At 41.1% G+C, this 66211-nt stretch overlaps 3 pseudogenes; 1 reads left to right on the top strand and 2 right to left on the bottom strand.

The window, feature by feature from the left end:
* Nucleotides 1-9530: 9530 nt before the first annotated feature.
* Nucleotides 9531-11133, bottom strand: LOC148189040 (uncharacterized; annotated as a pseudogene).
* Nucleotides 11134-20858: 9725 nt separating this feature from the next.
* On the bottom strand, nucleotides 20859-23046 carry LOC148189039 (uncharacterized; annotated as a pseudogene).
* Nucleotides 23047-48890: 25844 nt separating this feature from the next.
* LOC148189038 (uncharacterized) lies at nucleotides 48891-49899 on the top strand (annotated as a pseudogene).
* The last annotated feature ends 16312 nt before the right edge of the window (nucleotides 49900-66211 follow it).

Below are 66211 nucleotides of genomic sequence, written 5' to 3'. Positions count from 1 at the left end.
AGCTAGGTTCCACCCATTTGAAGTGGGATGTAGGGGATTTGTAGATGGATCAGCTATCTCTCTCCTGGGGGAACTGGGAGTAAGGGGACAAAATTTGAGAAAGACAGTGAGGGAAATGTCAGATGAGGTAGTTAAATCCAGTCAGTGGATTTAGATTAGGAGAAACAATGGTAGCTGGGGACCAGCAGGGGGACCCAGTGAACGGACAACTCCTTGAGATCAGGTGAAGAAATCCTCCAATCAGTCCTTTCAGGAGAAAATCCAGGAAGTGTGAGGGTATGTGGGAGTGGCCTGTTTGAGACTCTTTGTGTGAGACCATGCTGCCATCCAAGTAAGTGTGTTGGTTGATCCAATTCACCCTTATTTCCCTTAGCTTGAGTCTTGTATGTGAGTTGTAGCATATTGGCAATTGTGATGAATGTGCTAGGGAAGGTAGCATGAGCACAGTCATTACTTGGAGTCTGCATAAATAGAGCCTGGGTCTGGTGAAGGTGGTATTGCTGTTTGGGCTGTGGTAGCCAGCCTTGCTAGCTTAGTTAGCTCAGTTTAGCCTCCTGGGGGATAGCCATGTGTTAGCTTCGCTTAGCTTTGTATCTGTGGTAGCCTGTGGTATCTGTCTGTAGGCTGTGATAGCCATGTGATAACTATCCTAGCTAGCGTGGCTAGCATAGCTTAGCCTTAGCCTTGAATCTGTGATAGCCATGTTATAGTGTAGCTTAGCCTTGTAACTGTGATAGCTTTATAGTAGTTTAGCTTGCATCTGTGAGAGCTTTGTAGTAGTTTAGCTTGCATCTGTGAGAGCTTTGTAGTAGTTTAGCTTAGCCTTGTATCTGTGATAGCCAGGTGGTACTGCCACTACCTGGAGCTTGCATAAATGCAGCCTGGGTCTGTTGAAGGTGGCAGGGCTGTTTGGGCTGCATAGGAGCAGTGAGGGCTGGCACTAGGGGAGTGGCTTTGGGACACCGGAGTTCACTGCCTAGCCTCCTGGAGGTGTTGTGGGACCAACTAGGTGAAACACTGATGAAAGGAGGTTCCCACCTGATGACCCCAAAGATGTGTTTGTCTTCACTGCTCTCTGACCTTTATATATTAAGTCATAATAGCTGATTGGTGACCCTAGTTGCTTTAGTGTGTATATTCCCGGAGCACAAGTTTCTTGTGTTCAGTTGAAATCCCTATCTCTCTGAAATCAACCTTTCTAGAACTTCTATTGCACTAAAGAACTTTTGTATCCTTTTGCAGTCTGACTTTTTTCACAGCAACAATGTAAAAACCTTAGCTAACTTGAGGTAGTGGGGTAAGTTCTATTGACCCCTCTATGTAAATGTCAGTTTCTTGAGAAAGTAGTGCCCTCTAGTAAATCTGGTTGTCCACCCAACCCAGGACTCTCAAGTTGGAGTCTGATGTCTTCCCATCTGAATGTGATGTTTTCTTTTTTTTTTCTACACCTTACCGTGTGCCCCCTACACCTCCCCCATATGATCCAGCATGTGCATTTGTTGACATTCTGGCATTGGTTGCTATGTACTCTTGTTGTCTAAACTTAAGCATGTGCAACATCACCCCACCAAATCATCATGGCATGATCATCATCATGGTAGCACCATCCAGAAACATCAACAGCAGATGCAGAAGGATACCCAACATGTAATACATAGACTCGGAAGCCCACTGCAAAGCAGCGACATGTGACAAGTAGGGATGAGAATGTGTTGGTATCTGCTCTTTAAGTATCATGTAGCACAAGGATGCACATGCAATAGGACACGTGTAAGGAAATAAACATTTCTGTGAATGGTTTTACACTATATCACTGACCTCTGGGGTGGAGTAGGGGGTATTTCTTTGTTTTTACTTTTGGTCAGACTCAGAGACTGTGTGACATGACTTAGGTAAAAATGAAATTTACAATGCTTGTTCAGCTTGCCCAGATACCCTCCTCTGTGGGGGAGGTAATGAGTTTCAGTAAGCATAGTCACAGTAGCCACAATCACACATAACCTGTCCTTACTTATTATTGTTATTAAAATTAGTTTTAATTTATTTATTTAATTTTTAATCTCTTACCTGTCCGCTAGATGTTCTTAGTGTGCCCCCTGTCTTGCACACCTGCGTCTCACGACCTTGTCTCTGCTGTCTGTCTCACCAGCTGTCCCTCATTAATAATGAGTGTCCCTGTGTCTGCGGTCAGTGTTTCCCGGGATCAGTTTCACATGGTTTAAGCTGCCTTTGTGCTGTTGCTATTTTTGTTCGTACCTTCGAGGTATCCTGCCTACCTGATGCCTTGTGTTATTTGCAGGCTAGTGAAGCAACCTGCTTTTGATTAATTCATGAGGGAATGCTGTGACATGCATTCATCTTTTACAGACTTCAGTGGGAAAGTTTCATACACATCTCTACTAAACTGTTTGTATTACCCAGAATATGCACCAACTTAAAAGCAGTGGTGGACAGCAGCAACACTACTATTATCAGATAATTACTTTACAAACTAAGACTTTGTGCACAAACCAAAAATATGAAAATATACAAGTGCAGCTGAAATAATTACTCGATTAATTACAAACCCCAGTTCCAATAAAGTTGGGACATTGTGTATAACATAAATAAAAACAGAATACAATAATTTGCAAATCCTTTTCAACCTATATTAATTGAATACACTACAAAGACAAGATATTTAATGTTAAAACTGGTAAACTTTATTGTTTTTTGCAAATATTCACTCATTTTGAATTTGATGCCTGCAACACATTCCAAAAAAGCTAGGACAGGAGCATGTTTACCACTGTGTTACATCACCTTTCCTTTTAACAACACTCACTAAGCATTTGGGAACTGAGGACACTAATTGTTGAAGCTTTGTAGGTGGAATTCCTTCCCATTCTTGCTTGATGTACGACTTCAGTTGCTCAACAGTCTGGGGTCTCCATTGTCGTATTTTGCGCTTCATGATGCGCCACACATTTTCAATGGGAGACAGGACTGGACTGCAGGCAGGCCATTCTAGTACCTACACCCTTTTACCATGAAGCTATGCTGTTGAAACACGTGCAGAATGTGGCTTGGCATTGACTTGCTGAAATAAGTAGGGATGCCCCTGAAAAAGATGTTCCTTGGATGGCGGCATATGTTGCTCCAAAACCTGTATGTACCTTTCAGCATTAATGGTGCCAACACAGATGTGCAAGTTACCCATGCCATGGGCACTAACACACACCCATACCATCACAGATGCTGGCTTTTGAACCTTGCAATGATAACATTCTGGATGGCTCTTTTCCTCTTTGGCACGGAGGACACGACGCCCATGATTTCCAAAGACAATATGAAATGTAGACTCGTCAGACCACACCACACTTTTTCACTCTGCGTCAGTCCATCTCAGATGAACTTGGGCCCAGAGAAGCCGGCAGCGTTTCTGGGTGTTGTTGATATATGGCTTTCGCTTTGCATGGTAGACTTTTAACTTGCACTTGTAGATGTTGCGATGAACTGTGTTAACTGACAATGATTTTCCAAAGTGTTCCTGAGCCCAAGTGGTAATATCCTTTACAGAATGATGTTGGTTTTTAATGCAGTGCCGCCTGAGGGATCGAAGGTCATGGGCATTCAATGTTAGTTTTCGGCCTTACCGCTTACGTGCAGAGATTTCTTCAGATTCTCTGACTCTTTTGATGATTTGGACTGATTATGGACTGTAGATAATGAAATCCCTAAATCCAAATGTACGTTTAGAAATGCTGTTCTTAAACTGTTGGACTATTTGCTCACGCAGTTGTTCACAAAGTGGTGAACTTCACCCCATCCTTTCTTGTGACTTGTGATGACTGAGCCTTTCGGGGATGCTCCTTTTATACCCAATCATGACATTCACCTGTTTCCAAATAACTTGTAAAACATGTAGAATGTTCCAAATGTTCCAATGTTTTTGAGCATTCCTCAACTTTCCCAGTTTTTTGTTGCCCCTGTCCCAGCTTCTTTGAAACGCGTTGTTGGCATCAAATTCAAAATGAGTGAATATTTGCAAAAAAACAATAAAGTTTATCAGTTTGAACATTAAATATCTTGTCTTTGTAGTGAATTCAATTGAATATAAGTTAAAAAGGATTTGCAAATTATTGCATTCTGTTTTATTTACATTTTACACAACGTCACAACTTCATTGAAATTGGGGTTTGTAGTAAAAGGAATAGCAACTATTTTTATCATCCTGTAAGTCATTGTTCATGCAAAAAATATTGCATGAATTGCATATAGCATATGAGAACTGTATGCCTTTTCTTTTAATTATTTATTTATTTATTTTTTTTTTCTTAAAATATTTGAAACCCTAGTGCATGTGTACTTTTAATTTTAATTCTCGAATCTTTCTGAAATCACAGATACTTGAAGTTTATTTATCAGCTGGCCTACATCAGTGTCACTACTGCAGAAGTTCTTCTTACAGCCTGTTTTGGTGTCAGCTCTCCAGTCATGGCCATGTAACAGAGTCAATCCAAGTCAAGTCAAGTCAATGTTATTTATAAAGCCCATTATCAAAAAACACAGTTTCCCTCAGAGGGCTTTACAGCATACAACATCCCTCTGCCCTTAGACCCTCACATCACCTAAAGAAAAACTCCAGAAAAAGAACCCCTGTAACGGGGGGGAAAAAACAGGAAGAAACCTTAGAAAGAGTGGCAGAGGAGGATGAGGGATCCCTCTTCCAGGACAGACAGATGTGCAATAGATGTCATAAATAACAATTGAATTACAGTTACCACAAAAAGGATATAGAAAGAGATCGGAGGAGAGAGGGGGAGAGATACACAGCAATAATGGAAACAAACGCATGTCATATTACAATAAAGATAGGTATAAAATTACTAAATGCACTCTATGATAATATTGTGGGTTCTGATAAGAGCCCCATGCGTATATTGCTAGTGGAGCCATGGCTCATAATAATGGCAGTAGAAGGCTGCGTCAAGCACAATCACAGCATCAGTGCAACCAGGACCCACAACACAAGTGTAGCTTCAGACAGGACGACAGCAATGGCAAAACCAAGACCACTATCATGGCCAGCCGGGGGTACAGTATTAGTGCAGCCACAGCACGAGCATGACCAAAGGCAGGGTCACAGCACCAGCACAGCTATCACCACGATCAGGCGCAGCCAAGATTGCAGCCAGGATCCAAGCAAACTAGGAAACAAGGGAGCAGGAATACTCTGGAGAGGCAACGGAGTTAGCGTAATGCAGTTAACAGACATGAGCGTTTTCAGATGGAGGGAGCAAGAGAAGGAAGAAGGAGCTCAGTGTATTATAGAAAGTCCCCCTAGTTATGTCAACCTAACTAGGGGCTGGTCCAGGTAACCTGAGCCAGCCCTAATTATAAGATTTGTCAAAGAGGAAGGTCTTAAGTCTACCCTTAAAAGTGGGAACGATGTCTGCCTCCCTGCCTGAAACTGGAAGATGGTTCCATAAAAGAGGAGCATGGTAGTTAAAGGCTCTGGTTCCCATCCTCCTTTTGGAGACTTTGGGAACCACAAGAAACCCTGCGTTTTCAGAGCACAGTGAGGGTTGGTAAGGAACTATGAGATGCGACCAATAGGATGGAGCCAGACCATTTAGAGCTTTGTAGGTAAGGAGGAGGATTTTAAATTAAATTCTGGGTTTTACAGGGAGCCAGTGCAAAGAAGCTAAAACAGGAGAAATATGGTACCTTTTGTTGGTTCCAAATAGAACACATGCAGCAGCGTTCTGCACCAGCTGGAGAGATTTGTTGGGGCAACCGAATAATAGGGAGTTACAGTAATCCAGCCTAGAAGTGATAAATGTATGTACTAATTTTTCAGCATCTGTTTGAGACAAGATATGTCTAATTTTTGCGATGTTATGCAAGTGAAAGAAAGCAGTCCTAGAAGTTTGTTTTATATTGGAGGCAAAAGATAAATCTTGATCGAATAAAACTCAGAGGTTCCTTACAGTTGTGCTAGAGGCCAAGGTAATGCCATCTAGAGAAATTACATCCTTAGGAAAGGATTTTCAGAGGTGTTTGGGGCCTACGACAATAACTTCAGTTTTGTCTGAGTTCAACATCAAGAAATTACGGCTCATCCAGGCTTTTATGTCCTTAAGACATATTTGAAGTCTAGATAACTTATTTCATCTGGTTTCATAGACAGATACAGTTGCGTATCATCAGCATAACAATGGAAATTTACAGAGTGATTTCTAATTATGTTGCCTAGGGGAAGCATATATAAAGTAAAAAGGATTGGTCCAAGCAAAGAACCTTGTAGCACTCCGAAGCAGACCTTAGTATGTATGGAGGATTGATCATTGACGTGAACAAACTGGGAATGATCTGATAAGTATGATTTAAACCAGTTTAGTGCCATTCTTTGAAGGCCAATTAAGTGTTCCAGTCTGTGCAGTAAGATGTGATGGTCAATGGTGTCAAATGGGACACTGAGATCTAATAGAATTAAGACAGACCCCAGACCTTTATCAAGACATTTTATTAAGTCGTTAGCAATTTTTACTAATGCCGTCTCTGTACTATGATGAACTCTAAAACCTGACTAAAGGTCCTCAAATAAACTATTATCTTGGAGAAAGTCACAAGGTTGATGAGCAACCACTTTCTCAAGAATTCCTGTGTCTTCCTGTGTCCGAGGTCAGGTCAGTTGAGGGCAAGAGTCTTTGCACAGCACAAAACCTGCTCTTATATAGTGCTTAGGGGGCGTTACCTGTGCCAACAGGTGAATTGTGATCAAGTGGGATTCATCATAGGGCGCACCTGGTCAGAGCAGATTTGGGTGGTCTAGAGTAAGCAGCAGTTAATTTTCTGGTAAGAGAAAATATAAGAGCAATTTAAGAGAATGTTGCTGCATGAGGTCCATTGTGTGGTCTGGACCTGAAGCCAAAAGAACACCTTCACTGGAACATTGGACAAAATAAATTCTTCACAAAGCAGTGAAATTATATTTATCCTGTGCACCAAATGAATCACAATGAGAGGAGGAGATGTGCCCGGTGCCCGGGCTCTAGCAGCGTGTGCCATATATTGACTAAACTGCAACAGTGAAATGTTTTTTTTTTTACTTAGCTTCTCTTGAACTTTGTCCTTTATTATTCAGGTTTTTCCTCTTGATGTCCCTCTCCACTCCTGTCTTCTTGCCTGTTTTTTTAATTATCTTACATTGCATTCCTGTTTGTCTTTCTCCTGCCACTTCCTTCCATTCCCCTTGCCTCTCCTACCTCAGCTGCTCCACTTCGATGTCTCTTCTTATTTTGACTTTCAAAGCTCACACTGAAGTAGTACTCAAGTAGTAAAAGTGGAGGGAAATAGATGCTGAAATAGATGTTGTGTAGATGCTGAAAACAGTTGGAAAGGAATTTAATTTGAAATGCCATCATTTCATTCATTCTGCTTCCATTCACATCCTCCCCCTGGATAAAATATCTCTCTCTCTCTCTCTCTCTCTCTCTCTCTCTCACTTACCTCTGTAAAGGTTAGAAAAGAACATCTTCCAAAAAGTGAGAGAAGACTTTGGGAAAGTTTTAATATAAGAAGTCTTTTCCAAAAAGTGCCAGAAATACAGGGATGCCATGTTGGTATCTAAACACACTTTTTAGACAACTTTGAGAAGAACATGTAAAACGGAAGACTGAGTTTTAGGTGACAGGAAGGATGTGCTGCAGGGAGGAAAAAGGAAGGCCAATAATTGGAGGTGAGTAACAGAGAGAAAGTAACTTTGGAAATGAAGCCAAAAAGATTATTTTCCAGAGACATAGAGGGGTATATTGTTAAGAGAATGCACAACAATGAAGTCTTCAACAGTTTGAAGTTTATAATCTGATGCATTAAATGTTGTGGTTGCTCTCTTCCATGTGAAACTAGACCTTATTTCCTGATATCAGACACTCAGTTTCCATCCTCAGTCTGTGTGGAGGAGGGGGATCTATTTTTTCTACAAATTACTAGAGACCAACATATCTTTGTAACCTTGACTCAACTTTAATCAATCTCTTTTCAAGTAAGACCTAGCCATGACATGGTATATTAGCAGCACAAGACACACTGTAAATGCAAATAAGTTAGCAGAACTCAAAAAATTGAGTTGCCACAAATTTTATATATTTTTTTAATTTATAAACTAAACATTTTGAGTTTACTAGAACAAATATTTTAAGTTGATTTTAAGTTTACTACATGTACTTTTTGATTACAGTGAAATTGAATGACTGATTAAGTAAACTCAAATATATTAAGTACAACTCAGAATAATTATTCACCCATACTCATTGCAATAAATTAACAGAAATTAATAATTTTAACTTTGAGAACCCATAATTTAATTTTCCATACACTTAATATTTATTAGTTTCTCTTTCAAATCTTTTACTTAGCCGTAACTCGAAAAAAAAAAAATGAATTCATGAAACTCAAATTATTTACCTCAAAACTTAAAATATTTGTGGCAACTCATTCCCTTAATTATAATGAGTACAACCAAATTAAAAAATACATCAAATTAAAAGTATGAGTAATATTGTTTTTATTATTCCAAAATAGAGGAGAAACGTTCTGCCCAGGCTCTTACATTTTAAAAGACTGAAAAATAAATAAAATTTTAAAGACAAAAATAAATAATAATAAAAAAATATGGAAATTGTGTTTTAAGTGCAGTCTGGATGTAAACCTGTAAGGCAGCAATTTATTAACCACTCATCAACTCTTCATAACGCTATAACTGCTAAAATGTCAAAATTATACATTTACATGTACAAAGGCAGTGTGTAACAAACTTAGGGACATTTGGTTTAAACCTAGCGACTTTAAGAGGTACACTATGTCATTTTGGAAAAGGAATTAAAACTCAGAAGGGTTGATGTAATAATGTAATAATTCAATCTCAATATTATTTTGATATAGTTCCATAACTTAATAAATAAGCTATCCCAAGGAGGTAAGGTTCTTGGAACACAGAAGCTAGCTACTTAGAAGGGTCCTGCAACTATAAACAATGTAAAACAGTATGAAACTGTGTTCTCTTCTGATTAAATTTCTTCTCCAAAATATGCATATTTAAAAACAATATTTGTAAAATAATACCATATTTTACCACTAGATGTCAAACGTGACATTGGCAGCCACTCCTGAGCAGAGCATAGTGGGAGAGCCCATGAGTGAGAGCGTAGTTAACGCCTCCAGACCCCTTGGTTGCGGTAAATGCAGGTTCAGGCGGTTTTCATAAAATCAAACAGGTGTAAGCTTGTGGATCAGATCTGACCGGCAAAACCTGATATCAACCCAACTCTATTTATAAATGTCATGAATACTTTATACACGTTTAATACAACGCTATATATTTTAACAATGTTAAAATGTAAACATTAACAAGTACAGAGTGTGTACTTTGGGCAACTTGCACACAAACAGTTGTTAACATGGATAATGGCACATATTAATGTTGTGGATCATGCGCTAACCAAGTGAGCCACCCAAATCCACTATTCCTTTTCAGATCTTAAGTTCTACACATTTATCAACAAGTCATTCTTGAGAGTCTGCACTCCGGGTGACAGTTTATGGTCATCCAGACCGAGTAACACTTTCTGAATGCATTCAAAAGTATTGGTAAGTCCTTTGGGATAGCTGAGATGTGGTGCATAGATCAGGCTGAACATTATCAGAAAGGCATCAGCAAGTTTCGGGAGATTGACCACCACATCACCTTCTAGGACGACAGAGATTTTCACTGGGTTGTAGTGAAATGGACTCATGGCATTGTCTGTGACGGTTGTTAGGAGAGCCACTGATGCATCCCCAAGATCTGGCTCATCCATATGAAATAATGAAATAATGAAAAAATAATCACTTCCACTGAAATACCATGGACATTAAGGATGTGGCAAAGAGAGATTTTTGATTACAGCTGATCCGCCTCATAAAGAAATAGCTGTGTAAACAAGACCATTCCTTCTGCTATTTTGTGAGAAGGGCACTGCGGCACACAGTCAATTGTTTAAAAAAAAAAAAAAAAATCAGCACAGCCCTTGTGGCCACAAAGACTATAGGTTTGAAAACATCTGGTCAAAGGACTGCAACACGGTTACATTTACAGAAATTGATTAATGCGTGTTCTTACAAATAAATGAAATTTGTGAAAGTGAAAATATTACCACAGACTTACCACACATGTTTTGAAAAATCCAGAGGCTTCCTCACACTGATATACAGGAAGGGCATGGAGAGCAGAGGTATGCCTTGTGTGGACATCATGCATTTCCAAAGAAGATTAAAATTGTGTAAATACTGTGACAAGTTTACTAATTACACCTAATGTCAAATAGTCCCAACCAAATGGCCACATCTGAGCATAAATCAATCAAGATAACAGTGACGTATTTGGTGCAGTCAAAAAAATTGCAAAAATATGGACTATGGAGTGGTACAATTGTTGAATTCAAAATTTCATTTGAAATTATTAAAATTAACCATTACACAGAGATTTAACCTGTGAAATGTATAATCACCTGTTCATCGTTGACTTTGAAAATGTCAACTAGAGCATCTGCAGTCTTTCCAGTTTTGGAAGCCCTCTGCCGAAATAAGGCCTTAAAATGAGGAGTGTGATGATCAAGTCCAGCATAGAATGTGTGAGGCAGGTTCTGGTTGATTATCCATTGGAACTCTGCATGCACCTACATTTAAGAAAAAGGACAAGGACAGTGCAGTAACAACAATTAGTTATTTCAAGATGAGTGAATTAAACAAAACTACACATAAAGTGACATATGTGATTGGCAAAGGAAAACAGGTGAAAGATTTCATCTATTACCTCACACTGCTTATGAAGAGCAGGCCAAAGGTCCATGAGTTGTTTCACTGGTGGGCAGGACATCCCTATGGTCTGCATCATCTTACTAATGATGGGTAGGTCTCTTTTAGTCTTCTTCAGTTCTTCAAAAATGGTCTGCCTTATACTTTCAAGACTTGAGGGGCAAAGTTGGCCAGAAAGTTGACTTCTGCACGCTTGGGTCTTTTGATGTTTGAGTGTGAAGGTTCATTCTCAGGGTTTCTTTGGCTTGATTTTCCAGCATTTACAGTGTCCTCTTAACATCCAGCCCTTCTCATCTTGGTCCTGTAATTGCCCATTTTAAACTTGATGTTATTCTTCCAGCCATTCCATCCAGTGTCAGATCCTGCTTCTTTTAAACATGTTTGGCCACAAGGGCCTCAGCTGCAAATTTTTCTAAAATGTCATGCTTTTGGTCCCTTGCCAACTGAAGAGGTCTTCCATTCTTCTCAAATTCAGTATTCCCTCCTCCAGGTGTCAGCTCAACATCTAATGCAAATGTGGGAATTGGAAAAGGACCTGGAGGCTATCTTAGACATTCTGGGGATGACACATGTGAACGTATTTCTGTCAATGCATGAGAACTGGAATCATGTGCAAGTGAAATGTGAACAACAGCTTTTTGTGGCAACTCCTTGATATCAATGTAAGTTTCCCATCAAAGTCTGGATCTTCGTATTGCAAGCTGAAGTCAAGATCCAATTCCAATTCGATCCTAATCAGACTGGCCAAGAGCTGAGTTTTAATTTTCTAACTCAGTCTGCCTCAATGACACGAAGGAACTTGTTTTGTGGGACTTCAGCTGCCATTGTGCTAATAAATGAAGAGACAGAGAGGTTACAAGATTGCAATTCTAATAGTTTGCAATGAATTGAAAATAGAGAAAAATTACTATGTAGAAACTATATTGAAAGCTGTCAGTTCTAAAATATTACTGGAATTATGTCAATGTGACTGTCAAAAGATATTTTTTTACTGTATTTTTGTTGAGAAGTATGTGGGTCACAGGGAAAAAAAATAGCAATACACTGAATCTGTGAGTTGCAGTCAAGCCATGCTGCTCATGTGGGCTATGTGGCTCCTCTAACCGTAACATGAGCGCTGAAATGAAAAGAAGACATTCCGTGATGCACATGCTCCACCACCAGAGTAGGCAGCAGACATTATGGCTGGCGGCGAGGACAACAAAAATAGGGATTTATTCATATTGTGCCTACGCTTAGTGTATGCAGAGAGTGGGACTGTGTCATTGAACTCAGGTTTTAGGTGGAGAGACAGGCTTGTCTGTGTGGCTGACAGCTCGTAGGACAGTAAATGTTCTACATACCAGGAGTCATAATCATAACAGAGAAAAGAAACATTGTGATTAACAAAGTAGATCTGTGCTAGTTTGCAAAATTTAGATAGTCCCCCACTGACTCCAACTGACACAAACATTCTACTGCTATAGTCTGTGCCATCAATGATCACCTTTGATGTCTAGAAGACCGTGTCTCTAGTTGTTTTTGTCTTGTGATGTTTGGCCTCAAATCGCATGGTCCAAACATGCACCAAGGACCCAAAGCACTTCACTAGGGTACACTGCAAAAACTGTGATCAGGGTTAATTAATATTTACTAAATAAATAAGAGTAAACTATACATAATAAAAAAGACTGTGTACAGTTTGGAATCACACTGAGCTGAATTCACTAATTTTTAATCATTTATTAAGTGAGTTTTACTCAGCTTTTTCTAAAATAAAATCAGCTGAGAACCACTGAGTAGAATTTAATTATATTTATCAGGAAAGTCAAAAGTGCAGAAAATTGATAAATTTTACTCATTGGGACGTCCTAATTTTTACCTCCTACAATCCCGCCCAATGCATATTTCATCACACCGACATGAAGTCTGCCACACGTCATGGACTACCGTTTGCTTTAAGGTAAGACCTGTTTAATTGTTCTTAGTTAACAAACAATTCAAGTGTCTATAGCAGTTAACATTGTTTTGTGTTACTGCAAATTACGAAACATGCCAACTTTACTGCAATGTAAGTCAAAATGAAGTTATAGTGTTAGTGATTGGAAGTCAGCCTACATCGTCTTTCGACTAAACGCATCGCAACGATTGAAAAAGTAATCTCACTGTCAAAATTTAATGTTACTTTCAAAAGTGTAACGTAATACCGTAATATAAGGTCCGTAAAATACAAGCTAATCTTTTATTTAATTAAGTTTCCTGGCCTCAGCCGAAGCCCCCTCCCCCACCATAACAAGCTAGCTAGCACGCGCCGACACCATGATGGTGGAACAAACGTTTCTCTCAACGGTGAGTAATCAACTTAGGAGTTTCGTATAAAGTTACTGCATTTAGTTTTCACAATTAAATTGTACTAACATTTTTACTCAAGTAGCATGTTAAAGGCAGAATACTTATCAGCTTTTGTACCGTTACACATTTCGGAAGAAAAAAGTCGTTTTTGTGTCATTACATTTTGAAACACAGTGCGCTGTTTCGTCTTTCTTTTTTTGAATTTGGCGTTATTTTCACTGAACGCCTGTTAATGTATTTTGAGCACAACGGCAGGCTAATCCCAAATTCACTCTCACCGAGCCTCTCCATTAACGTTACGTCAGTTACATTCAGATGGCACGAACAGCCTTCCTCGATTTTTTTTCCCTCAGTTTTCTCGGAGTAACGTTATGCTTTCAAACTGGTTGCAGCTCACACGGACAGATGAACAGTTACATTCAGTTACACAGTTACACCGATTGGCGTTTGTGAATGCTGGCTTGAGATCAGTACATGTAACGCTTGGTACGGACTCTGAGCTGCCAGAGAGAGGCTTCGTTGGTCCGTCTGTTTGCGACCACACATTTAACACTGTACATTATGTTAATATGCCACGCTAAATGCTACGCGAAGTCTCCTTTTCCCCACTAACGTTATAGAAGGCATACTGCCAACAGCAGAGTAAATCACTCAGTTAGGCATTGGACATTCTTATAGAATGATGAGAACAAAATAAATACTAGAAAAAGAGACCATATCCACATGGAAAAATTACCAAAATACATTTCGTTTTATGAATAATTTGCTCTATAATGTGTCATTCACTGATAGCCTTCCTTAGGTGAAAGTGAAGAAAGGAACACACACTTGTAGGTTTACGAGACAACTTATGATGAAACAGCACATCTTTTGATTATATTAAACATTTCTTTGTTAGGGTTATTCTTAGCCTCATTATTATTATCATCCTCTTAAGGTAAAGGATCTACAAAGGTTATTAAGCTTCAACAATTATTTCATGCCACTCTTTTTATGATTAGCTATGTTTTTATTTTTCATGGAAGTAAGTCTATTGTAAGGGTGTCTAACTAGTCTTTCAGAGGCTACTGGGTTATTTTAGTTATTTTAGCCTGTGTTAGCGAATGTAGAGTAAGATATTCATCAATACAATGCCAGCAAGAAATTATGTAGTAATGGATTGATTTCATTTCAGAAATTTCATTTACAAATATTTACAACTGTAACTCTGTTCCCATTATCGGGTGATTGAATTGTTTTGATTTGTTGGTGAACTGATTCGATCATTTTCAATTTACCTGGTGTGAAAATATGTGTTTATGTACGTTTTTAAGTTTTGTCAACAGTGACATAAATAGAGTGCATTACAAGCAACGGCTATGACAAACTCCAGATTTTCTTGTCCAAACAGTTGGAAGCAATTTGGGAAATAGGACCTTCTCCTCTGGCTGCACTGTCTGATATGCACAATGTTCTTTCTGTTACAGGATGCTGATGAAGACAGTGTGTCACAGGACCTTGCTGTTCAAAGTCTGAAGATCTACAACATCAAAGCTAACACGGCAGAGGATCCAGACAACATCGGTATCGTGGTGGATGGCATGAAAGTTCTAACTGGTGTGGGTAACTTTCCAAGGGCTTGCTCCCTGCTCGTTGGTTTGGCGTATGCTGTGAATCTTGCCTATCCAAAGGAGCTCAGATGTGTATGTTGCACTTGTGGAGTGCTGGATAAACATGTTTTTAAAAGTTGCACAAATAAATGTTTATTTGCTGCTGTTTTATGCATTGTAATCTGTTGATGTTTCTTGATGCCTCAGTTTACTTAAGTTTGGTCAGGATATTTGATAAATTAGACACAGAAAAATTATGGCAACAAAGTGACATTCAATATTATTGAATAGATTTAAAGACAAATTAAAACTTAAAATGAAACAATTATTTTAGGTACAGATAAATAAGAACAAGAGTGTAAATGTGTTGAATTAAGCAACAATGTGCTAGAATATGAGTTGATATAATTTATTTCATTTACTTCATCCAAATAATTTCTATGCAGGTATTTAGTAAATGTAAATCAATTTCACCCATATAATTGATAAATATAAGTCAGTTTTGCCTAGATTATCAGTAAATATGAATCAATTTCCCCCAGCTATTAAGTAAATCTAAATTACTTTTGCTCAGATACTTAGTAAATATAAATCAGCTTTCCTTGTGAAATTGGCTAGGATTTACTAAATATTTTTTGGCGATGTAACTCATCATTTGGCATGCTATTACTAAATCCAACTCATTTCAACTGTTGCTTTTATTGACATGTACTTAATTTTTTGTTTGAGTTAAGTTAATGTATTCAATACTTTTTAATCAAATTGTAGAACTTAAAATCTATTCAATTATATTATGTGTCACTTTGTTGCCACAATTTTTTTAAGTAACCATTGGTCATATTTTTCTCAGTGTAGGATAATGGTCAACATAGTGATGTTTAGTATGAAGGCTAAGCTCAGGGAACACCTCTTGCAGTATTTGTCTGTGATCATTTATTTTGCACACAAAATAGTCCAATACATACAATACTTTCCAGAAGATCTGGAGGAAATCCTGTGATAGAATGGAAGTAATGCAGTGACTCACTCAAGACACAATCACTTTTAACACCAAACTGACTGCTGTCATTCTCCGGGACATGAAGGTCATGACTGGCCTTGGTTCTCTGAACAAACTTTTCCTCTTCCACTTCAGTTGTTTGAAACGGTTCATTTGTGGCCATGCAGAATCTGCAAACATACTCTGTACAACTACAAAAAAATACCCTAATTCATGGGCTGCCAGATTCTCAGCAGAAACACAAAAGATAGTGCCTTTCACATTCTGATCAACAGATTCAATGAACACACCATCCTTTTCAAGAGTGTGAACATCATGCAGCAATGGAACGAGTGCAGCTGTACATCCATATTTCTGGACATCTGTCACTTTTGCTAGCAAAGCAAGCTATATAGTGTGAATTTGATCGGTATTTGGGTGGCAGATTGGTAATGACAATATACTGCAAAAAGTTTGTAAACTTTACTCAATATGCCAAGAGGGTTAGCAATTTCAAGCTCATCAATATATATCTGTATTGCTAGGTTTAGATCTACTGTTGAAAGTAACTGGTTTTCATGCAAATGAGAAACATCATGATATGACACACAATGACCAGTGTCTGTGTTTAGTTCTCTGATCTTGCTAAGAATGTCTGTATTTTTAAATAACTCCTGAATCATATAAATTATTGGAACATACATATTTGTACGACCAGGTGGCTCTACAAAGTACTCTACTGGCATTACCAGAGGATAGTTGTGCTCTATAAATGTCTTTCTTTGTTTGGAAGAGGACAACTCCACACCTTTGGAGGTAGCATTAAATACATTAGAGTCCATGACAGCTCTTACAACTTTATTGAGTGTAGAATCTGTAATATTGTGACCGTATCTCTGCAATGTATCCTTAACTGTGAGAAGATCTGATTCAGGTGATCCACTATTTCTTGTGTAGCTGTGTTTGACACATGAGGAATAGCCTGCATCTTTAGAAATAGAGAAGCCATATTAAGTTTGAGCTGATTTTTGAGTTCAAAAGTATCACACTGCTCATCATCCTCCATTTCTGTGCTCTGATCTGGACAGCACAATGTGCTTAAATTTACCTTATCTTACGTTAATAAAACCTGAATAATAATAATAATAATAATAATAATAATAATAATAATAATAATAATAATAATAACTTTTATTTAACCAAGTATGTTCCATTGAGATTAATGATCTCTTTTGCAAGAGAGAGCTAGCCAAGAATGGCAGCTCATACAGTTACACATTATTTAAACACATAAAAACATAAAACTTAAACATAGAAGATACAAATAACAATTAGATTTACAAAAATCTGTTTAAAAAATAAACAAAAAACATTGCACTTAACCCTTATGCCCTCCTCTGACATTTTTGTACATTTTTCTCAACTTTTTTTTTTCATTTGGTGATCATTTTGGCTGTGTTAGAGCTTGTGGCATGAATTTTTATTTTAGCGCACACACACACACACACACACACACACACACACACACACACACACACACACTCTCAATCCATTTATCTGTTTCTGTCAAACACACACACACACACATACATCATATGTTCTGGATCTTGGATGTTTCTGTTTCAAATTTATGTTCATATTTCATATGTTCTGTTGCGTTCTCTTTTGTTGTTTAAGTTCACAAAGTTGTTGTAGTTTGCACAATAAATGTTCACACTGATGAATCAAAAGATGATTTAAAACTTATTTCACAAACACACACACACAAATCACTCTTGGGACCACCTGGTAGTCACATGGCTCCATAATATAATGGCAAAAATACAAGAATTTCATGCATCGGCCTACAATGGGAAAACAGCTGAATCTGGTGGAATACAGTAAAAATGTCAAATATCACTACTTTTCTTCAAAATGAAATGCTGACATTCCAGAATGCATGATTTTATACTGTAATGGCAGTGAGATTAAAAAATGTGTTTATAATGGAAGTCAATGAGCCATTTTTGGCCATGAAGGTGTCCAGAGGGAGTATCTGGTGCTACAGAAAAAATACTAATGCAATCAAATCAATTTTGTTGCTAATCTTTGACACATCCAAGACTCTAATCACCACCAAAGTCCCATCCCCCTACTATTTGTTATATGGAAAAAAATTAATTTTCTGTGATTTTTTTGTAATAAATCATTAGTAATTCAAACAATTAAACTGGCATTTAAAGGGTAAAAATCCTGAAAATGATTGAATGTTTGGTAGTTTTGAGCAAGTCAAAAAATATTGATGTATGATGATTTAATAGCATTTTTTCTGTGCGTGTCCATTTTTGCCACGAAGGTGTCCAGAGGGTAATAAATTTGAGGAGGGCACAAGGGTTAAATAAAACATTTGCACTCATAAGACCTAGATATAATTGGATTTATCATTGACTCAAAAGCATTCAGAGTAATCAGTTTTTGAAGTTTGAGCTCTGACTGCAAAATGTTCCATGAAGTTGGAGCTGCAAACCTAAAAGCGTTCTTCCCCATTTCTGTTCTGACCTTAGGAACAGTAAAAAGTAAAAAGTCCTGAGAACAGAGACTGTAGGCCTTATTGTTCAAAATTAAAAGCGATGATAAATAAGATGGAATCCTCTCAAGCCTTGTGAATAAAGACAAACCAATGGCCAAGCCAGTGCACACGTAAAGATGGCTAATTTACTTTTGTATATAAGACACAGTGATGAGTAAGAGCTCCACAGTTTGTGATAAACCTCAGAGTGCCATGAATATGTGCCTTAAAAGACAAGTGGTCATTAATCAGGAACCCTAGATATTTAAAAGTAGATACAGGCTCTATTTGTTGACCATTACTGGTGAAAATGGTCACCTGTTTTAACCTTGCTACTTTTGAATTAGTAAAAAACATAAGTTTTGTTTTATCAGCATTTAGAACAAGTTGCAGTTGACACAGTTGTTCCTGCACTCTGTCAAGTGCATTCTGCAGATAAGCAAACACTTCTGTGGGCGTAGGTGCAAGGCAATAAATGACTTTATCGTCAGCATAAAAATGAAAGGCTGCATTTGGGATATTTGCTCAAATATTATTTATATACAAGGTGAATAACAAAGGACCTAGTACTGAACCTTGTGGTACCCCTTTGTGGACAAACTGAATCTCAGAGGAAACACCTTCTGGCTGTACAGCCTGGGTTCTATCTTTAAGATAGTTTGCAAACTATCCAACTGCCTGTACAGAGAACCCAGCTGCTATACGAATCATGATCCAAGGTATCAAAGGCCTTTGAAAAGTCTATAAACAGAGATAGACAACACTGCTTATTGTCTAAAGCATCTGTTATATCATTTATAACCTTCAACGCTGCAGTGGTAATACTATGTTTTTTGCGAAATCCTGATTGGATAGTCGATGGAATAGAGTTAGTAGTCAGGTATTCCTTTACTTGTTCACTGACAAGGAATTCCAGTACCTTAGCCAGAACAGACAGTTTAGAAATAGGCCTATAATTGTTTAAAATAGTTGGATCTCCTCCTTTCAAGAGGGGAATAACAAATGCAGATTTCCAGACTTTGGGAATTACATTGGTCAACTAACTAAGATTAAAAATATGACAAAATGGAATAGCAACAATTTCAGGTGCTAGTTTTAAAAAGAAGGGCTCCAATTTATCTGGTCCTGGTGTTTTTTTAGGATCAAGGTCTTTTACCTTTAGTGACCACTTCTGTAGAAAGAGGGGTGAAATTAAAAGCCTGGACGTTGCCAGGAACCCTATCAGCCAATGGAGGGTCAATAGAAGATTTTTCACAAGGTGAAGATTTTTTAGAGGGGTTTTAGGAGGAAATAAAGTGTTGAAACAATTTAATATGTCTATTTTGTCAGTTACCCTGCTACCATCAATCAGCATACTAGAAGGGAGAGTAACTGAATTAGAGATGAAAGACAAAGATTTAATTGCATTCAAAAGTTTCTTTGGGTTTTTCAGACTTTTGGTAGTCATAGACAAGTAAAACTCAGCCTTTGTATTTTGGAGAAGAGAGGCAAATTTATTTCTTCATAGTCTAAAATGAAGCCAGTCACTTTCCAAACCTGATTTACGTGCCCTGGCCCACACCATATTCCGCTCATGTAGAGCTTCTGCTAGAGCAGTTGTAAACCAAGGGCTATCATGGCCTTTAATTCTAAATTCACGCAAGGGAGCATGTTTATTAACAAAGAGCTGAAATCTTCATTAAAGTAAGTCCAAGCCATTTCAACATCATCAAAAAGGGCAGTCCTATCCCAGTCAAAGTGATAAAGATCATGTAAAAAGGCCTGTTCATCAAACGTTTTCATATTGCGCTTCGCTACAAAACGTGGCTTTGTTTTAGGAAGCCTTGTGTCTCTTACTACTGCTGAGGATATTTGGGGTTGGGTCTAGTAGGGGAATTAATTGTGTGAGATTAAGAGAATCCCATTGTGCTTTCAGATCTTGGGACATAGGCGTAAGCCAGTCCCAGTTTAAATCTCCTATCAGAAGTAGTTCATTGTATTTTAGCTGTGATAAGAACTTTGCAAGAGAGGACAATTAAGTTTTAGGAGCAGATGGTGGTCTATAACAATCTACCAACATAATACAGTGAGTCTTCCTTAGTTCTATTTCATGTGCAAGCAACTCAAACTCTTTAAGGGCTGACTCTTTAAGCACTAAATTAACTTCAAAAATACTCCTGATGTAAATCGCAACCCCGCCCCCTTTTCTTGGATGATCAGCACGATAAACATTGTAACCATTAATAAAAATATGGTTATCGTGCACAGATTTTGTGAGCCAGGTTTCAGACAAAAGAATAACATCAGCATTTGTTGACTTTATCTAGACCTTTATCAAGTCAATCTTGTTTAGTAGACTTCTTACATTTATATGAATTAAGCCAAGACCAGTTCTGAATTTAAAATCCACAGGGGTGTAACAATGAGCCGGTATATCAGGGCCTGAATTAAGCTCAACATTCCCTGAAAGCAATAGCAAGCTTGCTCTTCTGACCTTGCTTTCTTGGCCAACACCTCAATAAGAGAAGGAGGGAGGATGGGTTCAGCCGTCCAGACAGGCTCTAACACCCCCTCACCCCCCCATTGTCTTTTCCTAGCCTATACCCTGATCATAGGGTTTGGGACTCTCAAATATTGCTTGGTTCTTCAAGAGATTCACCTTTCCCTTGCCCTTAAAAGCACTGGTACAATCTTCCCCAGACAAGACATAGCAGGTTACTGCAGTACTCGGGGCCCAGAGACTCAGCCACTTTGGACACATTTATGAGCTTGCGATGCATGCCAGTGCCGTGATCAAGGTATATGGTGAGGCTGATCCTGCTGGCATGGTAGAGAAGAATCATCAGGATGTCTGTGTCAGGGGTCCTCACTACACTGGACTTGTTCCCCCACTTGACAGCCTGGTGGAGGTACAGGACAACGCGGCTGTCTGTCTCCTCCTGATTTGATGGCAGGGCATTGATCTCAGATCAAGCCTGGACCTGTAACAAGTAAGGAAGAGGCCAGATACTATAACAAATTCTATGTGTATATATATATATATATATATATATATATATATGTATATATATATATATATATACGTATATAACACTACTCAATCTATGATTTTTTTTCATACCATGGGATGACTGCTAAAATCAAACACCAATAACTACAATGTATTGCCCTTATCCTCCATCAACTTACTTTGCCATTGGTTGAAGTAAGATCATATGATATCCCATCAACACACAACACCGCTTTCTTGCACTTCTCAAGCCGGGATGCGGTCTCATGGCCCTGCAGACCTTGATAAGCAGGTCACACAGCTGCTTCTTGTTTAGCGCATTGCCAAGGAAGTCATGGGGCTTGCGGATGTGTGTACCATCAATGATGTACTTCTCGGTAAAGCCGCGTCTGAGCCTCTCCTGGGCTTTGATAGAGTCTGGCTGGTAGTAATCTGTGGAGAAGACAAAGTCACGCTTGGCAGTCATATGGTCCAAGAGCTGCATGCAGATCTCCCCAAAGGTTGGTGGGAGGTTGATCATCGTGTGGAAGAGGGCATCGCCATCCTGTATGAAAAGTGCATCTTTAGAGTAGCAGATAATGAAGGATGGTGGCCTTGTCTGTCTTGGCAAAAAAGCCATCAGGAGAGCCAAATGCATGAGGAACAGTCAATAGGAGGTAAAACATGAGTTCCTCAAGGTTGATGGGCATTTCAAGCAACTGGCACTTAACAAGCAGCTTTGTTCCTGGTACATAAAGAGCTGTAATGGAATATGAATAAATGAGTGAAGCATTAGTACAATGTCAACATTTCTCTTTTTATGAAGTATGCCATAACAATATTAGGTAATCAGTTGGGTCAATATCCACCTTGCCCTTTGCAGATGTGAGCTGGACTTTTTTGCTGCATTGATCCATCGTCCTCAGTTTAAGCTTCTTGAGGCATTTGAAGAACTCCTTCTTCTTGGAGACAAAGCGCTCATGGATAAACTGCTCCTTAGTAGCCCTGCATGCAGCCTCAGCCTGCAGCACATCAACGGCGACCTCTGGATCTGTAGGAGCCCCAGATGCCATTGAATAGAGACAATTTTTGTCAGGGATCTTCCAGGGGTTGGTGAAGCCATTGATGGCCAAGATGACCCTCTGCACTGCCTCCTCGTACTTTTTAATCTGGGCAGGCTCCAGCTCACGGTGCTTTCCTGCCTTTGGGCAGTCTAGATCATCAATCATGCCACACATCTCCAGAGTCAGCTCATAGAGCTGAGCACATGCAGAAGTTGTGTGGCACTACTTCTTGTAGGTGCCAAACATATTGAAAAGACCACCTGCAATGTAGAGAGTGATGTATACTTTATGTTTGACATTTTGATCACAGCTTCTCTATTAATGTGGCCAAAAGCTTAAACTTGAATTATATAATCTTACTATGAACCTGTAATTAAATCAATGTGATTATGATTTTGTCCACACACTGAAGTACCTGAAGACTTGGCAGACTTCATGAAAGTCTCCTCCGTGGTCTTGTCCACTGCTGAGAGAGCCCCTAGGATTAAAGCTCTTGCAACAACGATGGCTTGTCGCTTGATGTAATCAAAGGCACCAGGATGGGAGTAATCAATGTTGGTGAGAAATGACTCAAACCAGGTCAGGTACCTTCTAAAGAATAAATGATAATTCAAATTCATACCACAGGTACGTTCAACTTAATTTTCTGTTATTGAATATTAGGAGAATGCATGCACAGACTACCTGGCATAGTTGTGGCCATCGTATGCAAAGAAGAGATCTGCCATGGCACCATTGCATACCCCTCATCAGCTTTACTGCTTCCACCTGCTGCTGTCACCTGCTCACCATCTCCAATCAAGCCAGTATATATGCAGCTTCACTCCGCTCACTCCTGCCAGATTGTCTTCGCTCTCATGCATGATTCTCCAGCACTTGTTTCTGGACTGCTTACCTGGTACTGACCCGACTCGCCTCTGACCTTTGCTTCATGTCTCAGCCCCGGTAAATCCACCAGCCTTCTGTCCCCGACTACGAGTTTTGCCTGCCTGCTTTCTGTTCCTTGTCTGCATGTGGCTTGTTGGTACTCAGCTTGTTCCTGCTCAGCTCAAAGACCCACTGTGTCAGCTTCACCTCGCCAGCTCCTCTCCTCTGGTGGCGTCAGCCTCGCCAACTCCATGTCAAGGTCTTGATCCACTCCCAGCCCTCATCTGAACCACTTTCCAGGAAAACTTCAATCTGCAGTGAGTTTGTGCTATTTGCCCTCCATCACACTCGTTGAGCCTTTTGAGTACTTTTGGACAATTAGATGCTCACGAGTCCCATGCATTCCCTGCCTGCCCCGTTGGTCTTGTGGTAACTTGCCTGTCTGCCACATGGAAGACCTGAGTTTGAATCCTGCCATACCTGCCCACTCTACTCTGATGCATTTTGTGGTTAGCTGTTTTCCTGCATTAACCTGCTGAATAAAGACTGTTAATTCAACAAACCTGGTTCATTTGTGCTGCAATTGGGTTCAAAAACGACTTCCGGACGGCTTCGAAGAGGTTCTGGACCACCATCCGGCGTCTCAGGAGGGGGAAACAGTACTCCGTCAACACTGTGTATGGTGGCGACGGGGCGCTGCTGACCTCGACTTGGGATGTTGTGGATCGGTGGAAGGAATACTTCGAAGACCTCCTCAATCCCACCGACACGCCTTCCGTTGGGGAAGCAGGGCCTGGGGACCCGGGGGTGGGCTCCTCTATCTCTGGGGCTGAGGTTACCAAGGTGGTCAAAAAGCTCCTCGATGGCAGGGCCCCGGGGGTGGACGAGGTCCGCCCGGAGTTCCTCAAGGCCCTGGATGTTGTGGGGCTGTCGTGGCTGACACGACTCTGCAACATTGCGTGGACATCGGGGGCAGTGCCCTTGGACTGGCAGACTGGGGTGGTGGTCCCTCTTTTCAAGAAGGGGGACCGGAGGGTGTGTTCCAACTACAGGGGGATCACACTCCTCAGCCTCCCTGGTAAGGTCTATTCGGGGGTACTAGAGAGGAGGGTCCGCCGGACAGTCGAACCCCGGATTCAGGAGGAGCAATGCGGTTTTCGCCCCGGTCGTGGAACTGTGGACCAGCTCTGGACCCTTGGCAGGATCCTTGAGGGTGCTTGGGAGTTTGCCCAACCAGTCCACATGTGCTTTGTGGACTTGGAGAAGGCATTCGACCGTGTCCCTCGGGGAGTCCTGTGGGGGGTTCTCCGGGAATATGGGGTTTCGGACTCCCTGATACGGGCTGTCCGTTCCCTGTATGACCGGTGCGGAGCTTGGTCCGCATTGCCGGCAGTAAGTCGAACTTCGTTCCGGTGAGGTTGGACTCCGCCAGGGCTGCCCTTTGTCACCGATTCTGTTCATAACTTTTATGGACAGAATTTCTAAGCGCAGCCAGGGTGTTGAGGGGTCCGGTTTGGTGACCTCAGGATTAGGTCTCTGCTCTTTGCAGATGATGTAGTCCTGTTGGCTTCATCGGGCCGCGACCTTCAGCTCTCACTGGATCGGTTCACAGCCGAGTGTGAAGCGGCTGGAATGAAAATCAGCACCTCCAAATCCGAGACCATGGTTCTCAGCCGGAAAAGGGTGGCGTGCCCCCTCTGGATCGGGGACGAAGTCCTGCCCCAAGTGGAGGAGTTTAAGTACCTCAGGGTCTTGTTCACGAGTGAGGGAAGGATGGAACGGGAGATCGACAGGCGGATCGGTGCGGCGTCTGCAGTAATGCGGACGCTGCACCGGTCTGTCGTGGTGAAGAGGGAGCTGAGCCGAAAGGCAAAGCTCTCGATTTACCAGTCGATCTTCGTTCCTACCCTCACCTATGGTCATGAGCTTTGGGTAGTGACCGAAAGAACAAGATCGCGGGTACAAGCGGCCGAAATGAGTTTCCTCCGTAGGGTGGCTGGGCTCTCCCTTAGAGATAGGGTGAGAAGCTCGGTCATCCGGGAGGAGCTCGGAGTAGAGCCGCTGCTCCTCCGCATTGAGAAGAGCCAGATGAGGGGGCTCAGGCATCTAATTAGGATGCCTCCAGGACGCCTCCCTGGTGAGGTGTTCACGGCACGTCCCACCGGTAGGAAGCCCAGGGGAAGACCCAGGACACGCTGGAGAGACTATGTCTCTCAGCTGGCCTGGGAACGCCTCGGGGTCCCCCGGGAAGAGCTGGATGAAGTGGCTGGGGAGAGGGAAGTCTGGGTTTCCCTGCTTAGGCTGCTGCCCCCGCGACCCGACCCTGGATAAGCGGAAGAAAATGGATGGATGGAAGGTAGGTGGACATCAAGCCTTGGCCATTGCTGTCTTAAGTTCCATACAAAAGTCATATGTCTCCGAATGTCCGAGTCATGCAAGGATGGTAGTGAGCTGCAAAGAGAGTAGAAAGAGAAAGGAGAGTAATTTGCTCAGTATCAAATTTCAGTATCAAACTTACTTAAGCAATAGACATGAACTGGAAAAAAGTAGCGTAGGTGATTACTCACCTGTTTGCTTCGATAGAGATGCTACTGTGGCACAGAGGAGGATGTGCTTTGGCAGTTTCCACTTGCTGTTGGTTGCAGCACGACGCACATCCTGTGTGATTGAAAAGACCAGCCTCTGAGTCTTCTAACACTTTTCTCCATCAAGCTCTGGTTTCCTTGTTAGCACCAAGTTTAGGAATTTTACAAGATCATCTGGGAGCAGCTCCTCTATCTCTATAGCATTCAGCTCCTGTGCAGTCGAGGGCCATGACAGCTTCTTTGACTCTTTGAATGGCTTCAAAATGGGAGAATGGAGGGTGATCTTCATCTTCATCTTCATCTTCATCTGCTTGCAAACGTCTTATCAAGTTCTCACTGCGGTAGTCTGGATTGGGAAGACCTTGACGCTCCAGCTCCTTGAATTACAAGCTGAGGTGTTGGGATATATAGTTTTTGTCTAAATTCAGTCAGAAATAGTCTCTACTACAGTTTTAAATAGATGTGGCAATTTCACAACAGTGGACCTTACAGATTATTAATAAAGAAAGAAAATAAAGATGTGTTTTAAACATTTTCTGCTTGTTTTTTGCCCTTTTGTCCCGAAATAAAGTCAAGATGTGTTTCAATCTTAAAAATATCAAATCTAGTGAATTCATCGGGTCAGAATTGTATGGAGAAATGTGTTTATTTGTCTTTATATGTTGTTAACTTCAAAAGTTATGCCACTTTCATTTTTTTTTTCTTTTTCAGGTTTGTGATCAGGGTAGGTATAAATATTATAGGGTTTAAGATAAACCCCATGGGACATTATTTCACCCTGGGACCTGGCAGAATCTTATAGTAGATACTTCCAGGATTAAGAAAAAACAGGAAGCCAAAAACAAAATCCACCCTATGCACATGGCCCTTTTTAAACGTCTAGACTACTGAAGACATTTTGAGTATTCACTACTTATTCCATTTAATTAATTATAGTATTCAGGTTTACAGTGCACAAACAGTACAATGCCATCAAATAACAACAGTAAGCATATGAATGTCAAACATTGCATACATTGCATTGTTATTGCTGTGCAATAACAAGACAGCGATATTTAAATGTGAGCTGTGACCATTTCCTTTATTATGAGTTTATTATGAATCGTTTAAAGAGGTTGGAGTCTTAAGGTTGACCTTGGCCTGCAGGCTATTCCAGGACCAGGGACTGTAGTTGAACAGTCTTGTTTTGCCTCAGTGCTGATTAAAGGAACTTTTAACTGAAGACATTTGTGTGACCTACAATTATGACTGCTTTGCAAAAATAAAAACTTCTGGATTATATAAACTGTAAATTTACCTGAGATGATCTTAAAGACTAGAATGTACTGTTGTTGTAACCTTTGCAAGGCGGGGGATGGCCATTCTACCATGCTGTATAAGGTACAATTATGTGCCCTGAAGCTAGATTTAGTAATATACTTTAAGGCCAAGTGATACTGGGGGTCAAACATGGACTAGGTGGAGGGAAAGCCATAAATGGTATGGCCAAAATCGATCTGAGACAGAAATACACCAGCAACTAAGCATTTTCTCAGTAGTATATGAGTATATAGTAGTGAGTATATGAGTATATATGACTGTGTCATTTGCATACAAATAGTACTTGCAGAGTTTGAACTCATCACAAAAATTAATATCAACAAAAAAAAAAAAAAAAAAACTAAGGTATTTTAAGTCCACACTGATGTGTAGCCATACCAACATACTTGTTTTTCCAAGGTTGTAAGAGAGTAACAGAAAAAAAAAAAACACCATATGATTTTTGAACAGCCTTGACGGCAGTGTCTACCTTGTCCACAGAGACCCCAGTAATGTGGTTAATATCTGTTAGCATTTCATCACCTCTGGTTGGTCAGCAGGTTGTTTGAATGTGTTTGTGATTCGATGCTGAAAATAAGGTTAACACAAATTTAAGAGAGTTCATGTTTCATGTTGTATTCTGTGATGTAAAACACATCAGTCAATTCGCCATTCGTGAACTTTGAAGCTTTTATGTGTCCTCTCTATGTCTTAAAACAAATGCGTGCTAAAAAAGTGGCTAAACGAGACAACAGAACATAATCAAACTGAACATGATCACAGTGTTGTATAGCCTAATGTTTGTGATTTCCCTCTAGAAAATGCATTTAGGATTCAAAAATCCTGAAAGTGGTGGTAATTTGCAGAGATTATCTTGCTGAACAAACTGTGTAAGTATCATAGACTCAAATGGAAAGAAAAATCCAATAAGCTTTTTCATGATGGTACCAGGGCGATGTTAACTTCCACATTGGCTTACAGAAACACATGGTCCCTGGGGCACTCTGAAGGGCTCCCATTGCTGTTATTACTTATCATTGGTTCAAGCATACTGCTTGAAAATAGCTTGACAGCTGCATTACTCCTGGCTGATAGTTAACTGAGTCGTCTGATTCTTCTGTTGTCTGAAAAAACAACAGCACTGAAAGAAAATAGCCTTACCTCATATTCATCTCTGCAAATTACAGGTTCTACTGCCTTACCATGACTTTAAGCTAAAAACATTTAATGGTCGTATCATATGGTCAGCATTAGCAGGTTGTGGTTGCTCAACTCCAGAACAAAGAAGGCTGTTAACCTTGGGTTGAGACAGTTTGCTATTTCCACAATCAAAAATAAGGTTCGATTACTTAGTGCAATAGAAAAAACAGAGTACTGACAACGGAAGTTCAAAATGCTTGTATGTCATGTGACACATGGAGGCTTTGAATAGTAGAAGTGTCTGGCGGGCCAATTGAATACATTATACAGAGAGACAAAACTCCTTTTCACTAAATAGTATTCAATAACCGCACTGAATTACAATATACATGAGCGCATCGTATGTAGTTTCATTATTATATTGTTTTTTAAAGTAAAACATGCTTATATTTGAAGATTAATGTTAATGGTCAGGGTTAGATTAGAGATTCACACATCTCAGCAACTCAAGAGTCATAGGCAATAGAAAAGAATAGACTGAGTGCTGAATAAAAAATACAAAAAATAAAATATATTTTAAAATGCAAAATATATCAAATTTACACACACGCACAAAAACACACACATATATGTATATATTCTATATGTATAGTACTTATATATGTAAAATGTATAATTACAAAGCATAAATATGAGTGATGTGGATATGACATATACGGTTGTGCTGTCATATTTTAGACTTACCTTACCATGGTAAAGAAGCAGGTTGCTGTTTATTGCTTATATATATATATATACATGTATTTTTTTTATCTCTGTCTTTATACTGACTTACTGCAATGAATTTCATTAATTTCATTAATATCTAATAAACTCAGAAACATAAATAGTACATCAAGCAGTTGGTATATGTCCTTCTTTTGTGGTGTCCTCTCAGATAGTCTCCACCATGCTTTGCTGTGCTGCATGGGGACGATCCAGGTGCTAAGAGAAAAGCATACTGACACGCAGATGAAAAAAATGTTGTTGAGTAATGCCAGCACTTACACTCACCACAGATTACAACTACAAAAAATATTTGAGGGTATCATTTTCAAAAACTGCATTAGAACATTTTACCCAAACAAAGAGCACACCATTGGGAAGCCTTGTATATGGTTTAATAAAAATAAGGTACAGGGAAAGGCTTGCAGAGGACAGGGAGCTGATACTCAGGATGAGGCTGCTGTCTGCAGCGCAGGGAGTCTCCAGGCTCCATTAAATCCTGTGTAGCTCTTTTGCTGAAAAAGGGAGGGAGAAAAGGACAGGAGAGAGGGTTAAACATACCTTGGCCTGGGTGGGAAACCGCTATGGGAGATGAGGCGTGTTTGTTCCCCAACTTCAGTTATGGAACTTTGTTAGTTGTGTAAAGTTTGTTCTTATCATAGTGAATTACTTGCTTGGAAATTAGCTTTTGCTGTGCTAACCTCAAAATTTGTCTATAGTGTTTGATATGAAAGGCCTACAAATATTGATCCTTTTTTAATAATTTATCAGACTTTGATCCTTTGTCAGCCTGCCCATCCCTGTGTCCAAGAGGAGAGGAGAGCCTTCATTAGGCTGTGTAATATTGCCCTCTACTGGATTTATATGTTAATGGATTACGCTAAACTAGAGCCTTCTGTGTTTTTGTAACCTGCTTCGAAATAGTTCCTCCAGCACCCAGTGCTCCTATTGTAAGTTACCAGTACAATAATAAGATTACATATATAACACCATAATAAAAATAATATAATACAGTAGTGTAACAATGTCAGTGTTTAGAATAATTCCCTATTAAGCCTAGTATGTTTCATTTTTCTAAATGATTTGCCCTGTGATCTCATTCAGGTCTTTCAGCTTCCCTCCCTTTGCCATCAATGGAAAATCAGCTGAGCTGTAACATAATAAAGACAAATGGAGTCAACAGAATCACAAAGCTATAAACATTCACACTGAAATAACGTTTCTGTTTACAGTAATGTTTTTAAATAATTTATTTGTCTCAAATATGCACTCTTAATCCATATCAATACTAATATATTGTTATCTTTAACAAAGCTGACATGTAACTCACTCTAAGCTGTAAAAAAGCCTTTTCTCCACTTTAACTCCCCAATCTTAGATGAAATTATTAAAGAGCAGGACATTTTAAATTAACAGGCTGTTACTGGCTAACAATATGTGTTCAGTATATACAGTACAGTGTACTAACGTTAGCTTACTCTGATAGCATATCTGTTATTACTATGTAAATCTACTAATTTAGAGGCAGATAATCCAATATCATGCTTTAATGCACATGTTAATTTAGCTAAGATATGCTGATAATATCAAAAACGATTCTTTAGACATCTTACCCTGTTAAAGCCCATCACGAATAGTTTTTGTAGGCTGCAACTCCATTGCGCCGCTAGCAATTAATGCTACTTCCAGGAACGACTGAGATGCTCCACGTTTCGCCATTGTTGTGAAAAAACGGTCCATTGGAGCGAACAGAGTTGATGCGACTCTCTCTTAAAGGGCTCTGTGATTACTCAGAATCACTGGATGTTTGATAATCAACAGTTCCATGGCAACAGAGTTTATTGAATTAGACTTACTGTAGTTGAATGGCTAATGAGGGCTGTGGGCTGTGATTTAGATGTCTAGGAACAGGCTATTGTGTAGAAATTGACTAAAGGAAAGGTAAAGTCTTCTGCCTTCTAAATAGCTGTGAATCCCCTTGATATGAGATCGTTTACATTTCTTAAACATTAAAGGTGTCACCAGTGCCTCCTCAACACTTCAGGAGGTAATGTGTGTAGCCAGGAAGAAGCCATGTGGTCCAAAACATAAATCTCAGATCTAACAGCCACTATTCTCAAAATGTAGACATGTTGCAAACATGTCTGTCTGCAGGACGAGCTGCAACACATACTGCATGACCAACAAAAACTGGTACTGAAAATAATATTTATGGATGTTACATGATATGAACTGGTTTGTGTTTGTGAATTCCAAAAACTATAGAATGAATCACAATGTTTATTATGCTACCCATTATATTAAAATACACCAGACTCATTCAACACAACTCACATTGAGAAAAAACATACATCATATTACTCTACTGAACAGCAGAGCTGCTGCTCCACTGCTGCTTCCATCAGCTGATGTAGAAGGTAATTTTTTTCTTATGTCATACTATTTCCAGTGTTGGGCAAGTTACTGAATATTAATACAGTTAATTAATACAGTTACTAGATACTTGCCATGGCGACAGCAGCGCATGTAGATGCAGCAGCCTGTAGCTGCTCAAATCTTTGCTACTTTTTTGCTATATTTTGCTATATTTTTCTATTTTTTCAACTCCATGGCCTGTTCTGCTGAAGAACGACTTTTCTACGATAGAGAAGCTCTTATCAACATCTAGAAAAACTGTGTGGGGTTTGGACTGAATGCAGCAGACCGTGAGAGGATCTCCACCAACAGCATACGCTGAGCAGCCTGTCAGACCAGAGGGTAGAAACGAAACCCAAAGATGAAGAGAGGGAGAGCCGGTACTACGGCAAGGCTGACCCAACTTGGACCGAGAGCTGCTCCTCTACCAAGACTTCTTCTGTCAGATCACAGGAGAATAAAGTGGATGAGATGCGATTGAGGCTCACTCAGCAATGGGAGATCAGAGACTGCTCTGCATACATCTTCAGAGAGACATAGTTAACCCCTGACAACTGAGATCAAGCTGTTGCCTGGATGGGCGGACCTTGTTGGCAGCCAAAAGAACACGACTCTGATGCAAATTCAAAACATGCACTGCAGGATTTGAATGATGCCATCAGCATCAACATGCCCAAACAACTGGATGGAATCTTCATAGCAGCTTCTGATTTTAATCAACTCATCCCTCAACTCCAAAGATGGAGCAAAAGGACAAATATAATAAAATCTACCTTATACCTTCTTCTGTCAAAAGGTAATTCAATTACTTTTAAATTACTGCATAATAAAAGTAACTGATCACTAAAAAAAGTAATTTTTGCATTACTTTTTTGTTATTTCTGTTGATGCTTCAATTATATGCACACACATTATTTTAGTGTTGTTTTGGCACAGATGGGACAAGACTATATACACTGGCTATACACTATGACACTCGTAATTACTGGAACAACAAAACACAATATTTTAAAACTTTATTGGCTCAAATCGAGCACCAACACAAAACAGTAAAAAAGTATTTTCAGCCACACAAAAAGAAACTACATAGAGTACAGTACAATACCTTGATCAGCTTTCCCGATATGGCTCTGAGATCTGACAATCTGCATAAACAATATAAGGTATCCTTGATTAGTGTAACAAAAAATAATTTGACGTAATCTCTGGCCATTTTGCAACTGAATAAATCAATATGTCAAGTGAATAACCTTATACAATTAACAATTTTACGTCATGAACACACTGAGTCCTTTGTCCTTTATTGCCTTAACTCAAATCAGTGGCACTCCATTCAACAACTGGATACATCATCTTGTAAACTTAATTATTTACAGCCTCACAAAGAGAAACTAAATGCAGTCATGGTTTGGCAAAAATAATCTGAAGTCAGCAATGGCTATTTAGCACAAGAAATACACTGTAGAAATCAGTAATGTTACATTTCAAACGTGCTTTCAGCTTCAGGAGTAAAACTACACACAGATACATAGAGATGTTTTTCAATAAGGCTGCAGTGTTTGGATGTGCGGTGCTTAACAAATGCTACCCAACCTTAAATGTGTTAACAAAACCTTCATGTTTCACCTCAAAGTTTTGTTCTTGCATAACGGATGAACTTCCTCTGTTGTCTACTTTTAGCCTTTAGACCAGCCATTGGAAATGTTATTATTTACTCCTTCTCTGCACACAAAAAGCCAACATTGTGGATTGCATCTGATTATTTTCAAGCACTCTGGCATTCCTAATCCTTAAACCAATGACTTTACCTCAAGAAGCATGAAGCATGATGATCTGACAACCTGTTCCATTTTGGAGCAACAATCAAGTTTCTCAGGTCAAAGAGTCTTTCTACAGGAGCACTGGATGGAGTGGCAGCATTACGTTTAAGAGCTATTTTCTTTGTAATTGTAAATTGGTTGTCTATTGAGTGTCTATAACTGTCGCAGTTTGAGGTACTCAGCAACTTCAGTTTCAGCAGTGGCAGAGGTGTCCTCATCCTCCTCAGAGGAAAAGAACTACTCTTGAGTAGTGTAATTCAGACACTGTGTTTCCCTGGCTTTACCTGGTAGCTGCTTCTGGGTGGGAACATGTTTTTGGCACAGCCAAAGTAGCCTGAACTTTGGTTGTGTCACAGCAGCCAGCAGTGCATCTTCACTTTCAAGACCACATGCAAATCTTGTTTTTAATGACACAAGACAAGAGTGTAAAAACATTATTGCAGTTTACATTGCAAGCAATGTTTCATGTATTATTTATTGTCTGTTTAATGTATTATTATTTAATTCTTCCCGGCTGAAATACTGCGGAGTAGACAGGCATGGTTTAAAGTTGAGCCTCAGCTGTTTGGATGGAGCAGCAGCAGCAGCTCCTTCTAGGTCAGCAGCACTAGCATCGGGCTCTTCTTTAGTGACTAGCCTCATGGTAGCATGTTGTTTAGCAAGGTGCTTCTGAAGATTGGAATTACTCTTTGATGTGGATACAGTTTTTGCACCTTTACACAGATGACATCTCACAGATATATTCTAATCCTTGATCTCGAAGACGGAAAAAAATGTTCATATTTCCATTTCTGAAAGCTACAAGATGGGTGAGGGGGCATTGGATGGGTTGAACAAACCCTGGACTTTCACACAGGAGTACGGTGTTCGCTTCTCATATGAATATGATGTTTCTTTCCTACATCTTGTCATATGCCTCCTTCCCCTAATCCTAACCATGCATGCCAGCATGAGCTTTTGTTGACATCCTGGGCAGTGTAATCCATCCTTTGAATTTGCTGACATCATTGTAGTGGTATCCCAGAATGTCAACAGCAAAAAGAATACCTACAGCATAATATGTCGATGCAGAATTCCACTGCAAAGCGGCAACATATGACAAGTCTGGATTTCTCACTAAAAACACCTTCACCATATTGTAATCTCTCTCGGGGGTGGCTGTGGCTCAGAGCGGGTCGTCCTCTAATCAGAGGGCCCCGACACCTGTGGGCAACATGGTCGAAGTAGCCTCAGCCACCAGTGTGTGAATGTGTGTGAATGGGTGAATGTGACATTAAGTGTGAAAGTGCTTTGAGCGGTCAAAAAGACTAGAAAAGTGCTATGCAAGTGCAGTCAAATGTTTGGGAATCTCTTCAGGGGTGGAGAGTCAGAACCATCTACTGTGTACAGATACAATCACAGCATACCTGTCAAATCAATCCACACTGCACAGCACTGGTCCATGGAGACGAGTCTCCAACACTGTAACACACATGCAAATATCACTAGATGATAACTACTTCTGTAGCCAGAGAAGGAGAACTCATTAAGAAGGCGTCACAGTCTTTGCAGATGATAATGGGTTCAGGACATTTACATGAGGACTGTATCATGCTTTGTTCCATGGCCCTGTTAGAGAGGTCGAGCTTCCCAAGACCTGAATTTGTAGCTGTATGACTGAAGCACCAAAGGGTTTGAGAGGAAAGCAGATATGAGAGGAAGCGCATGAAAGGAGTGAGAGGATTTTATGGACATTGGTTCATTGTAACAGAGACACACTGGACAGTCTCCTCCACTCGTTCCGGCGAGGAGCTGAGAATCTCACCACCATTACTCTCAGCTGACAAATTACCTCTCCCCATCGCATGAACATCACAGTACGAGACAAGGACCGATACTGACTCAGGGAAGGGAAAATAGAAAAGAGGCTGCAAATGAGACAGACATAAAGGACAGGAAGCAGTAGATTTTCTATCAGATGGATTTTGTGCAATTTCAGCACCAGGATTTTTATCTGACAAATGGCCTCATATTTTCTGCCCGTCCTCTGTGCTGTGGCTCGTATTTTCTCCCTTTTCTCCACTCTATCTTCTCTGCACTTTGTCAGAAAAATCTTGCAAGAGAGAACAGTAACAACATCAAGTTCTGTAAATAAAAAAATAAAAATAAAAAGATGGAATCAAAGAAGACAGGAGTTTTTATGAGGGTATTTCTCATTTATAGAAGCCCGACTTCAACACTAACTTGCTTCTTTTCCTTAAATCTAACTTGTACCAATTCAATGCGTTTTTTTTGTGCTCCTTTCATCCCTCCCCGGCATGGTGGTAAATCTGGAGCAGTGAAGAGGCAGACAGATGGAGGGACTGACAGTGAGTCTGTCGGAGCCTGTGGGGAGAGCTAAACTGAAGGGAATGAGGTTGACAGGTTTTGACAGACTCACACTGACCAGTCTGCTCCAAACTCAGCCCACGAACTGCAGCTGGAGCTGATCCTTCACCATCACCTGTCTCTGGCTTCAGCACATCTGTCCTGCCTTACTGAAGCTGCAGTGCTGTGTGTTCACTGTGGGTGGGTGGGATATTATATACAGTACACACACCAAAGCACACAGACCAAGGTTTGTTTGAGTATGTGAGTCTTCACACAGCTGGGTTTTTATGTTACAGACACTTTGTCTGCATTCAGCACTGCATTTGTGTGCAAATGACCCAGGCTGCATCCTGCTATGTGTGTGTGTGTGTGTGTGTGTGTGTGTGTGTGTGTTTGTGTGTCTTTGTGTCTGTGTGTGTATGGACAGGCTGAAGCTCATGCTTTACCTCGCTGTAATGTTCTGTCAGAAAACAGACATGTGGGTGTGAGGGCTGACTGATGCCTGAAACATTTGGTACCAATTTCACCTGTTGCTTTTTTTATTTGATATCAGTAGAATTGTGTTTATCCACCAACATCATAAACTAATCATAACTAATAATATATGAAAAATGTACAAATATAAAGTTTTTAAAAATATAAATGTGTAATTTAAAGCTGCTTATGAATTTGATGTGGCAAATGTGTTAGCAGACAGTTACCTGTTTGCACCTTCACCACCCACAGAGCTACATTAGCATTCATTTGGAATCATGTTTCTAGCAACTTAACATATACAAGTCCAATGTAAATTACTTTTTAGCTCTGTTTTACTCTCCACCAACTTTTTGCAAAAAGCCATCAAGTTATCTTCCCAAGTCACCACATGTTGCTACTTTGCTTTTGACTTCCGTATCCATTTATTTTATTTTAGCTATCCTTTTGCATCAGCTCTTTACGTTCCAGGATGCTGCTACCATCATCACAAGCAAATGGTGGGATGACGCTGGACATGGTTATGTTTAGGCAACAACAACACATGGCAACCGATACCGGAAGGTCAACAAAAACATGCAGGCATGGATGGTTTGGATTAGGGGATGGAGGCAGATGGTAAGGTATTGAAAAAAAAAAAATCACATTCTGACAAACACCTGACAACCCTATCAAAGTCCGGGTTGTTGGACCTATCCACTGCCCCTTCTGGCTGCCCTATAAGCACCCTCATGTTCCTTATATTATGCTGTTACTGGCAGCGCTCAACCTGAGGCCATCCTGCTGCGTAGTTGTTCCATGCCATTTCCTTTCTATTGTTATCCTTATTAAAAGGTTGTGTGGTGTCATAAATAATTTTGTGGTTTTCCACCTTCATAATTAGCTTCTCCTCATCCATATTGTTATTAGTGACCTCTGAAAACCTCTGACCTGTTGTCTCCAGGCGTGGATCCGCTCATTGTAACGTTTTGTTATTTTATTCTGAAAATTAACCGGCTATTTTAATGTTGTGTTGCTGTCTGATTTCCTGTCTGCTCAGTGCTTAATTTGGCTGAATTGATATGAAGTGCTTCCGCGTCCCGGCAAAAATAGAAGCCTTGCAGACTGCCAGAGCTGGGACAGAGTCGATTTGCAGCGCAGCAGAGCCGGTGGAAGTTAACGCATAGATATAATAGTGTAATCTATTTGCTCCTTCTGCCGTGACAGAACAATAACTCATAGTACCCTCATAGTCGACTTTTTTTGGAACCCCAGGAGAGCAGGTACCAAAAAAGGTGGTTCCAGGTAAGAGGTACCAGGTAGGATACAGGTGAGTACAGTAGAGTAGAGCCAGTACCATATAGTGGAAATGCGACTTTAGTAGCATCTGGTGGTTAGGATTGCAGAATGCAAACCAACTGAAACTTCTTCAGGTTAGAATTCCTTCAGTGTTCATAGTTCAGGATGTTTTAACTGGGAGCTGAATTATCCACAGAGGTCTGTTCCTCTCCAAAACAAACAGACCAGCTGATCTGAACCAGTATAAACACTGAACAAAGCACTTTGATGTTACAAATCTATGTTTTTCTGATGCTAACTACAATGGCCTACACATATACGTAAATGTCCCCATCTAGAGCCAATGTTTGGTTTGTCCACTCTGGGCTACTGTAAAAACATGCCGGTGCCACATGTCAACCTATGTGTGCAAATACTTATCTCTATACAGATATACAGTATACAGCTCATTCTAAGATGATAAAAACACAACAATTCTATTTCTGCTAATATATTCTCCTAAATCCCTCACACTTTAGATAGATCTTCATTTCAAACATGTAAAATAAAATCAGACAACAAATAAAAATACATAATAACATCAGCAAAAAAAACGCAACTCCATCAGATACCCATCATACATACTCACTAAACAAACATAAGTATTTCAAGTACAATTCTTATGGCTCTTTTTTGAAGGATCTTTAATGTGAGTTATATCTTCAGGGTAAGAAGTTCAAGGCAGAGTCCAGCAACAGGTAATCAGTGAGAGCACAGAAAGCAGACAAGATCTCAGCATGTGGAACCAGAAACAAACTATGGTTAGGAACAGGCGGGAAATAAACAGGAACCAAGGATGGAACACTTTAACTGGGTAGTGCATTAGAGGATCTGACAAAGGAACACAGAAGGAGGGCTGTATATGCAGGGGAGCTAATGAGGGACTGGGACACTGGTGCACTGGTGCACTGGTGCCCAGCTGGCACCTGGCAATATTACAACGTCAGAAAGACGTTGGACTCTTATGTCAGACAGATGTAAAATTTTGGTTGGAATAAAAATCGTTTCCCCCCTCGATCTTTTAAATAGCTGATGACAGAATTTCACGTTGTGTGGACCATAACTTTATGATGTTTTGCAGATGTTGTTTATTTTCTCCATACCTTCCAACAGCAAGTCATTATTCTATGTCATGATGACATTGACATTAGCAGTGTAAAACTATGTGGATTTTAGATGGTTATAAACGCAACTTAAAACAAACATCATCTGTTGTCAGAGGCCACAGTCAATTTGAAGTCTGCATTCAACTGAATTCCCTCTGTCAGAACTTGAATTCAATCAAGTATAAGAGTCTGATGATGTTGGCGGGCAGCTATTGGAGTGAAGGCATTAGGTGACTGGGAATGGCGAAACACACTGAGGGAAATTACAGGAAAGGTGAGGGATAACCAGTATCTGAAATGACCGGAGAGGTTAACATGGGATGTTTGCGAGCTTTCTTAAAGCTGACAGTAAGCGAGTTTTCTCAAATGGCCCAAATTGAAATTCCAAAAACAAAATATGCCTCATGGAATCATGTCAATTTTGAAAAAACTTCAGTTTATTGCAGACAAGTTTTTATGCTGGCATAAGGTCGTAATCAGGAAATTTGAAAAAGCAAATTTTGTAAAACTGCAATGGAAACTTTTTATTTTTTTATTTTTATAACTCTTCTTATCTTCTTATCTCTGATATGAGACAAAGAAATTATGGCAATATTAGATTGGCTTTATTGAGTGGTGTGACATCACAGGAGGTTACATAATATCACTCAATAGAAATGCAGCAATCTTGCAATTGTGTTTTAGCAAAATTTTGAAAATATCACTTAAAATTTGTGCAAATCTGTAATGGAAACCCAACTAGTGTTAAACAGCAAGACAAAGGCATGTAGTTCGTGGTAATTGGTGGCTGTAAATTTGCAGTCGGTGTGAATGTGAGCATGAATGGTTGTTTGTCTCACTATCGTTAAAATTGTGAGATGTGGCATGGAGCAGGTCTGCACTCTCAGAGTTCTCCTCTACTCTGATCATTGAAATGTTGCACGCAAGACTCAAAGTGCTCATCAGTCCCTCCAGGGTTTTGCTGCCTTTTTCTGATGATGTGGTCTGAAAATGCCCGAAAACATGTCAGCTTTTCAAAAAAAAAAAAGCAATATAAGTTGCAATATTTTTTGCCCTTTTTTTTAACATGATGAGGATTACAAAGTAAACAAACTTTTTCAGTTTTTAAAAAATTACAATCAGGCAGTGGACAGACAGTCTGGCCAGGGTAGACAGAGGATGCATGTAATGATATGATGCATTTTCAGAGCCAATTTAGAGGGCAACAGTAAATTCCACAAGGTTAACACAGCATCTTGATTGTAAAGACAGTGATAGACAGTACAGTTGTGTTAGCATCACATGAGAGCAAGACACGTGTGCACCGCAGTTTCATCATAACTAAGAAAAAGCCCAAGATCCTGCCCCCCGCAGCTTCACCATCAGGTGTGAGGGACAGCCCGGTGCTCCTCTGACAGCCTGACAGCAGTTGTGACTCATTATACAAAAGTTAGTTGTGACCAAGCAATTTGATTGGTCGAGAGGCATTCCATGAGTGCTGATACAGGAGTACAACATCACTGGGACTGTTAACTTTTAACTCTGCAGGTATCACTCTGCTTCTCGGCCGTTCAAAATCTGTTAATTAGTGTAAGAGTGAAAGTGGGATATGTTTTAAAAGTGAGATATGTTTATAGTACGGTGTAAGTATAGGTTCAACCAGCTAGTTGACGCAGTTCACAGACTGTCAGTTGGTCAGGTTGAGGGAGGAGAGAAGAAGAAAGGAGAGAGAGGGGAGTGCAAGGCGAGAAAGGATGGGAATTTGTGTGTGGCTTTATGGTATAAGATAGCTGTCGAAAAGATTTATCCATAATTAATCATTCGTAATTTTAACAATTTCTATGTCAAATAAGTTGTTTTACACAAATTCTGCTGTCATATAAGTGAGTCTGTGAAATTGGGTTCGAGTTTGGATTGTTTTTATATGAGTATGAGTGTAAAATCTGTGAGTGCAAAGTCTTATGAATACAACTCATGTTTCTACTACTACAAAGTCTTTACTGTGAGCACAAATCCAAGTTTACGGGTATGAATTGAAAATTGCTGAAATGACGTCACTAAGGTCACAGTCAGGTCGCAGGGTGAGTAATCGATCCGTGATTCCTCCAACTGTGCCCAAAATTTTTTTCTCCATCATAAATGGCCCTAATCCGCTTCTGTAAACACTTTGTAATAAGCGGGATAATTCACCATGTCGGGGTTTATTTCTCCATATCAACCTTCTCACTCCTTCCGTGCTATCACAAAGTTATTGGTAAACGTTAACTCATCCCAAATGTGGCATGATTGTTAATGCTGTGGTGATGAACATATAGGCACAGTGCATTGTGTTTTTGGTAACGTTATATGTTTCATATCATGCAGTTCAGTGCTAAATAACTAAAATAACTTAGCACTGGCCAACTTCTAATCTCAGTAACGATAGCACTAAGATAGCATCATCGGCATGTAAATGTCTTTAGCTTGCAAGTTAAAGCAATAAGTTTGTGACTCCAGGAAATGTATTCTTTACATAATGATTTGATTTTATGAAATAAATAATGGCTATGCAATGCAAGTTATGACTGACATTACCTGTGATGTTTCTCCAGAGCTGCTACTACTTGGTACGCTGTTGCCCTTCATGTTTGCCTCTGGGGAATTGCGGATCGATTAGTAACCCTGCGACCTGACTGTGACCTCAGTGCATCGTTTCAGCACTTTTCGATTCGTACCCATAAACTTGGATTCGTGCTCACAGTGAAGACTTCGTAGTGGTAGAAATGTGAGTTGTATTCACAAGACTTTGCACTTACAGATTTTACACTCATACTCAAATAATGGATACATCTTTTTGGCAGCTATCTTACACCATATGGCTTGAGCGGACTGTACATGCACTGGAGTTACTAAAAGTTATGAGGAGCACCAGGAGGGAGCAGCTGTGATGGATGGGTTTCGGTAAACCGCCATTCACTTGGAGTAAACCAGCTGTTACAGATGTTACAAGGATGTGCAGTGAGACAGGGACACACTGGTCTGACACTTACCACAGCCTGAGAGACACCAACACACACGCTGTCTGATATGGTACTCGAGGTGACGGAGAGCACAGCAGTGAGTGGACACACGCTGCAGCGACGAACTGTCTGATCAAACTAACTCATCTGAATCTCACAGGCCGCCAAAGTGTCTGTTAACAGACTCTGATTTCACTGAAAACACAGAGATAAATGTTCATGATACTAAGCAGCTGCTCTGTGCATAGCATGAAGACCGAGCTTACACATATTAGCAAGCAGCGTACAGGAAAATGTTTATGTGTTGCTAGGCAACAGCTGTCGCGTCCAGCAGTTGCGGATCAATTTGTATTGGTGGAGCCAAAAAAAAAATTGAATAAACAAACAAATCACAATCTGTTCTTGCTTGTTACTATTAACAAATAAAAGACACTTGTAGAACTGTTGTAAAAAAGCAATATCACACTCGAGGTCGTGCGTTGTGCTGTATATCATCACAGCAGTAATGATATATGAGCACAACATCACTCCCTCTCGTGTGATATTGCTTAATTATAGTTTGCAAAGTTAAAAAGTTCCAGCAGTTACTTAATACTATAATCTGTATCTAATGTTCTAAGGTGGTCTGTTAAATTTGGTTGTGCATCTGAAATGATGAGTGAGAGATATTAAAATCCACCTGCTCTATGCAGGAAAGGGCTCTGCTCAGTAGGAGCTGTGGGGGGGCTCAGGAAAATGTGTTATGCTGCTGCTCACACTGACACCAAAATGGCTCAACTCAGTCATTTAACCCATTAATAAAGCAAAACAAAACAAAAAAAACAAAACAAAACAAAAAAGAAAAACGGAGGGACAGACTTATTTTGTGTAGCTACATAAATGTTGTCAGACATCTCCTCTCGCACTGATCATTATCTTGCATCAATGTTTCTGCGGCAGTGTCTGTGTAAGGCCTCATTGTTTTGTCTGCTGGCTCTATTGATGAGTCAGAGATAGGAACCAATGTCCACTGACATTATCTCTTGTTCCAACAACAGCAACTTGAATTTCAGGCTGCTATCAGCAGTGCAACACTCTCCTCAGTCTGAGTTCCAGACAGTAATTGTACTGCTGCTGTTTGCCTTGGACACAACATTTGACAGACTGCAAATATAATGATGATATTTGCAGACTATATTTATTCTGACAATAACCACATTCGTTACAGCATGCATTTTGCTGTATGGTTCAAGCTGGATGCTGCAGTTTGATTCAGGCTGAGCACAGCGAACAGCGCAGATCAGAAGTCATGGACACACATTTTGACCAGACATGACTAGGAGCAAACGGAGTATTTATATACTTGATACATCCTCTGCCTCTCTTCCAGCCTCAGTTTGCTGAATATGTGTATCACACTCATCACCCAGGACTAAATCTAGCATTATATAACATTGATGGTCAGCATTTCAGTCAGTCACTGCTCTCGCAATTGTTTATTTATATCTAAATACAGCAGAGCAATATATTGTATTGCATTTTTGTATTGCCAACCATGCCACTACTGCAGGTTTAAAGAGTGCAGAAGTGCATCATGAAACTGACCTGTCCCTCTCTCTCTGTCTCTAAACCTAGTTTAAACTAAGATCAATCCATAAAACTTAGCAGTGCTGGACAAATATAAACTAAGACTCTGTTACTGAGTTGTCTATTTCTCATCTCAAATTTTCTTAGTAACATGTTTTGGCTTACTGTTTAACTTTAATGCAAGATTGTTTGTTCCCAGCTGGCCACTCACCAACAGCAGCGTTTATTGGTCTGGTATGGTGCAGTGCATTCTGGTAGTTGTAGGTTTTCCTCCTCATGAGCAAATGTGAATGCCACAGTCCTTTTTCTGTTTTGTTTTGTTTTTCTACTCAATTTGAAAGTAAATTTTGGTCTGAATGATAACCGTTTCCCCCCTTGATCTTTTAAATGTCTGATGACATTAGAATTTTAAGTTGTGTGGACCATAACTTTATGATGTTTTGCAGATGTTGTTTATGTTCTCCATATCTTCCAACAGCAAATCATTATTCTATTCCATGATGACATTGACATTAGCAGTGTAAAACTATGGGTTTTAGTTGGTTAAAAACACAACTTAAAATAAACATCATCTGTTGTCAGAGGCCTCAGTCAATTTGACGTCTGCATTCAACTGAATTCCCTCTGTCAGAACTTGAATTCAATCAAGTATAAAGAGTCTGATGATGTTGGCGGGCAGCTATTGGAGTGAAGGCATCAGGTGACTGGGAATGGCGGAACACACGGTGGGAAATTACAGGGAAGGTGAGGGATAACCAGTATCTGAAATGACCGGAGAGGTTAACATGGGATGTTTGAGAGCTTTCTTAAGGCTGACAGTAAGCAGGTTTCTATTAACCCTCAAATTGTGCTAATGGAAAATTCCAAATACAAAATATATCTAATGGAATCATGTTAATTTTGAAAAAAAAAATCAGTTTATTGCAAACAAGCTTTTATGCTGACATGAGGTATAAACCAGGAAATTTGAAACAGCCATATTTTGCAAAACTGCAATGGAACCTTTTTTTTAACCTTTATGATTCATAAGAAAAGAGACAGAGATCTTCTTAACGCTGATAGGAGACAAAGAAATTAAGGCAATATTAGATTGGCTTTATTGAGTGGTGTGACATCGCAGGAGAAGATACATAATATCACTTAGTGGAAACGCAGCAATCTCGCAATTGTGTTTTAGCAAAATTTTGAAAATATCACTTAAAATTTGCAAATCTGTAATGGAACCCCAACTCGAATCAAACAGCAAGACAAAGACATGTAGTTCAGGGTAATTGGTGGCTGTAAATTTGCCGTTGGTGTGAATGTGAGCATGAATGGTTGTTTGTCTCACTACTTGTTAAAATTGTGAGATGTGGCATGAAGCAGGTCTGCACTCTCAGAGTTCTCTTCTACTCTGACCATTGAAATGTTGCCCACAAGACTCAAAGTGCTCATCAGTCCCTCCAGGGTTTTGCCGTCTTTTTCTGATGATGTGGTCTGAAAATGCCTGATAACATGTCAGCTTTTCTAAAAAACTAAAGCAATATAAGTTACAATATTTTTAGGCTTTTTTTAACATGACGAGGATTTAAAAAAAAAAAAAAAACTTTTTCAGTTTTTAAAAAATTACAATGATGGTGATGGTGATGGTGGAATCAAGTTGGTGAAAAGGATCTGGGGATAAAAACTGGCAGCGCCTGGAAAAGGTACAAAAACTTTGGTAAGATGGTCATTTTGACTGCGCTGATACGTCCCACAAGGGAGATAGACAGGGGCAAACACTGTGTCATAAAAGTCATGAGGTTTACTTGAAATTGTAGTTCCTAGTTACTGAGATGCCCAGGTAGGAAAACTTGTTCTTCTCAATTTTAAAGGGCAGACTAGTAAGATCTAGGACTTGCGCTTCATTATTGATAGGAAAGACTTTGCTTTTATGAAGATTGAGCTTATACCTGCAGAACCGGCCAAACTCACCAAGCAGTGACATCGCAGAGGGCAGCAAGGTGCTCGGGTTGGAAACAAAAAACAAAAGGTCATCCACATAAAGTGAGACTTTATGTTCTATGTTGCCTCTCCAGACACCACACACGTCCTTACAGTCACGGAAGGCTATGGCAAGTGGTTTGATGGCTAAATTGAAAAGCATGGTACTCAGGGGGCACCCCTGGCGGGTTCCACGGTGAAGGTCGAATGGTTTTGGCAGTTGGGAGTTGGTACGGATTGAAGCAGTGGGTTGGGAGTATAACTAACAAATAAGTAGTTCCATTTGACATGGTCGAATGCTTTCTCAACATCAAGGGAAACAGGGACCCTCTCGGTGGCCAAATAAATTATATCCGAAAGTCGCTGTATGTTAAGGTAGGAATGCCTGCCTTTATTGAAGCCAGTTTAGTCGTTTGATATGATTGTTGGTAAAATATTCTCTAACCTGCCAGCTTAGACCTTGGCCATGATTTTCGTGTTCAAAGGGGAAATAGGCCTATAAGAGGCACAGTCTGTTGGGTCTTTTTCTTTCTCAGCGATGAGAGTGATGCAAGCCTCAGCAAAAGATTGAGGGAGAGCACCGTGCCCTTGGGATTCGGACAGGACTAAACTCAGCTGGGGGGAAAGTGACGCAGAGAATGTTTTGAAAAATTCAGCCGGGAACCCATTAGGGCCTGGACATTTGCCTGACTGCATTGAGAATATGGCTAGTACTTTTTCTGCCTGAGATATAAGCTCTTCCAGTCTCTTCACAAAGTCTAGAGGGAGTTTGGGGATATTGATTTTGCTTAAAAAGTCAGACATTTCAGTGTGATCTGTTTGACACTCCGCCAAGTACAGCCTTGAGTAGAAGTCCCTGAATACGCCATTTATTTCCAGGTTATCTGATGTCGTGCCTTCATTTGCCATTTGGATTTTAGAAATATTTTGTTCTGCCATAAAGCCTCTGCGCTGGTGTGCTAAAATTTTGTCAGCTTAGTCACCATGGATATAGAACTTAGACTTATTTTTTAAAAGAAGGTGTTCAGCTGAATGAGTTGAAAGTAGGTCAAATTTAGTTTTAAGTTCTACCCGTTTTTTTATACAGATCGAAATTCTGAGTTTGAGCATATTGTTGGTCAATCTCTCCAATTTGGTGGGCTAGGTCTGAATGCTTTTTATTCAAATTTTGCTTAATCTGTGCGGTAAAAGCTACGATCTGTCCCCAAAGGTATGCTTTAAGGGCATCCCATACGATTGAACAGGAGGTTTCAGAGGATGTATTGGTAGTAAGAAAGAAAGTTATCTCTTTCTCCATAAATTCTACAGAGTTATCACCTGACAGTAAGGTTGAGTTGAACCACCAGCATCTGCTCCTCTCTGGAAGGCTAGGGAGGGAAACACTTAAAAGAAGGGTAGCGTGGTCTGAACTAATGATACTCTGATAAGCACAGGTGTGAACTAGTGGAATAAGTTGGTCATCGATAAAAAAGACAGTATGTTTGATGAACATTTGAAAAAAGTAAAAATTCCTTCTTGTTAGGATGTAAGTGGCGCCAGACATCACAGGCACCCTGAGTTTGGGGCGTACACACTTGCAACCACTACCAAAGAATTATAAGGTTTCCCTGTGACAGATTAGAGATTAACAGATTAGAGACAGATTAAAAGTAATAATAATTTAAAAATAGTTTAAAGTGGATGAATAAATTATATATAATGTAATTGTATACATTATATATATTTCAAATATTCAAAGTGATTGAATGACGTAACCTTACAGAAACAGTAAGGCAGAAACAGTCACATATTGAACGAGCAGGTGGATATGTTTACATCCATAAATGAGCCTCAGGTTTCAGCTGTAGAAATGTAAAATAACATAAAGTGCTACCTTACGTCCGGTGGGTCAGCCATTGAAGAGTTTGATTATGAAGGCTCAGGTGACCTGGGAAGGCTATTGATGTTCTTCTGCACGTCCTCAACTGAACTGATCCATTTTCTGGCTCCGTTAGGCAATGTAACTTGAAGTTGGGCTGGGTAGAGCAGGGCAGCCTTAAGACATCGGTTGTAAAGTTAAGCCATAGCATACTTGTATTCCACACATTGGCTGAGTACTTCAGGGCTGTAATTTTCCAAGACTCAAATTGGCTGGCCACAAAAGTCTAGTTTACCTCTCCGACACACTTCTCTGATGAGGAGCTCCTTTGTCAGGCCGTTGTCTGGGGGGCGGTTTGGTTGCTAAAGTGCGGTGTGCCCGGTTGATTTCTGGTGGAGACGGCAGTGCCACTTTTCCAAACACCTCGCACAACGAGCTTGAGAAAAATTCAGAGGGACGTCCACTCTCTGTGGATTCAGGCAGACCCAGAATACGGATGTTTTGATGTCTGCTGCGGCTCTCCAGGTCAAAGACTTTAGCTTTTAGCTTAGCATTATCCTCACACAGAGTGCAGCAGACTCTTTCAATTTCCACAACATGCTGGCTTAGGTCTTCTGTAGCGAATTCCAGGGATGAGACCCGCTGGCCATAATCCTCCACTGTTAGCTGGGTCTGGCCTAGTTTAGACCAGCATGTTAGACGACGCTCTGAACTCAGTCGTCAGCGCCTCGTGGTGCTGCTCGAGGGGAGTGGTAATGGCCTCCAGAGTTAAGCTAGCGTCTTCTTTCTTGCTCGATTTAGCATTTTTCAAAGCCATACCAAAAAGGGGTTAGGGCCAATTAGGTTGAAAAAGTAAAAAAAGAGAAAGAAGGGCTTCACATCAGCGTAAAAATTAAAGGGCTGAAAGATAAAAAATGAGGGGTTCACTAGAGAACTCACGGCACACGTCTACACCATCTGTCTGTCAACCAGAAGTCAAATGAAAACTTATTTAACCCAAATTACCAATAAAACAATTGGAGAAAACACTTGTTTATATTAGAGGGGCATGGATTCCTGTAATATTTTAACTGCTTTTCCCTTAATGCAGTTTTGTTTCAGGTTTTTTTTTATATCAAAACACAGAATATTAAACTTTATTTGACTGTTTTTAATGTTTAAGTCAGCCCTAAGAAAATAAATATAGCTATTTAGAAAATAAAAATATATTAAATAAATATTCTTAATGCGGTAAATTGATGTTTGTTTGTATTTTAAATAATGAGAATAGTCATGACCAATCTTGTTCAGTAGTTCAATGATATGTCCATGGTTTGAGATATGAGATCCCCATGCCTTGCTTAACTGCATATTGTCCATGATGATCTCAGGGAAGCTATACAAAATGAGTAATTAAAAATAAGTTTGGGTTTAATGGATGGGTGATGTTTGTTTGGCCTACAGCTCTGGAAGACGGACCAATCTCAGAGATCTACAGACTCAGGCAGTTTCCATTTCTCTGGAGTTGCCTGTGATAGCAGAGACTCTGAACACACTGTGGCTGGAACCAAGTATCCTGATTTCGGGCATTCATTTGGTCATGCTGAGGTAGAAGCTCTTGGAGACAATGTTCTTATCGTTGGCCCCCTAGGTCATCTTCATCTTCTCCTGGGAGTAAAGGCTCTACACTTTGATATCATTGGTGCAATGTCAGAGGAACAGGAGAATATTGACCACCACATCACAAATCTTTTCAAACAAAGCCTGATTCACGCTGAAATAGCTTTATGCCTTGCCGTTAGACACAATATACACATCGGTCTGCGTCATCTAAGAAGACTGCTTGCAAGGCTTGATGACTTAGAAATGCAGATCAGCAGGATTGCGGGTCACTAGAAACCTGGTGTATGAAGTTCAATCTGTTTTGGACCTAGAAGGTATAGTACAGAGAAGAGGAAGGAGACTAAGAAGAAGGCATTATAGTGTGCTGGGACCAAATTAGATTTGGTACATGGACTCGTACGATAAACTCACACCGTTTGGCATTGGAGTTAATGGGTGCATTGATGGCTTCTTGTGATATATCATCTGGATGCAAGCAAACTTTACAAACAGTAAACCAGAGGTTGTTGCATCTTATTTCATTGATGCTGTAAGTGAGCATAGGGGATGCCCCAAAATGATCAGATCTGATCTTGGTACAGAGAATGTACATGTCAATAGATTACAGTGTTTTCTGTGTGAGGACAAAAATGGCACAGTTTGCGGACCTTGTGTTTTTCAAGGAACAAGCACTACAAATCAATGGATTGAAAGCTGGTGGGGAAACTATCGAAGACAGAATGGAGACTACTGGAGAGACTTGTTACAGGATTTCCAGTCTGTTGGCGAATTCAATAGGGATATGGTGGACAAAGGTCTCATTCAATTCTGCTTTCTCAGTGTCATTAAGGTAACCTCTCTCTCTCTCCCTCTCTCTATCTCTCACTCATACTCACTCTCTCACTCACACATACTCACTCACTCAGTCGGTCATGCTCAGTCACTCACTAACTCAGTCAGTCATATTTACTCCCTCATTAACTCAGTCAGTCATTTTCACTCACTCACTAACTCACCCAGTCAGTCATATTTACTCACTAATTCAGTCAGTCAGTCAGAAAGTCCATCATACTGACTCACTCACACATACTTACTCATACTCACTCACTCACTCACTCAAAAACTCATTCAATCAGTCACTCTTGCTCACTCACTGTCTTTTATTTTACAGGATGAGTTAGACACTGTGGTGAGAATGTGGAATACCCATCAGATGACTTGTACCTGTACATGACTTGTATCATGGGAAATCGTTCCTCATGTATCATGCACCAGAACTTTACCAGGCACAGGACTACCTCCAACCAGTGGACTACTACAGGCTAGACATCATTGTGGAAGAGGATGTTTGCCTTTTCTGTGATCCAGACCTTCACCAGCTCCGTGTTTTGGTGATGGAAGAACATCATCTGGAGGCTGGGCTTAATACTGTTGAAGCAACCAGACTGTACAGACAGCTGAGGCCCTTGTTAAAAGAACATCTGTCAGAGCCAGATTAGTCCTCACCTTGCCAATTGTTGTCTTACAACAGTGGTAGTTCCAGTAATTAGTTGCTGTTAAAAAGATAGTTAACAAGTTCAGCCTACTATGTTGTGAATACAGTTCCAAGACCCAGTGTTTTCTGATTATTTCATTTCTTATTTCATATTCTTGTCTAAGAAACATATATATATTTCATTAATATTGTAGCAGTCACAGGGGGCATTTTACTGCAAAACGAGTTTATTTACTTTTGACACTTTTACCACAACATACTGACAATACTTCTTACTTTTACTAAAGTAGGACTTTGAATGCACATATTGTTTTACCCTTTCAAACCTGGAGCAATTTCACTCAGATGCCATTTACAAATATTTAAACCATTAAATTGAAAAAATATGGGAAAACACAATTTGCAACATGGTGAGAAATGTTCCACAAATTGTAAATTAAAAAGCTAGTGGAAAACTATATGTGTAATTATCATAATTATGTATTTAAAATTATGTTACAGAATTATTAAAATATTATGGTTGAGGGACTTTTTTGAAGGTCTTTACTTTGTTTTAATTTAAACTTTCTTTTCACTGCACTAAGCTGGTTTAAATAATACTTTTCAGACTGTTCCCAGAGTGTCACAAGGTTCTGTGCTTGGACCAATCCTTTTCACCTTATATATGCTTCGTCAAGGCAAAATTAATAGAAGCCACTCTGTAAATTTCCATTGTTATGTGGGTGATACGCAACTGTATCGATCTATGAAACAGTGATCAGTGATCTAGACTACAAGCATGTCTTAAGGACATAAAAGTCTTGATGAACCGCAATTTCTTGATGTTAAATTCAGACAAAAATGAAGTTATTGTTCTTGGCCCCAAACACCTCAGAAACTCCTTAACTTCTCTAGATGGCATTACCTTGGCCTCTAGCACAACTGTAAGGAACCTCAGAGTTATATTTGATCAAGATCTATCTTTTGCCTCCCAAAGAAACAAGGACCACTTACTTTCACTTGCGTAACATTGCAAAAATTAGACATATCCTGTGTCAAACAGACGCCAAAAATTTGTACACACATTTGTTACTTCTAGACTGGATCACTGTAACTCCCTAATATCCAGTTGCCCCAACAAATCTCTGGAGGCTCTCCAACTGGTGCTGAATGCTGCTGCACATGTTCTAATAGGAACCAAGAAAAGGGACCATATTTCTCCTGTTTTAGTTTCTTTGCAGTGGCTCCCTGTAAAATCCAGAATTGAATTTAAAGTCCCCCTCCTTACTTACAAAGCTCTAAATGGTCAGGCTCCATCTTATCGGTCCCTAGTTCCCTACCAACCCTCAAGATCACTGCATTCTGAAAACGCAGGGTCACTTGTGGTTTCCAAAGTCTCCAAATGGAGGATGAGAGCCAGAGCCTTCAGTTGTCATGCTCCTTGTCATGTCTGCTCCTCTGCAGCCTCTCCTCACACACCTCTCCTAATCAGCCTGATTTCTTCCACCTGCAGTGCTTCCCTCTCTCTCTCCCTCTGCCTGGCTGCACCCTCGTCAGCAGTAACCACCTCCACCTGTTGCTCATTTCCTGTCCCCGCCTATATAACCTGCCCTGTGTCTCACCCTCAGTGCCAGATTGTTCTGTCTGATGAGAGACTTTCCAGCATTCTGTGCCTGTCTGCCAGCCTCTCTGTCCATCCCTGACTAACCTGCTCTGTGTCTGCCCCGGTGATCCGACCTGCCTTCGAGTTAGATCTGCGTCTTCCTCCATCCTGCTCCCCGAGGAAAAGAGGTATTCTGCGAGCCTGCTCTCCAGAGAGTTCTGCCATTACTGGAGTGAATTCATCTGTGTTGCTTGACTCACCAGCTCTGCTCTCCCGGTGGGTCCCCTGCCCGAACCACGTCATTGGTTTGGCCCGTTCTGCGGTTCGGCTTGGTGGGTCACCGAAGTGGACTTCCTTCTGTTTTGGACATTGTTGTGATTGTGGACAATCTCGCTTTGTTAATAAAGCCTCAAAAAGACTTGTGTGCTGCATTTGGGGTCCAGAAACTAGCCCTGACACTCCTCTTTTATGGAACAATCTTCCAGTTTTGGTCAGGGAGGCAGACACCGTTTCCACTTTTAAGGGTAGACTTAAGACCTTGCTCTTTAATAAAGCTTATAACTAGGGCTGGCTCACGTTGCCTGGACCAGCCCCTAGTTAGGCTGACATAGTTTTAATCTGCCAAGGGACTTTCTAAGATACACTGAGCTCCTCTTTCTTCTCTTGCTCACTCCATCTGTAAACGTTTATGTCTGTTAACTGCATTATGCTAACTCTGTTGCCTCTCCGGAGCATTTGTGGTCCCTTGTTTCCTAGTTTTCTCGGATTCTGGCTGCAATCTTGGCTGCCTATTATTATGCGTCATGCCTCCACTATCAGAGTGCATTTTCGTAATTTTTCACCTATCACTATTATAATATGACATGCTATTGTTACCATTATTGCAATGCATCTCTCCCCCTCTCTTTCCCTCTCTTTCTCTTTCTTTTTTGTCATTATTGTAATTTAATTGTTATTTACGACATCTATTGCACATCTGTCCATCCTGGAAGAGGAATCCCTCCTCAGCTGTTCTTCCTGATGTTTCTTTCATTTTTTTTCCCCCGTTACAGGGTTTTTTTGGGGGGCGTTTTCCTCAGGCAATGTGAAGGTCTGAGGGCAGAAGGATGTCGTATGCTGTAAAGCCCTCTGAGGCAAATTCTGTTTTGTGATACTGGTGGTACTTTATAAATAAAATTGAATTGAACTGAATTTGTAAAACTAATTTTCAGGAAGATGTCTTGTACTTTACCAATTTCTTGCGAATTTTGGGGTCATTTCTTCTTTTGTTGTGCATTGCCTTCTTCCCATATTTTAAAATAAATCAAGCAAATGTGCTCAGATTTTTATCTATCTATCTAAATCTGCCTTAGAGACAATCAGAGTTTCTTAAACACATTTCACATAACACAACTTATACAGTTATGCTCAGCTTCTAATATAATTATTTTGTATTGAAATTTAAAGGTGTACTGTTTTTGCACTCGCCCTTATTTAGTCTCTCACTCACACTCACTCGCTGTGTCACTCTCTCACACACTGACTCTCTCTCACACTCACTCTTTTACTCATACTCATTCACTTTATTTCACTCACTCACTTATTTACACTCTCACCAAGTTATATGGACTATACTGCACATGCAAGCAGTGTGCATACAAAAAGGAACTGTTAAATAAAATGTTAGGTTAATGCTATTTTAAAAAGGGTGTCATTTCTGATACAATTTAGTTTAAAAATGCTGGAATGACACATGGAATAAATGTGTCTACCAAGTTATAGGCAAGTAACCTCAGTTTGACTACTTAAATTCATTGGAAATAATTCCTGTGAAGACCATAGCTCTGTGTCTGTTCAGTTTATCTAAGGGATCAAATCACTATAAGGCTATGTTTTGTTACTTGCATTTAATTATGAAGTAGAACACTGTCAAGTAATTACTTCACATAATTTCTATTTAGAGCTTAGATTTTCACATTATGCCTACTTGATGTGAATTATCTATGTCTTAGGTCTGTCTTGGAATTGTGTGATGGCTAAATTGTCATTTTATAAATAACTATGGTTCCGCCTTTGATTGAAGTACAGTTGAATCTAGTGTACAGCCAAATTCCCATTAAGAGCCAGTAAAATTCTGTTTTTCTGAAAATATACTATTTGGAATGATATATTGAGTATGGTAATGTTGAAGTCATTTTGTACGAATTCACTTGTTTTCAAAAGACAAACTTCTTACAGAAAGGGATGCTTTGACAAAATGAAAGATTTTTCAGATAAATACCTTCAAATCCAACCAAACTAGCTGATACTTTAAACTCAGTGATTGTAAATCAAACCAAAAAAGCTTTACTGCTATGTAGAGGGGTACTGCATATATAAGGAATCAAAGTATCTCTTGTCCCCTTAATTTTACATCTCTCAGTGGAAATCAGTATTTATGTGATTGATTCAATATGATTTGACTGTAAAATAACATCAAAGAGTTACTTAAGTTTGAAACAGTTCATTACAGAACATTGTAATACAAAAACAGAAAAAAAAAAATCATCCACATTCTGATTTCTTTTTTCCATTACAACACAACATGAATATCATAGATTTTGCAATAGTTAAATACTCAAATGCAATCTGGCTCTGTTGTGCTTTAAAAGAATGGGTGGTTGAGGGAAACAACCTCTGGATGTAGAGCCACACAAGTGACCCCCATGGCTTTGACAAAGGGGGTCATTTGCGTGGCTCTACATCCAGAGGTTGCTTTCATTTTTTTGGGACCCCTGGCATGTTACGTTACCCTAAAATATATAGAAAGCTAAGTTACCTCAGCTCTACAAATATTTTTTTGAAGGCACCAAAGGCACAGTCTTTCAAAGGTTTAACATTCAGACAATTACAAATTTACAAATATTGTTTTATAAAAAGGCCCTAATAGAAACACTCAAAAACAGAATAATTGTCCTTTAAGAACAATATCCCTTACTATAAACAAAACATTGCAAGATTTTGTGATTCAAATGAAATAACAAGAAAATAAAACATGGAAACAAAAAACACAGCAGTAGGCCTGAAACTGGCCTTGACTTGGTAACTGTTACATAATTCAATTAGCAGTTTGTGCAATCAGATTCCGATGATCCTATTACTGGTTATTACCCCTGAGTTCACCAATTATAGAAAATGTTCCAAAATAAATAATGTAAAATAAATAAATGCCAAATTTATATAAACAATATATTTTTTTTTCTTTTTTACAACTTAAAATCAATCCCCAACCTTGACATCTGGTGAATGCAGTAGCTTAAACCCTGGGGAATATGGAACACTACCTACTCCAACAGCCACAAAAAAAAAAAATAATAATAATAATAAAATAAAAAAATAAATAAAATGACAGGCTTTTACAACAGAAGTCAAACAAGTAGCAATCTCCTGATATAGCAATTAACTCTGTATGAATTTGATATAATTGGAAACTCTGCTGTATTACTAACAAACAGTTATTGAGTAATATTCACAAAGTTAGATAGTGTGTATGGTGCAATTACTAACCAAAGCATTTCTAACTACATAACAGAGCAAACTGTATGGCTACAGGTAAATAGTAACACCAAAAACTGGTTAATGTATTTGACAGATGAAGACAGTAATGTGTAAATTATCCAATTACATTGGCCCTTATGTTTGCAAACAAGATGTAGCGGTTATTAATAACTACGTTAAAATTTGGATTTTGCACTCGTTAAAGTAAAAGGGGCACCATTCTCCATTCAGGAGAAAATTAAATCTTAAATTGTGACAGTATTAAGACATGTCATTACTTTAGTCAATCTCATAGTCGATAAATTGGCGATAAATGAGGATAATTTATTTAGACTAATAAAATGAAGAGTAAATAGATGAAATAATATGACATATAAAAAGACAGAGAATACATAAAAGGGAACCTACGTGATGAATGTTCAGGTGATGTAAATAATTAATTATGGATGATAGTGGAGGAAATACGTGACCATCTAAAGCGTGGATGCGCACTGAACGGTGACGTAGAATTTAGAAATTTGGCATTAAAGCTTTGCTATACGACATCAACTCTGATCATAAGAAAATGTTATTCTGCCTACTTTTGTCGACTTGATTAGACTTCTCCGGGGAGGTCCAGGTCCTCGCGTCACTCCAGGGGAGAGCTGCGGCGCGTCTTCCAGACGAGGTGACCCGCTGAAAGGCGGCGGCGGCCGGGCAGGTGGAGTCGGTGTGCGGCGGTCTTTAACTGGCCTCGGTGTTCGCCTCAGCAAACAGGTAAAAGTCTTTAAACAAAGTCCTTAAGGGCAGGCAACGGATGCTGATAGTTTGTGCAGCAGGTGTTGCTTCTAGATCCGTGGCAGAGTTGATGGCGAATCGCGGAGTGTCCTTCTCAATTAAAACTCGCAGAAATAATCAAAGTAATCCCACTGATCTGAGGGAGTCACTTTAAATTATTAATTTGATTTTACTTAAAAACGAATTACCAAAAGTGTCTTTACTGACCAAAAACTGGTATAAAGAAAAGCGTCAAAGAGATTTAAAAGAAAATGGCTTCAAAAGTTAAAGTTCAGCAAAGCTCTGGTGAGCTGTTGCGGCTCCGCTTATAAAATTGAAGAAAAGAAAAAGTTACGAGCGCGGATGCACGAGACGCACCGCGGAAAAAAAAAGGAAGCGAAGAAAAACTTCGGAAGAGAAAAGAGGAGAAGCCTTGAGAAGAGTGAGCTTAGAGAGAGAGAGAGAGAGAGCTCTGAGCTGACTTTTTAGAGAGTCACTCAGTTTTTATCTTTCGATTTGGGGGTGCGGATGGAAGGCGGAGTTAGCAAACTTTTGCACCGAGCGATCGCGCATCTGGTATAAGTTTCTAAAAGACCTAATGTAATTTAGGAGACATTTATGTCTCTGAACTTTATAATAATTACGCGATCTAACCCGTGGTGTATAAATTCACGTATCTCCTCATCACTATAGTCTCATCACAGTAACTTCCAATGCACGTTAGGAGACCTAAAAGTAATTTATAACGTAACACATGATTCTGAAGATCCTTTGCTCAATTTTGTGAAATATGTGACCACACATAACATAACATTGTACCATGGATCCTAAGAAACTTGTGATTGCTTAGATATAGGATTACTTTTAACATTATACAATGAATTCAAAATACGATATAATTACAAAGTTGGTTATGAGCTTACTAATAACCAAGACCACTAGGTGGCAGTATAGCTCCATTATAACAAAAGGGTAATAAAACGTACTTTACCTAACTCATTCAAATTACATGAGATGAAAAGAATGGGAGGTGCTCCTATCTGTTTACTGAAGCATGGAGACAACCTCACCCCCAGTCACAAAGACTAGGGAAGAAGGGAAATTTTAACTTACAACCTTGGTCCAAGTCATTCTGTCAGATGTTTATCACAACACAGGGTTATATAATGGCTTTACCCAATGTTCGACCAATTGGTTATCTCAGCAGGGGAGGCAATACAATGGTTGTTTGGTATTGCTTGGGTGATCCCAGGAGGTCATTCAGATGCCTTACATCCTGTGGTATGCTGATGGGACCTTCGGAGTGCTTACCTTCCACCATATGTCAGGATGGAGGGTGTCAGATACTAACACTTTGCCGTGGCTTAAGAGGCCAGAGCGTGTTTGCAGACATCCCCAGGGAGTATAAGTTAAGTTAATTAACAACCCTCTGTTGGATGTTTTGGGTTCGTAAAACAGTGTCTCTTGACGTGTCCCCCACTTGCCCAGGGGACATTGAGCTCTGGAGTTCCTCAGAGGGACAAATGTAATGACCACGCCAAGGCAGTCCACTACACAAGAAATGAAGACTAGAGAATGAATCAGACTTGAATGAATCACTGTGCAGATGGTGTCAAACTCTCAAGAGTCTTAGAGATGTTTGGGAAAAAGAATATGTCTATCAATGAATATCATGTCCATCAGCATCCATGTAAGCATACCTATATCTGAAAGACTGACAGTACACAACAGAATTATTACTTATCCAAAAAGGATGGAATAATGACATCTGTGAATGACAATATATATCTCTAACAATCACTCTCCCTGCCCTTCAACAAAATCTTGTACAGAGCAACATTCTGGGTATTTTGTGGAAACTGAGGTGTCGTATTGTATCATCCAAATGGTCCTGAAATACACACATATACAATCAAGTTACTCCTCTCAAAACAATATGTTGCAGAATATGTTGTCTTTGACATTCTTGAGCCCCTTTAATAAAGTTTAGACACACTATAGCATACTGTTGTGTAACGGGTGGTTTTAGGACCCAGATGCAGTACACCAGAATGCTCTTTCAGATGGTAATAACTTTTATTAAAACCAACACAATTAAAGATCAGCTTACAGGCAGTGAGTTCGTTCTTCGGGCGGACAGCCCTAGCAATGTCTCTGGGTTTCCCACGAAGCGAAGAAATGAAGCTTGTACCCACTGTGGCTGGCGAGGAGGAAACCCTGTAGCTCCACGAGCCGACAACACGTGCTGGAACGCCGACGGGGATCGAACAGAGGAATGGTCGGGAGCAGGCAGGGGTTCGGTTACCAGGAAGTCCGTCCGCGGAGGTAGCAGCCAGAGGGACACCGTCTCCGGATGACGCGGGAGGGCTGATCAGGATTCAGGCGGTGGAACTCCTCCATCAACTGGCCATCCAATATCTGTCGAGCAGGAACCCAGGAACGCTCCTCCGGGCCGTATCCTTCCCAATCCACCAGGTACTGCAGACCCCTACCTCGTCGACGGGAGCGAAGCAAGCGACGCACCGTGTAAGCCGGAGCCCCATCAATAAGACGGGGAGGCGGCGGCGGTCGAGAGGCGGGCTGCAGAGGGCACTCCCTGGCCGGCTTGACCTTGGAGACGTGGAACATGGGATGGATACGCATGGAGCGAGGCAGTTTAAGGCGGACCGCCACCAGGTTGATGACCTTCTCAACAGGAAATGGACCAACAAACTTGGGGGCCAGCTTTCGGGACTCCACCCTCAGGGGAAGATCCCTCGTGGACAGCCAGACCTTCTGTCCCACCCGGTAAGGAGGAGCCTGGGAGCGGCGACGGTTGGCTGCAGAGGTGTAACGAGCGGCGGCCCGCAGGAGTGCAGACCGGGCTCAGGACCAGGTATGCTTACAATGGCGGATGAAGACCTCTACCGACGGGTAAGCAGTCTCTCTTTCCTGGTCAGGAAACAAGGGGGGTTGGAAGCCGTACGCACACTGGAATGGCGAGAGCCAAGTGGCGGAACTGACCAGGGTGTTGTGTGCGTATTCCACCCACAGGAGCTGTGATGACCAGGAGGCGGGCTGGTGGGAAGCCATGCAACGCAGCGCTGTCTCCATTTCTTGATTCAGCCGCTCTGACTGACCATTAGATTGTGGGTGATATCCTGAGGACAGGCTGGTGGATGCTCCCAGGAGCCGACAGAACTCTCTCCAGAATGCTGAAGTAAACTGGGGCCCTCGGTCGGAGACCACGTCGGTTGGAAGGCCGTGTAGACGGAACACATGCAGGAGTAGCAGTTCTGCGGTTTCCTTGGCGGAGGGCAGCTTAGGTAGAGGCACAAAGTGCGCCATCTTGCTGAACCGGTCTACCACTGTCAGGATGGCAGTGTTTCCTTCCGACAGTGGCAGACCGGTAACAAAGTCCAGAGATATTTGCGACCAGGGACGATGAGGTACAGGGAGTGGTCGCAGGAGGCCGGCAGGGGCTTGGTGAGAGGTCTTGCTCTGATTACAGACTGGGCAGGCATTGACAAAGTTCTTAGTGTCCTCGTCTAGGGTGGCCCACCAAAACCTCCGTTGCAGGACCTCCGTGGTGCGGGGGACCCCAGGATGGCAGGTCAGGCGGGAGGCATGGGCCCTGACCTGAATTCCAGCGGAACAAACAGACGATCTTGAGGACAGGAACTGGGGCCCGGCTGATCCTCCAACGCAGACCTTATCCGCTCCTCTATCGCCCAGGTGAGAGCTGCTAGGACATGAGAGGTGGGAAGAATACTGTCAGGCTGAGACGAGTCTTCCTCCTCCTCCAGAAACTGCCGGGACAGCGCGTCAGGCTTGACGTTGCGGGAGCCGGGACGATAGGAGAGGGTAAATGAAAAGCGTGTGAAGAACAGGGCCCATCGGGCCTGGCGAGAATTCAGTCTCTTGGCGGACCTAATGTATTCCAGGTTCTTGTGGTCTGTCCACACGAGGAAGGGAACATTGGTGCCCTCTAGCCAATGGCGCCACTCCTCCAACGCCAGCTTGACCGCTAATAGCTCGCGGTTACCATTGTCATAGTTCTTTTCCGCAGGGGACAGACGCCGGGAGAAGAAGGCGCATGGGTGCAGCTTTCCATCCTCCGCTGAACGTTGAGAGAGAACAGCCCCCACTCCCACATCCGAGGCGTCGACCTCCACCACAAACTGTCTCTCGGAGTCGGGAATGAGGAGGATGGGTGCCGAACTGAAGCATCTCTTTAGATCTTGGAAGGCCTCGTTAGCAGCCGGGGACCATCGGAATGGCACCTTGGACGAGGTGAGGGCAGAGAGAGGAGCCGCCAAAGTGCTGTAACCTCGAATGAATCTGCGGTAGAAATTGGCGAACCCCAGGAAACGCTGCAGTTGCTTGCGGGAGTTGGGAACAGGCCAGGAGGACACAGCGGAGACCTTGGCAGGATCCATTTCCATTCGGTTGTGTCCAATGATGTATCCAAGGAAGGAGACGGAACTGGCGTGGAATTCGCACTTTTCCGCCTTTACAAACAGGGAATTCTTTAAGAGGAGCTGCAGAACAGTCTGGACATGGTGGATGTGCTCCTCTTTTGAGCAGGAGAAGATCAGGATGTCGTCGAGGTAGACGAAGACGTACTTGTTCAACAAGTTCCTGAGAACGTCATTGATTAGGGCTTGGAAGACGGCTGGGGCGTTAGTGAGCCCGAACGGCATCACCAAATACTCGTAGTGACCAGTATTAAAGGCTGTTTTCCATTCGTCTCCCTCTCGGACTTGTACCAGATGGTAGGGGTTGCGGAGATCCAGCTTAGTAAAGATCGTGGCATCTTGTAATAGTTCAAAGGCTGAGGCGATGAGAGGGAGAGGATAACGGTTTTTGATGGTGATCTCGTTCAGACCCCGGTAGTCGATGCAGGGCCACAGAGAACCATCTTTCTTTCCCACGAAGAAGAACCCAGCCCCTGCAGGGGCCAGATGATTCCGGTGGCCAACGAGTCATTAATATATGTCTCCATGGCCTCCCTTTCTGGTGCAGACAGGGAGTAGAGACGGCCCTTGGGAGGAACCGAACCAGGCAGGAGGTCGATGGCGCAGTCATAGGCTCGGTGCGGAGGCAGAGAAGTGGCCCTTGCTTTATTAAACACCTTGCTGTAGTCGAGATATTCTGCAGGCACCATGGACAGGTCAGGAACGGAGCAGGAACTGGTGGGTGGCGTGGGAGAAACTGGTCGCTGCAGACAGATCTGTTGACAGGATGGGGCCCAAGACAAAATCGAACCCATGGACCAGTCTATATGCGGCTTGTGGCGGCGAAGCCAAGGGTACCCGAGGATCAATGGCAGTCTCGGGGAATCCAGAATGTGGAACTGGATGGTCTCATGATGTCTCCCAGCCAGTAACATGGGAACGGGGGCCGTCTGGTGAGTTACTGTTTCCAGGAGATGACCATCCAAGGCGCTGGCCGGCAAGGGACGAGGAAGAGGGACCTGCTTCATCCCCAGCTGACAAGCGAGCTCCTTGTCCATCAAGTTGACGTCGGCCCCAGAGTCAATAAATGTAGCAAGGGTGTGGGAACCCTCTTTAAGCTGGAGCTGGACATGGAATAGGGGGCGAGGATTGGGAACAGAGTTCTGAAAACGGCTCAGCAGAATGCCCCCCTCTACTGCTGAGCCCGCCCTTTTACTAGACATCTGGAGACGAAGTGGCCGGCCTGTCCACAGTAGAGACACAGGTTTCCCCGTCGTCATCTCTCCCGTTCCTCTGTGGTTAGCCGGGTGTGTCCCAACTGCATGGGCTCCGCTCCTCCCATAACTGGGTCTGAAGGAGGACTGACTGCTCCCTTCTCCTCGCCTGGATGCGACGGTCTAATCGGGTGGTGAGTTCGATTAGACCGTCTAGTGAGGAAGGGAGATCGAATGAGACCAGTTCATCTTTGATATAAGGAGCTAGTCCATTGAGGAAGGCGTCACATTGGGCCGCCGAGTTCCAGTCACTCTGTCGAGCCTTCGTCCTGAACTCGATGGCGAAATCGGCCGCCGTCCGGTTGCCCTGCCATTGACTCAGGAGTCCCCCGGTGGCGTCGGGACCCAAAGGAACCGGTCCAAAAACCTTACGAAGCTCCTCAGCGAAAGCAGAAAAAGACACGCAAGCCGGCGTGCCCCTCTCCCACTCTGCTGTTCCCCACAGGCGTGCTCGACCAGTGAGATGGTTGATGGTGAAGGCGACTCTGGCTGCCTCTGTGGCGAATGTGAGCGGCTGCAGAGTGAACAGGATTGAGCAGTTAGTCAGGAATGGATTGCAACCCTCTGGATCCCCGGCATATCGTTCCGGCGCCCCTACCCGGGGTTTGTGAGCAATGCTTGGGGGTGGCGTAGGAATGGGAACAGGCTGGACTGGACTCGGAGCAGGAGCAGCGTGCTGAGTCAATGTAGTCGCCATCGGTTGAACCTGGTTAGCCAGCAGAGTTCGAGAGCCGAAGCGGACTGACGAGCCTCCGCCGCGTTGGAGGTTAGTTGAGCCTCGTGTTGCTGAAGCATCCCCTCAACACGGGCTAGGCGGGACTGGAGAGCGCTGGAGTCCGCTGGGTCCATGTCTGGCCAGATTGTACTGTAACGGGTGGTTTTAGGACCCAGATGCAGTACACCAGAATGCTCTTTCAGTTGGTAATAACTTTTATTAAAACCAACACAATTAAAGATCAGCTTACAGGCAGTGAGTTCGTTCTTCGGGTGGACAGCCCTAGCAATGTCTCTGGGTTTCCCACGGAGCAAAGAAACGAAGCTTGTACCCACTGTGGCTGGCGAGGAGGAAACCCCGTAGCTCCACAAGCCGACAACACGTGCTGGAACGCCGACGGGGATCGAGCAGAGGAATGGTCGGGAGCAGGCAGGGGTTCGGTTACCAGGAAGTCCGTCCGCGGAGGTTGCAGCACCGACAGGGAACAGGCAGAAGAAACGTCGAAGCCGAGCGGAGGAGTCTTTACCAGGAGAGCCGTCAGATTTCCGGAACGCCGAAACTGAGCACGTGGTCGAGGACAGAAGGCAGGTAGGTTCACGGGGAGTCAGGCGAGGAGAGCAGGTCAGGAACAGGCAGAGTCGGCAACGGGAGATCTGGTAGGTAAACGCTGGAAAGACGTGCATAATGCAGAGGAACAATCTGGCAGAGAGTGAGCGGGCTGGAGTGTCTTATATACTGTGCTGATTGATGATGGGCTGCAGCTGAGGGGAGAGCAGGCTGCAGCAGTGGGCGTGGCTAGCAGGTAGAGCAGAGCAGAGGGAGGGTGAGTGGAAAACTACTGGCAGCAGGTGAGGGGGAGAAACAGCAGATCCATGACACTGTTGTGCTCATGACATTGTTGTACTGACACCTTGTGGCTAATACAGTTAGGCAGATTGACCTATACTTGCTCCCTGTGTGTTGTACACATGTGCACATTCAGTGCAATTTCCTGTTATGAAATCATCTCAGCCATGACCATTTCAAGGTCTTTACTTTATCACAGACTGTTTAGATCATAACCATCACCCTTATTCCGCTTTGCCACAGAAACTCTGACCTGAAATCTGAAAAAGTGCTGTAGCTGGTTGCAAGTTCCAGGACACAAGTACAGGCATAGGCCTCAGGTGGTCTGGTGGCCTCAGACATAACAATGTCTGTGAATGCAACCTTGATGGTCTTTGACAGAAAAAGGTTACAACCAGTGTAGAATCTAAGGAACAGCCCAAGCGCTCTCTTCACAAGTTCTCTGACAAATCTCAGAAGATGATGAGAGGTGGCCTTCTCTGCTGGTGTCATTGACTTTGGAAAATCTATGTATTTTGTGATACTTCTTGTCTTTGGCTGATGATTAGCAAGAATCTCGTCCAGCAGTCCACCACTCAGACTCCCCAATTCAGAACTGGTTTCCAGGAGTTTACTATAAATGTTGCTTGTTGCACCACCTCCTTGAGTGCAATTTCTTCCAACAATCGTGGTAAATTTTGTTTTGTTGGCAGAGTAGTGCAGTTGTGACTGATCAGAATGGTGAGCTGGTCCATATCAGCTCCCTCAAAATCATTCAAAGCTTCTGAAAGTGCATCTTCCTCAGTGGGACTAATGTAGTTGAAAAATGTCTCCATTAGGCCACAGGTCTATGAAGATATGGAAAGGGCTTCGTAAAGAAATACCAGAGCAAGTTGAATAGGTAAGTATTTAAACATCTGCCATCCAGATGCCACAATCTGGGCAGCTTTCCACTCCTGTTCAGAAAGCAGGATGTAAATTGAGGATCTTTTATGTGGTTCCTGAGGTTCTGGTTCCATAGAAATTGTTTCAGAAATCAGTAAGAGAGTCCATAAATAACCCACGTCCAACTCCAGTCTCCAACTCACCATTCTGAAGTACATGCCTAAATTCAATGTTGGCATCTTGTATATTCTCATGTCCGAAACACAATGCTCTGCACGAATAGTAATGGGCTGCTTCTCTACAATATTCTCTGTATTCTCCAAGAAATTCTCACAGATACATTCAGATAAACTGGATGTTGAGGTGTGGCTGGAACTTGTTTCCTGATTTATAGTTTCAAGTGCTGCTGACTCACTCTCAAGGTAAGCATCTGATTCACTGTTTGTGAGCACAGGGTTGGAACTTGTAACTTCAGTCTCAGGATTCTCAATCTCTGTTGCTTCGAAAACATAATCTGACTCCTGCTGCTCAGGAGAAGTAGGCACATAAATAAGAGTGTCACAGAGAGCATCAAATAAAATGTTTCCTTCATTGCCAACGAACAAAAAACTTCCTCATAAAGGGATTGCTCCAATATCTGAACCAGAGATAGTTCAGGTGTCTAAGAAGTTGGGCTGGGATAAGAATTTAAGGTTACTGGTGCACTTGCACACATGACAGGAAAAGAGCTGGACAAAGGACTGTTGAAGGACAAAGAACTGGAAGAGGACTGAGGTGATATGGTATGGGGGGAAGATATGGGAGAATGTGGGGAAGGTGAGGTTGGGGACTCTGCTGTGCACTGGTGAGTCACTTAAATCTGAATCATTGTTTTCTCTTTTACTTGAACAAATGTACAACCTCAGTGTTTAATGATGAGTTGTTTCATACAATTTCCCAATGGTGACTGTGCCACGTAAGGGCTCTTCTGAGCCCATAACACAAAGTGTAAAGTCAAAATCCTCAACTCTCCCTTTTGGAGATTTCCCATTGGGAAATAATATTTTCTTTCCATTCTCTATTTTTTTTTTTAAATGTGATGGAGGAATATACTTGGACAGGGTTTCCTCATCTATCATCCTGACAACATCTTGGTCCACCTGTCAGGGTAAAAACAAAAACTCAAATTATAAAGCAGCATTGAACAGGTGCGCAAATCCTTTGCACATCAAGATGAGTTGCAGTCACAGCCTCATTACATGTCACCAATAGGTTGACACCTATTGAAAGTGTTTTGGACACCGCACAGAGATAAATGTCACCTCCTGTGTCTAACATATGGCCAAAAGATAATCCAATTTCTTATTTATAGTGAAGACCATACTTAAAAAACTTAAAAGTAGATCAAATGACATTTAACAGTAGTTCCTTTCAGAGATGAAACTCAGTGAATTTAAGTCCACCACAAAAAATGTACATTCTTTTCACAACTATGTAAAGGGTTTCTATATATTTCAGTATTTCAATATCAAACTGAAATAATGAAATGGCCAAAAGCATGCCTTTACAGTAAAGAGTTTGCATTGGCTCAGTGGGACAGCAGAGAGGAGGTGGCACTTTCAAACCATTTTGCCATATCAAACCTATAAAACATTATTTTTTCCACTTCTTACATTTATGTAAATTTGATTGAGACAACAAGCGCTCTTAGGCCCTCAGAAATGTAATTTAAAAAAAAAATCCCCTCAGTTTAAAGATGGTCCTCGCATTAGTAGGTGTTTAGGACGAGGTATATCTACATCTGATGAGGTATATCTACATTTAAAGAGGAAACTTTGTATTAGCAGTTTTTTCTTAATGATTCGTTTTATAATCCTTCACAAGATCTCAGATCTTCTGCTGCTGGGTTTTTAAATACACAAAAATTAGACACACAAGGAAATAGGCAATGCAGCTTTTTATAACTATGCGCCAAAATTATGGAATACCCTTCCAAAAGCTACAAGAGTAGCAGCTCTGTGTCTGTCTCATTTTTAAACAACCAAAAGCCTATTTATTTAGTCTGGATTTTAATGAATACAATTCTTGTAAATATGATTTTATATCAATTCTCTTATTTTTACTGTTCTTACTGATCTCTGTACTTTATTCTTTAACTTTTATATCTTGTTTACTCACAACCTGTCTTTTGATTGTCACATCTTTGAGTGCGTGTTTTATCATGGAGGACTTTGAGCTGCATGAAAAGTCCTCTATGTATGAAAAGTGCTCTATGAATAAAGTTTAATATTATTATTATTATTAACAGATGTCTAAAAGGTTTGGTCAGATATGATTTACATTGTCTT

The sequence above is a fragment of the Plectropomus leopardus genome, chromosome 8 (genome assembly GCF_026936395.1).
Source record: "Plectropomus leopardus strain MGB_pleo_1.0 chromosome 8, ASM2693639v1, whole genome shotgun sequence".
In the NCBI taxonomy this organism is placed as follows: domain Eukaryota; kingdom Metazoa; phylum Chordata; class Actinopteri; order Perciformes; family Serranidae; genus Plectropomus; species Plectropomus leopardus.
The sequence above is the reverse complement of the archived record's forward strand: the minus strand, read 5'-3'. Positions and strand labels throughout refer to the sequence as shown.